The sequence below is a fragment of the Aegilops tauschii genome, chromosome 7 (genome assembly GCF_002575655.3).
Source record: "Aegilops tauschii subsp. strangulata cultivar AL8/78 chromosome 7, Aet v6.0, whole genome shotgun sequence".
Lineage (NCBI taxonomy): Eukaryota > Viridiplantae > Streptophyta > Magnoliopsida > Poales > Poaceae > Aegilops > Aegilops tauschii.
The window spans coordinates 75,892,384-75,964,472 of NC_053041.3; the positions used below are offsets into that span (position 1 = coordinate 75,892,384).

Sequence of the window (72,089 nt, forward strand, 5' to 3'; positions counted from 1 at the left end):
TTCTGTGAGACCTAAGTTCTAGACATATGGTGTGAGACATATGCTGCCCTATCTCTATCGTATTATTATCTTTGTCTCTAGTCATTTGGTATCTTATGAGTTGCATTCTTATTATGTTATATATATACTCTGGTCTCATAGATCTTGCTTAGATTGTTGGTCTCTAAAATACAGGGGGAGTGTTGATCCTAGTATGTGTGTCGTGCATTCCAAAGCACTCATCTTGATGGCACACATCTAGGGGGAGCCCTTCTCTATTTTAGAGATGTGGGGTTTGCTTATGCCCGTAATCTTTCTCCTTTCATGCAAATCATGTATTGTCATCAATCCACCAAAAAGGGGGAGATTGTAAGGGCATTTTTAGCCCTAAGGTGTTTTGGTGATTGATGACAATGCTTTTGCGGACTAATCGTGTGCACTAAGTTTTTCAGAGATTCATCCTTTGGCACGAGACGATTTCCTCCCCACGGAGTTTGAAGCGAAGACGGTGTAGTCTTTTCGATTCAGTGTGGTGGACTAGTTTCATAGGGATCACCGTACTATCAAGAGGGGGTCCGCTTTGGAAAGGCTAGGGTGGAATAATCACGTACACATCATTTGCACACCCTCCGAGCCTCTCCGCTTCAATGGAGTGCTCGATCTTATCCTCTTTGCGTTTTCTCTGGTCTAAGCGGTAGTACCACGGGCCAGAGCGGTAGTACCGCTTGGGTGCTACAAGCGGCAGTACCGCTCCACAGCGGTAGTACCGCTTGTAGCCCCCAGCCGTAGTACCGCTCCGGCTTTGTGTTAGTGCCACCTCGATTCGAGGCCTCTTTTTTTCGTGTCAGGTTTTATGGCACTAGCCACGGCAGGGGAGGCGGCAGTACCGCTCCCGAGCGGTAGTACCGCGAGGGGGAGCGGTAGTACCGCCTAGGCAGTTAAGCGGTAGTACCGCTGGTCGAGCGGTAGTACCGCTTGGGTTGTTAAGCGGTAGTACCGCTCTCCCAGCGGTAGTACCGCTCTCTGCAGGGCTGGTGGGGGGTAACGGTTGGTTTGTTCCCCCCCCCCACTATAAAAGGGTGTCTTCTTCCCCAATGTTGACCTACCTCTTCCCCCAAAAGCTCCATTGTTGCTCCAAGCTCCATTTTCGCCCGATCTCTCTCCCTAGCCAATCAAACTTGTTGATTTGCTCAGGATTTGTTGAGAAGGCCCCGATCTACACTTCCACCAAGAGAAATTTGATTCCCCCACTAATCCCTAGCGGATCTTGTTACTCTTGGGTGTTTGAGCACCATAGACGGTTGAGGTCACCGTGAAGCCATAGTCCATTGTGGTGAAGCTTCGTGGTGTCGTTGGGAGCCTCCAATTAAGTTGTGGAGATTGCCCCAACCTTGTTTGTAAAGGTTCGGTCGCCGCCTTCAAGGGCACCAGTAGTGGAATCACGGCATCTCGCATTGTGTGAGGGCGTGAGGAGAATACGGTGGCCCTAGTGGCTTCTTGGGGAGCATTGTGCCTCCACACCGCTCCAACGGAGACGTACTTCCCTTCAAAGGGAAGGAACTTCGGTAACACATCCTCGTCTCCACCGGCTCCACTCTTGGTTATCTCGTGCCTTTACTTGTGCAAGCTTATTTGTGTTATATCCCTTGCTGACTTGTGTGCTTGTTATTGTTGCATCATATAGGTTGCTCACCTAGTTGCATATCTAGACAACCTACCTTGATGCAAAGTTTAATTTGGTAAAGAAAAGCTAAAAATTGTTAGTTGCCTATTCACCCCCCTCTAGTCAACTATATCGATCCTTTCAATATTGAAAATGTTTACTTTGAGATTCCTTCGGGTATGATAGAGAAACCGCTAGCTAATCCCTTTGCAGGAGATGGAACATTACATCCCGATTTACACCTTATCTTTGTGGATGAAGTTTGTGGATTATTTAAGCTTGCAGGTATTCCCGATGATGTTGTTAAGAGGAAGGTCTTCCCTTTATCTTTGAAGGGAGACGCGTTGACATGGTATAGGCTATGTGATGATACGGGATCTTGGAACTATAAACAATTGAAGTTGGAATTTCACCAGAAGTTCTATCATATGCATCTTGTTCATCGTGATCGTAATTACATATATAATTTTTGGCCTCGCGAAGGAGAAAGCATCGCTCAAGCTTGGGGGAGGCTTAAGTCAATGTTATATTCATGCCCCAATCGTATGAGCTCTCAAGAGAAATGATTATTCAAAAATTTTATGCTCGGCTTTCTGACAACAATCACACCATGCTCGATACTTCTTGTGCTGGTTCTTTTATGATGAAGACTATTGAATTCAAGTGGGACTTATCGGAAAGAATTAAACGCAACTCTGAAGATTGGGGTTCCGACGATGGTAAGGAGTCAGGTATGACACCTAAGTTTGATTGTGTTAAATCTTTTATGGATACCGATGCTTTTCGTGAATTTAGCACTAAATATGGACTTGACTCTGAGATAGTAGCTTCTTTCTGTGAATATTTTGCTACTCACGTTGATCTCCCTAAGGAGAAGTGGTTTAAATATAATCCTCCCACTGAAGTAAAAGTAGTTGCACCTATTATAGTTGAAGAAAAGACTATTACTTATAATGATCCTATTGTTCCTACTACTTATGTTGAGAAACCACTTTTCCCTATTAGGATAAAGGATCATGCTAAAGCTTCAACTGTTGTTCGTAAGAGTAATACTAGAACATATACACCTCTTGGGCAAATTAAAGTTGAACCTAGTATTGCTATGGTTAAAGATCTCTTGGATGATAATATAGATGGGCATGTTATTTACTTCTATGGTGAAGCTGCTAATATTGCTAGACCATATGCTAAGATACGTAGACCTATTGTAGGCATGCCTTTTATTTATGTTAAAATAGGAGATCATTGTTATCATGGCTTATGTGATATGGGTGCTAGTGCTAGTGCAATACCTTTTTCCTTATATGAAGAAATTATGCATGATATCGCACCCGCTGAGTTAGAAGATATTGATGTTACAATTAAGCTTGCCAATAGAGATACCATTTCACCATTTGGGATTGTTAGAGATGTTGAAGTCTTGTGTGGGAAAGTAAAATACCCTGCTGATTTTCTTGTTCTTGGTTCCCCACAAGATAGCTTTTGCCCCATAATATTTGGTAGACCCTTCTTGAATACTGTTAATGCTAGGATTGATCGCAAAAAGGATGTTGTTACAATTGGCTTAGGGGATATGGAACATAAATTTAATTTTTCTAAATTCCATAGACAACCTCATGATAAAGAATTGCCTAGCAAGGATGAAATTATTGGTCTTGCTTCTATTGCCGTGCCTCCTACTGATCCTTTAGAACAATATTTGCTAGACCATGAAAATGATATGTTTATGAACGAAAGAAGGGAAATAGATGAAGTATTCCTTAAACAGGGTCATGTTCTGAAACACAACTTGCCTGTTGAAATCCTAGGGGATCCTCCTCCACCCAAGGGTGACCCCGTGTTTGAGCTCAAACCTTTACCTGATAATCTTAAATATGCTTATCTTGATGAAAAGAAGATATATCCTATTATTATTAGTGCTAACCTTTCTGAGTAGGAAGAGGAAAGATTATTGAAAACTCTGAAGCAGCACCGTTCTGCTATTGTATATACTCTGGATGATCTTAAGGGCATTAGTCCCACTCTATGCCAACACAAAATTAAATTGGACGAAGGTGCCAAACCAGTTAGAGATCATCAACGACGATTAAATCCTAAAATGAAAGAAGTGGTAAGAAAGGAGATACTAAAGCTCCTTGAGGTGGGTATAATTTATCCCGTTGCTGATAGTGATTAGGTAAGTCATGTCCATTGCGTCCCTAAGAAGGGAGGAATTACTGTTGTTCCTAATCATAAAGATGAATTGATTCCACAAAGAACAATTACAGGTTATAGGATGGTAATTGATTTTCGTAAATTAAATAAAGCTACTAAGAAAGATCATTACCCTTTACCTTTTATTGATCAAATGCTAGAAAGACTATCCAAACATACACATTTCTTCTTTCTAGATGGTTATTCTGGTTTCTCTCAAATACCTGTGTCGGCGGAGGATCAATCCAAAACTACTTTTACTTGCCCTTTCGGTACTTTTGCTTATAGACGTATGCCTTTTGGTTTATGTAATGCACCTGCTACCTTTTAAAGATGCATGATGGCTATATTTTCTGACTTTTGTGAAAAGATCTGTGAGGTATTCATGGATGACTTCTACTTTTATGGATCCTCTTTTGATGATTGCCTGAGCAACCTTGATCGACTTTTGCAGAGATGTGAAGACACTAGTCTCGTCTTGAATTGGGAAAAGTGTCACTTTATGGTTAATGAAGGCATTGTCTTGGGGCATAAAATTTCTGAAAGAGGTATTGAAGTTGATAAAGCTAAGGTTGGCGCTATTGAAAAGATGCCGTGTCCCACGGACATCAAAGGTATAAGAAGTTTCCTTGGTCATGCCGGTTTTACAGGAGGTTCATGAAGGACTTTTCTAAAATCTCTAGGCCTCTGACTAATCTATTGCAAAAAGATATTCCTTTTGTTTTCGATGATGATTGTGTAGAAGCGTTTGAAATACTTAAGAAAGCTTTGATCACTGCACTCATTGTTCAGCCACCTGATTGGAATTTACCCTTTGAAATTTGTGTGATGCTAGTGATTATGCTGTAGGTGCTGTTCTAGGGCAAAGAGTTGATAAGAAACTAAATGCTATTCAATATGCTAGTAAAACTCTAGACACTGCTTAGAGAAATTATGCTACTACTGAAAAAGAATTCTTAGCAGTTGTATTTGCATGTGATAAGTTCAGACCTTACATTGTTGATTCTAAAGTAACTATTCACACTGATCATGCTGCTATTAAATATCTTATGGAAAAGAAAGATGCTAAACCTAGAATTATTAGATGGGTTCTCCTGCTCCAAGAATTTGATTTGCATATTATTGATAGAAAGGGAGCTGAGAACCCCGTTGCAGACAACTTGTCTAGGTTAGAGAATGTTCTTGATGACCCACTACCTATTGATGATAGCTTCCCTGATGAACAATTAGCGGTCATTAATGCTTCTCGTACTGCTCCATGGTATGCTGATTATGCTAATTACATTGTTGCTAAATTTATACCACCTAGTTTCACATACCAGCAAAAGAAAAAGTTCTTTTATGATTTAAGACATTACTTCTGGGATGACCCACACCTTTATAAAGAAGGAGTAGATGGTGTTATTAGACGTTGTGTATCTAAGCATGAACAGGAACAGATCCTATGCAAGTGTCACTCCGAACCATATGGAGGACACCACGCTGGAGATAGAACTGCACATAAGGTATTGCAATCCAGTTTTTATTGGCCTACTCTCTTCAAAGATGCTCTTAAGTTTGTCTTGTCTTGTGATGAATGTCAAAGAATTGGTAATATTAGTAGACGTCAAGAAATGCCTATGAATTATTCTCTTGTTATTGAACCATTTGATGTTTGGGGCTTTGATTATATGGGACCTTTTCCTGCCTCTAATGGATATACACATATTTTAGTTGCTGTTGATTACGTTACTAAGTGGGTAGAAGCTATTCCAACTAGTAGTGCTGATCATAACACCTCTATTAAGATGCTTAAATAAGTTATTTTTCCGAGGTTTGGAGTCCCTAGATACTTAATGACTGATGGTGGTTCACATTTTATTCATGGTGCCTTTCGTAAAATGCTTGCTAAGTATGATGTTAATCATAGAATTGCATCTCCTTATCACCCGCAGTCTAGTGGACAAGTAGAATTGAGCAATAGAGAGCTCAAATTAATTTTGCAACAGACTGTTAATAGATCTAGAAAGAATTGGTCTAAGAAACTTGATGATGCATTGTGGGCCTATAGAACTGCATATAAAAATCCTATGGGTATGTCTCCGTATAAGATGGTTTATGGAAAAGCATGTCACTTACCTCTCGAACTTGAACATAAGGCATATTGGGCCATTAAAGAGCTCAACTATGATTTCAAACTTGCCGGTGAGAAGAGGTTATTTGACATTAGCTCACTTGATGAATGGAGAACCCAAGCCTACGAGAATGCCAAGCTGTTTAAAGAAAAAGTTAAAAGATGGCATGACAAAAGAATACAAAAGCGTGAGTTTAACGTATGTGATTATGTGTTGCTATTCAACTCTCGTTTAAGATTTTTTGCAGGAAAACTCCTCTCTAAATGGGAAGGTCCTTACGTTATCGAGGAGGTCTATCGTTCCGGTGCCATAAAAATCAACAACTTCGGAGGCACAAATCCGAAGGTGGTGAACGGTCAAAGAATCAAACATTATATCTCAGGTAATCCTATAAATGTTGAAACTAATATTATTGAAAGCGTAACACCGGAGGAATACATAAGGGACATTTTCCAGAACGTTTCAGACTTCGAAAAGGATAGGTATGTGGTACGGTAAGTAAACCGACTCCAAAACAGTTCCCATAGGAATTTTTCTCCGTTTTGGAATATTTAAGAATTTAGGATAGAAAGAAGTAGTCCGGGAAGTGCACGAGGCCTCCACGAGGGTGGAGGGCGCTCCCACCCTTACTGGGCGCGCCCCCTGTCTCGTGGACACCTCGTGTGCTCTCCGGACTCCGTTTTCTTGCACAATACTTCTTTTGGTCGGTAACAATTCATTATATAATCTCCCGAAGGTTTTGACCACCGTATCACGCAAAAATCTTCTATCTTTGTTTCGAGTTGCTTCTGCCGCAGATTAGAACAATATGTCGTCCCAGGATTCGGAGGGAGAAAGCTATGTGGCTGATTACCTTGCAGACCCTAAGGTCTACGGGGACTTCGAGCATTGTGGCTGGACAACAAAGGAAGAAGAAGACTATGAACCTAAGAGAAGGGAGAAGACGAGCTCAGATGAAGATGAAGTCCCGTTACCCCAACCGGGGGACATGCATGTGGAGTTTAAAAAGTCAAGCCTCCCTGATAAGGCAAAGAAACCCAAGATCGAGTTTATCCCTTTTCGTCTCTTGTAGGAAAATAAACAGGAACTATGCAAAAGGATATTAAGCCTTGAGCGGGAGATCGATGATCTAAGGGAGAAAAATGCCATTCTCAAGCGCAAATTAAGGAAGAAACCTACATCATCAACAACTCTTCCTTCTTCACCACCTCCGAAGACATAATCACATGGGTATGGGCACTCCCCTTGGAAATTGCCAAGCTTGGGGAGGTGCCCCGGTATGGTATCACCATCACACTCCTATCTTTATCGTTTTACTTAGTAATATCTTGATCTAGTAGAATAAAGTTTTGGTATGAAGTAGTTTTGAGTTTTGCTTTGTGACCTCTCTATGTAATCGAGTCCGTGAGCTATATAATAAAGATTAGTGTTGAGTCAAGGGCTTTGCTATCTTGCTATGATCTTGAGAAAATAGAAAGAATAAAAAAGGAAATAAAGGGTTCATACTGATCTTATGGATAGTAATGACTTCACATATAAAGAGTATGAGGCATAAAAGTTGTTGAAAGTTGACAAACATAGTTTTGGTCATCGTTGCAATTGATAGGAAGTAATAAAGAAAGAGAGGTTTTCACATATAAATATACTATCTTGGACATCTTTTATAATTGTGAGCACTCATTAAAGTATGGCATGCTAAAGAGTTGATGTTGGACAAGGAAGACAACGTAATGGGTTATGTTTTCTCACATCTTAGTTAAAGTATATTGTCATGGATCGTCCAACATGTTGAGCTTGCCTTTCCCCCTCATGCTAGCCAAAATTCCTTGAACCAAGTAGAGATACTACTTGTGCTTCCAAATATCCTTAAAACCAGTTTTGCCATGAGAGTCCACCATACCTACCTATGGATTGAGTAAGATCCTTAAAGTAAGTTGTCATCGGGGCAAACAATAAAAATTGCTCTCTAAATATGTATGACTTATTAATGTGGGAGAAAATAAGCTTTATACGATCGTGTGATATGGAAGTAATAAAAGCGACGGACTACATAATAAAGGTTCATATCACAAGTGGCAATATAAAGTGACGTTCTTTTGCATTAAGATTTTGTGCATCCAACCCTGAAAGCGCATGACAACCTCTGCTTCCCTCTGCGAAGGGCCTATCTTTTACTTTATGTCTTTTACATTATGCAAGAGTCAAGGTGATCTTCACCTTTCCCTTTTTCATTTTATCCTTTGGCAAGCACCTCGTGTTGGAAAGATCCTGATATATATATATATATATATATATATATATATATATATATATATATCAAATTGGATGTAAGTTAGCATGACCTATTATTGTTGACATCACCCAAAGGTGAATACGTTGGGAGGCAAAATTATAAGCCCCTATCTTTCTCTGTGTCCGATTAAAACTCCATAACCACAAGTATTGCGTGAGTGTTAGCAATTGTAGAAGACTATATGATAGTTGAGTATGTGGACTTGCTGAAAAGCTCTATTCTTGACTCTTTCCGATGTTATGATAAATTGCAATTGCTTCAATGACTGAGATTATAGTTTGTTAGTTCTCAATGAAGTTTCTGAACCATACTTGACATTGTGAATAGATTGTTACTTGAGCATAAGAAATCATATGACAAAATCTATATATGTTGTTGTTATAAGATTGATGATGATGCTCTCATGTCTGTATTTTATTTTTATCGACACCTCTATCTCTAAACATGTGGACATATTTTTCGATATCGGCTTCCGCTTGAGGACAAGCAAGTCCTAAGCTTGGGGGAGTTGATACGTCCATTTTGCATCATGCTTTTATATCGATATTTATTGCATTATGGACTGCTATTACACATTATGTCACAATACTTATGGCTATTCTCTCTTATTTTACAAGGTTTATCATGAAGAGGGAGAATGCCGGCAGCTGGGATTCTGGCTGGGAAAGGAGCAAATATTGGAAACCTATTCTGCACAGCTCCAAAAGTCCTGAAACTCCACGAAAGTCATTTTTGGAATTATTAAGAATTATTGAGCAAAGAAAGTACCAGAGGGGCTCTCTTCTGCTATATGAAGGCTTTTACCCTGGAAAAAAAATCATAAGCAAGCTTTCGGGACGAAACTCCGCCGCCACGAGGCGGAACCTTGGCGGAACCAATCTAGGGCTCCAGCGGAGCTGTTCTGCCGGGGAAACTTCCCTCCAGGAGGGGGAAATCATCACCGTCGTCATCACCAACGATCCTCTCATCGGGAGGGGGTCAATCTCCATCAACATCTTTACCAGCACCATCTCCTCTCAAAACCCTAGTTCATCTCTTGTATCCAATCTTGTATCAAAACCACAAATTGGCACTTGTGGGTTGCTAGTAGTGTTGATTACTCCTTGTAGTTGATGCTAATTGGTTTATTTGGTGGAAGATCATATGTTCAGATCCTTAATGCATATTAATACTCCTCTGATCATGAACATGAATATGCTTTGTGAGTAGTTACGTTTGTTCCTGAGGACATGGGTGAAGTCTTGCTATTAGTAGTCATGTGAATTTGGTATTCGTTCGATATTTTGATGAGATGTATGTTGTCTCTCCTCTAGTGGTGTCATGTGAACGTCGACTACATGACACTTCACCATTATTTGGGCCTAGAGGAAGGCATTGGGAAGTAATAAGTAGATGACGGGTTGCTAGAGTGACATAAGCTTAAACCCTAGTTTATGCGTTGCTTCGTAAGGGGCTGATTTGGATCCACTAGTTTCATGCTATGGTTAGGTTTACCTTAATACTTCTTTTGTAGTTGCGGACGCTTGCAATAGGGGTTAATCATAAGTGGGATTCTTGTCCAAAAAAGGGCAGTACCCAAGCACCGGTCCACCCATGATGTCTACTACATAACCTTCTTCTTGTAGACGTTGTTGGGCCTGCAAGTGCACAGGTTTGTAGGACAGTAGCAAATTTCCCTCAAGTGGATGACCTAAGGTTTATCAATCCGTGGGAGGCGTAGGATGAAGATGGTCTCTCTCAAACAACCCTGCAACCAAATAACAAAGAGTCTCTTGTGTCCCCAACACACCCAATACAATGGTAAATTGTATAGGTGCACTAGTTCGGCGAAGAGATGGTGATACAAGTGCAATATGGATGGTAGATATAGGTTTTTGTAATCTGAAAATATAAAAACAGCAAGGTAACTAATAATAAAAGTGAGTGTAAAGGGTATTGCAATGCTAGGAAACAAGGCCTAAGGTTCATACTTTCACTAGTGCAAGTTCTCTCAACAATAATAACATAATTGGATCATATAACTATCCCTCAACATGCAACAAACAGTCACTCCAAAGCCACTAATAGCGGAGAACAAACGAAGAGATTATGGTAGGGTACGAAACCACCTCAAAGTTATTCTTTCGGATCAATCTATTCAAGAGTTCGTACTAGAATAACACCTTAAGACACAAATCAACCAAAACCCTAATGTCACCTAGATACTCCATTGTCACCTCAAGTATCCGTGGGCATGATTATACGATATGCATCACACAATCTCAGATTCATCTATTCAACCAACACAAAGTACTTCAAAGAGTGCCCCAAAGTTTCTACCGGAGAGTCAAGACGAAAACGTGTGCCAACCCCTATGCATAGGTTCATGGGCGGAACTCGCAAGTTGATCACCAAAACATACATCAAGTGAATCAATAGAATACCCCATTGTCACCACGGGTATCCCATGCAAGGCATACATCAAGTGTTCTCAAATCCTTAAAGACTCAATCTGATAAGATAACTTCAAAGGGAAAACTCAATTCATTACAAGAGAGTAGAGGGGGAGAAACATCATAAGATCCAACTATAATAGCAAAGCTTGCGATACATCAAGATCGTGCCAAATCAAGAACACGAGAGAGAGATCAAACACATAGCTACTGGTACATACCCTCAGCCCCAAGGGTGAACTACTCCCTCCTCGTCATGAAGAGCGCCGGGATGATGAAGATGGCCACCGGTGAGGGATCCCCCCTCCGGCAGGCTGCCGGAACGGGCTCCCGAGAGGTTTTTGGTGGCTACAGAGGCTTGCGGCGTCGGAACTCCAGATATATTGTTCGTCTTCGATGGTTTTAGGGTATATGGGAACTTACTTGAAGGATCTTACTCAATCCATAGGTAGGTATGGTGGACTCTCATGGCAAAACTGGGTTTAAGGATATTTGGAAGCACAAGTAGTATCTCTACTTGGTGCAAGGAATTTGGGCTAGCATGAGGGGGAAAGGCAAGCTCAACATGTTTGAATGATCCATGACGATATACTTTAACTGAGATGTGAGAAAACATAACCCATTACGTTGTCTTCCTTGTCCAACATCAACTCTTTAGCATGTCATACTTAATGAGTGCTCACAATTATAAAAGATGTCTAGGATAGTATATTTATATGTGAAATCTCTCTTCCTTCAATATTCTTTCATGAATTGTTCAAACGACCAATACAATGCTTGCTAACCTTCAATAAATTTACAACCTCTACTTCTTAGATGTGAAGTCATTACTCCCCATGGGATAAGGAAATGAAACATATATAGTTTCAGATTTATGACATTCAACTCATTCAACCATTTACTCATAGGATATAAGTGAAGCACACGAGTAAATGACAAACTACTCCAAAAAGATATAGGTGAAGGTCAATGAGTAGCTAAATAATTATGTAACTACGTGAAGACTCTCTCTCATCTAAGAATTTCAGATCTTGGTATTTTATTCAAACAGCAAGCAAAGAAAAATAAAATGACATTGCAAGGATAGCACAACTCATGTAAAGAAGCAAAAACTTAGGCTCAACCGATACTAACCGATAGTTGTTGAAGAAGAAAGGTGGGATGCCAACCGGGGCATCCCCAAGCTTAGATGCTTGAGACTTCTTGACATATTATCTAGGGATGCCTTGGGCATCCCCAAGCTTGAGATTTTGTGTCTCCTTAATTCCTATCATATCACGGTCTCCCTAAATCTCAAAAGCTTCATCCACACAAAACTCAACAAGGACTCGTGAGATAAGTTAGTATAAACCAATGCAAAAACCATATCATTTTCTACCATAACAAATCACCAAAATTATTATTCAACATTGCATACTAAATGTCTCTGCATATTTAATACTCATATCCTCAAATAGAATCATTAAACAAGCAAACATATGCAAACCATGCAAACATAACAGCAATCTGCCAAAACAGTACAGTCTATAAAGAATGCAAGATTCATCATACTTCCCTAACTCAAAAAATTATGAAAGAAAATTCCCACTGTAGTAAATTTATCAGAGCTTATTATTCAAAAGGTTTCAATATTCTATCACATTCTGACTTTTCTAAGAAATTTTTGCAACAGCGGTAAACTTTCTATTTTGAAACAGCAACATGTATACTTGCAAAATAAGCATGGTAAAGGCTATCCTTGACATTTTTATTGAAAATATAGATGCAAAACATTATTCTAAATAAAATCAATCAAATACTAACAAGAGAAAATGACGCTCCAAGCAAAACACATATCATGTGGTGAATAAAAATATAGCTCCAAGTAAAGTTACCGATGAACGAAGACGAAAGAGGGGATGCCTTTCGGGGCATCCCCAAGCTTAGGCTCTTGGTCATCCTTGAATATTACCATGGGGTGCCTTGGGCATCCCCAAGCTTAGGCTCTTGCCACTCCTTATTCCATAGTCCATCGAATCTTTACCCAAAACTTGAAAACTTCACAACACAAAACTCAACAGAAAACTCGTAAGCTCCGTTAGCAAAAGAAAACGAAACACCACTTCAAGGTACTATAATGAACTCATTATTTATTTTTATTGGTGTCAAACCTACTGTATTCCAACTTCTCTATGGTTTATGAACTAGTTTACTAGCCATAGAGTCATCAAAATAAGCAAACAACACACGAAAAACAGAATCTGTCAAAAAACAGAACAGTCTGTAGTAATCTGTAACTAACGCAAACTTCTGGAACTCCAAAAATTCTACCAAAATAGGACGACCTGGATAATTTGATTATGATCTGCTGCAATTGGAATCAGTATTTTATCACGTTCTGGTGATTTTAAACAATTATTTTCGTGGACAGAAAGTTTTTGGAATTTTCAGCAAGATCAAATAATTATCATCCAAGAAGATCCTATAGGTCTTACTTGGCACAAACACTAATTAAAACATAAAACTACATCTAACCAGAGGCTAGATGATTTATTTATTACTAAACAGAAACAAAAAGGAAGGAACAAAAATAAAGTTGGGTTGCCTCCCAACAAGCGCTATCGTTTAACGCCCCTAGCTAGGCATGATGATTTCAATGATGCTCACATAAAAGATAGAATTGAAACATAACGGGAGCATCATGAAGCATATGACTAGAACATTTAAGTCTAACCCTCTTCCTATGCATAGGGATTTTGTGAGCAAATAACTTATGGGAACAATAATCAACTAGCATAGGAAGGCAAAACAAGTAAATCTTCAAGATTTTCAACACATAGAGAGGAAACTTGATATTATTGCAATATGTAGAAGCATATGTTCCTCCCTCATAATAATTTTCAGTAGCATCATGAATGAATTCAACAATATAACCAGCACCTAAAGCATTCTTTTCATGCCACAAGCATAGAAATTTTATTACTCTCCACATAAGCAAATTTCTTCTCATGAATAGTAGTGGGAGCAAACTCAACAAAATAACTATCATGTGAAGCATAATCCAATTGAAAATTAAAATCATGATGACAAGTTTCATGGTTATAATTATTCTTTATAGCATACATGTCATCACAATAATCATCATAGATAGCAACTTTATTCTCATAATCAATTGGAACCTCTTCCGAAATAGTGGATTCATCACTAAATAAAGTCATGACCTCTCCAAATCCACTTTCATCAATATAATCATCATAAATAGGAGGCATGCTATCATCATAATAAATTTGCTCATCAAAACTTGGGGGACAAAAAAATATCATCTTGATCAAACATAGCTTCCCCAAGCTTGTGGCTTTGCATATCATTAGCATCATGTATATTCAAGAAATTCATACTAACAACATTGCAATCATGCTCATCATTCAAATATTTAGTGCCAAACATTTTATAGACTTCTTCTGCTAGCACTTGAGCACAATTTTCCTTTTCATCATACTTACGAAAGATGTTAAAAAGATGAAGCGTATGAGACAAAATAAATTCCATTTTTTCGTAGTTTTCTTTTATAGACTAAACTAGTGATAAAACAAGAAACTAAAAGATTCAATTGCAAGATCAAAATATATACCTTCAAGCACTCACCTCCCGGCAACGGCGCCAGAAAAGAGCTTGATGTCTACTACACAACCTTCTTCTTGTATACGTTGTTGGGCCTGCAAGTGCACAGGTTTGTAGGACAGTAGCAAATTCCCCTCAAGTGGATGACCTAAGGTTTATCAATCTGTGGGAGGCGTAGGATGAAGATGGTCTCTCTCAAACAACCCTGCAACCAAATAAAAAAGATTCTCTTGTGTCCCCAACACACCCAATACAATGGTAAATTGTATAGGTGCACTAGTTCGGCGAAGAGATGGTGATACAAGTGCAATATGGATGGTAGATATAGGTTTTTGTAATCCGAAAATATAAAAACAGCAAGGTAACTAATAATAAAAGTGACTGTAAATGGTATTGCAATGCTAGGAAACAAGGCCTAAGGTTCATACTTTCACTAGTGCAAGTTCTCTCAACAATAATAACATAATTGGATCATATAACTATCCCTCAACATGCAACAAAGAGTCACTCCAAAGCCACTAATAGCGGAGAACAAACGAAGAGATTATGGTAGGGTACGAAACCAACTCAAAGTTATTCTTTCGGATCAATCTATTCAAGAATTCGTACTAGAATAACACCTTAAGACACAAATCAACCAAAAACCTAATGTCACCTAGATACTCCATTGTCACCTCAAGTATCTGTGGGCATGATTATACGATATGCATCACACAATCTCAGATTCATCTATTCAACCAACACAAAGTACTTCAAAGAGTGCCCCAAAGTTTCTACCGGAGAGTCAAGACGAAAACGTGTGCCAACCCCTATGCATAGGTTCATGGGCGGAACCCGCAAGTTGATCACCAAAACATACATCAAGTGAATCAATAGAATACCCCATTGTCACCACGGGTATCCCACGCAAGACATACATCAAGTGTTCTCAAATCCTTAAAGACTCAATCCGATAAGATAACTTCAAAGGGAAAACTCAATCCATTACAAGAGAGTAGAGGGGGAGAAACATCATAAGATCCAACTATAATAGCAAAGCTCGCGATACATCAAGATCGTGACAAATCAAGAACACGAGAGAGAGAGTGAGATCAAACACATAGCTACTGGTACATACCCTCAGCCCCGAGGGTGAACTACTCCCTCCTCGTCATGAAGAGCGCCGGGATGATGAAGATGGCCACCGGTGAGGGATCCCCCCTCCGGTAGGGTGCCGTAATGGGCTCCCGAGAGGTTTTTGGTGGCTACAGAGGCTTGCGGCGGCGGAACTCCAAATCTATTGTTCGTCTTCGATGGTTTTAGGGTATATGGGAATATATAGGCGAAAGAAGTCGGTCGGGGGACGCTCGAGGGGCCCAGGAGACAGGGGGTGCGCCCAGGGGGGTGGGCGCGCCCTCCTATCTCCTGGCTTCCTCGAACCTTCCCTGGCTTGAACTCCAAGTCTTCCGGATCATATCCTTTCCAAAAATCACGCTCTCGAAGGTTTCATCCCGTTTGGACTCCGTTTGATATTCCTTTTCTTCGAAATACTGAAACAGGCAATAAAATAGCAATATGGGCTGGGCCTCCGGTTAGTAGGTTAGTCCCAAAAATAATATGAATGTGTAAAATAAAGCCCGTAGTCATTCAAAACAGATAATAAAATAGCATGAATGCTTCATAAATTATAGATACGTTGGAGACGTATCAACCCACATATCAAATTATCAAAGTAACGAACGCGAATCATATGAGCGTGATGAAAACTAGCTTGACGATAATTCCCATGTGTCCTCAGGAGCGCTTTTCTCATTATAAGAATTTGTCCAGGCTTGTCCTTTGCTACAAAAAGGATTGGGCCACCTTGCTGCACTTTATTTACTTTCATTGCTTGTTACCCGTTACAAATTATCTTATCACAAAACTATCTGTTACCTACAATTTCAGTGCTTGCAGAGAATACCTTACTGAAAACCGCTTGTCATTTCCTTCTGCTCCTCGTTGGGTTCGACACTCTTACTTATCGAAAGGACTACGATAGACCCCCTACACTTGTGGGTCATCACCGCCGCCCCACCCAACGCCGCCACCTCCACCCAACGCCGACCTCGTCTCCACCACCCACACTCCCCCCTCGCCTTCACCCATCAGATCCACCAGCCCAGGAGCGGCCATGGCGTTCCCCCTCCACCCCGCGCCTCGTTCACTCCGCCGTCGTCCCCTCCATTCCTCCGCTAACTCCAGCCCGTGGCCTCGGCACCACCCAAGTGCATATCATCGACATGTACCTGTCGCTGCAGACCGTGCTCTAGCGGGAGCTGCAGCTAGCGGGCGTCTCCGCCCTGCTCATCGCCTGCAAGTATGAGGATATTTGGGCTCCTAAGGTGAGTAAAAAGCTGAATCCATACCTCTGCTTTTCTCCACTCACCAGTGCTCTTTCGTTCATTCATCGAGTCCACGTTTCTGATTGCTGGCTGGGCTTGCCGGTGAATGATTTCATCTTGATCTCCGACAGCGCCTATACCCGGGAGCAGATTCTGAAGATGGAGAAGGCCATCCTGAACATGCTGGAGTGGAACCTGACGGTGCCCACGCCGTACGTGTTCCTCGTCCGTTTCACCAAGGCCACGTGCTCCTCCTCCTCCGATCAGAAGCACGATAAGGAGGTAAAAGAACTTTACATTCACATACGCAGCATGCAGATTCTTCAGATCAGCGAGTCTGTGTGCTGATTGATGTTTCTCTTGCCTCTCTTCTCTTGGATGTGTGTGTGCAGATGGAGAACACCGTCTTCTTCTTCGCGGAGCTGGCGCTGCTGCAGTACAGTCTGGTGCAGTCCAAGCCCTCCATGGTCGCCGCCGCTGCTGTCTACGCGGCCAGGCTCACCCTGAAGAAGACCCCTCTATGGACCGACACTCTGAAGCACCACACTGGCTTCACTGAAGCACAACTGATGTAAGCACGCACGCTACTGAATCCCTCGTAGCTTGAATCTGTGATGATTTCATTCAGGGGCAGTGACTGCTTTTGCGTGATGATTGGTTTCAGGGACGCAGCCAAGATCCTGGTGGCCTCGCACTCCACCGTGCCTGACAGCAAGCTGAAGGTCGTCTACAAGAAGTACTCGAGCGAGAAGCTGGGAGGAGTCGCCCTGCGACCGCCTACGACAGGCCCCTGCACCGGCCCCAAGTGAGCACCCCACCCATCCTCTTCACTGCTCCCGATCACTTGATTTAGCTTGCATATGTGTGGATTGTGCTGCTTTCAGTTAGATTCGCCCCAACACTGTAGTCTCACAGCTTGCATATGTGTGGATCGTGCTTGCATATGCTGGTTTCTTCGTGCGATCATGCTGCTTATGATGGTCACGGGTTACTGTTGTTCGTTAGTGTCCCGCTTGGGCTATGGTTTTAGCACATCGTTTCTCACATTCAAATGTTTGCTCAATTGCGTTGTCATTGGTTTCTCCATGTGTGCAGTCCTTATTATGGTGGTAATGAGTCACTATTGTTCGTTAGTTTTCTGGTTGGGCAGTGGTTTTAGCATACCTTTTTCTGGGCCTCCAAATATTTGGTCAAATGCAATGCTAACTTTATAATCAGTTACTATGGGCTTTGTGCTGTAGTATGGTCACCCGTATTTCTGTAATGATGATATGAAATGTCACGCAGGTCATTATTGGTGCTGTTGTTGTTGCTGTGGTTGTCGGAGGTGTTGCTACCGCATCTGGCGGAGCTGCAGTCCGAGAAGGTCAAGGATAAGATCATCCTCGATGGGAACGACACTGAGCTCGTCTCCCGCTCTGTCGCCCTCATCAACTAGGTGAATCAAACAGGACCCAGAACCTGTCTTTGTTCATGTGCATGTTGTGCTGCTTGAATAATTTGGTTGATGAGATGCAAATGATATTGTATCATGTTTGCTTATGCTCTTTGCGGAAACTAGTGTGCTAGATGTTCTTAGAAATCAGTTGTGCTGTTGTTTGTGGTTTGTCCAGTTTTGGCCTATATAGTTGCTTCTTTCTCTTCATGTATTATTATGTGCTCCGTAATGATTTGGTTTTTGCTTCAATATAATCTGCTTCTACATTGTGTAATCTGATCTACAATGATTTAGTTTTTGGTTCCATATAATTAATCTGCTTCTATGCTCTGTTCTTGTACAATTTTCGCGCTGTTCTTGCTGTTCTATACGTTTGCCTTCCAGGGACAACATATATGTGCTTTTCTTACTTGTTTTTCTTTATTTAAGCTAGTAGTTTTTTATGTTCACTCTTTTTCAGGAGCTTCAGGCCTAATTTTTTGCCTTTATGTCCACCCTTTTACAGGAGCTCCAGGCCTAATTTTTTTGAGTGTGAAGCCGTGAAGCCAAGTGCGAAGCAGCGAAGCCCTACTTAGGAAGAGTTTTTTGGTTCTGTAGTAGACTGTAAATTGTAATATTGTGACGGATTGTAAAAGGCTACTGTAGTGTTCTTTGATGAATTATATTTGTTCTGTCTTGTTTGAAATAGCTATTATGTATGTTAAAAAGATGTGAAATGGAAACTTGACCAGGTGGACCAATTTATGTCCCACTTATGAATATAATCTGAGCAATTTTGAATTTTTTTTACATGTGGGACCAATGTATGGCATTATGACTAGTGGGACCCATCTGACTAGTGGGACCAGCTCTAAAATATAATGATATAAAAATAGAAAATCAATTGATGGTAAGAAGGCCACGGCCCAACAATAAAAAAGGCTGCAATATTGGGCTTGGCCCATGAACCTGACCAAAAATTGACAGAAAAAACACAAATAGGTTGAATTATTGGGCTCGGCCCATGTAAAACACCTAATCGGACCGGGCTGAATCTTGTCAGTGACCTTTTGAATTGGTCGCAATTTTGCCACGTCGGATCCGACGTGGCCTGGGTAGACAGCCAGTGACCAAAACAAAAGGTCTTGGGTTCAACGACCTTCTGTTTTGGTCGTAAACGTCTACGACCTTCTCACAGAGAAGGTCATTAATTTCAGTTTACGACTGCCAGCTTTTGACCTTCTGTTTTTGGTCACAAAAAGGTCGCAAATGAAAAACAATGACTTTTCAGTGACCAATAGTCAATGTCACAAGTTGACATATTTCTTGTAGTGGTTGATATCATTGTGTGATCGGGCCATGCCAAAGAAAGAGTGCCAGATCCAGAGATCTTGAGACGCCATGGCCTCAAGTATGACAGTGCAAGCCCTGACATGGCCCTTATACTGCCCTTGCCAAGCAGAAGGGCAGTTCTTCCACTCCCAATGCATACAGTCTATGCTGCCAAGCATCCCTGGGAAGCCCTTGCTGGCATTCATCGCCAACAAACGGGCTGTATCTTCAGCAGTCGGCTCTCTCAAGTACTCAGATCCAAACACAGCAATAACAGCCTTGCAGAACTTGTACAGGGACTCTAGGCATGTAGATTCACTCATACGGACATACTCATCAATGAGATCACCGGGCACTCTGTATGCAAGCATTCAGATGGCGGCAGTGCATTTCTGATAAGAGGAGAAACCAGTCTTTCCAACGGCATCCTCTTTGCACTCGAAGTAGTCATCGTAGCCGACCACCCCCTCTCTAATACGGTTGAAAAGATGCCTACTCATACGGAAACGGCGGCGCAATTTCTGATGTTTGAACAACAGATTTGTTGTATCAAACTAGTTCTTCCAAAGAAGGAAATGACCGCTCTCCCGGTTGCGATTCAACGCCGGAAGGTAGCCCGGAATGGAGCCACGAAACAACGGCCGTTGGCTATTGAGGTGGTCATGGACCAACACGACAGCCAATATCTCCTCGTCATCGGACGACGAATTGTCGGAGTCGCAAAGGAAATTGCGAAAAAAGAACTCGTTGGTGGAGTCCATTTTGTACCTTGGCAAACTGTCGAACAGTTTGCGGGCGTCGACGAAGAAGATGGCCGGCGACGGGAGTTGCGGCGCGCATGGACCAGCTAGCTGCCCTGCCGGCGTCTGACGAGCGTGCCGGTGAGGGTCTGGCCGGTGACGGCGAGGCGGCTGCTTGGTCACGGGGTGTCGGGGTGGGAAGCAGTCGGTCCCCGGCGGCAAGACGGCGGTGACTAGGTCGGAGGTGGCGGCGTTGCTTAGAGGATGTTGCAGGCGCCGACAGCTGGCAGAGTCACCGGAAAATGGGTGGTGGCGGTGACGACGAAGGAGGTGGGCGTGGTTGCTGTTGGATGGGGGAGGCCAATGTGCCACCGACCAGCGGGACCGGAGGAAGGAGAAGGCGAGCGTGTGCCCGTCCGTCTCATGTCCGCGCCGACGCAAATCCGGCTCAAAAATGGGTCGGAAATGGGTCGCCCGTGGACGAAAAGTGGACGCACGTTCGTTTGGGTCGGTGCGTTGGGCCAACTTTTGTATCCGCGCCGACCCAAATGGATGCGAGCGGACGAAATGAATCGCCCCGTTGGAGTTGCTCTTAGAGAAGGAGTTTCATCTGGGAGATAGGACAAGACTTGCAAAACTTTGTTCACTACTAGGGGCCAAACGGGCAGCTGGAGAAAGAAAAGACGGCCAATATTTTACACTAGCTGCAGAGGTCGATCATCTCGCCACCGATGTCCAACGGTCAGAGGGAATTCTATAGCATCCTCGCGATCCACACTTGATATTTAAACACATTAAGGTGTGCGGCATGGGCGCTAGCTCGCTGCATCCACGTCGGACTAGCTAGGCGACAAAAATAAAAAGCAGTCGAAGGGACAAAACGAGCGGAAGGGTTCGCTCAGCCTCAACCCCCGATTCCTCTCCCTTGTTTGCAGCCACCGCGGCCACCCGCGTCCTCCCCCCGCAACTGGCGCCCCCATCCCTTCTCTCCTTCCCTCACCACCTCCCCACCACCGACGAGCTCCTCCCCTCTTCCTCGCCCCAGATCGACCAGCAGGGCCAGATCCTACCGCCATTCATGCATCTCGCCCTCGTCACCGGCCGCCGCTGCCGTGCCCCCCTCCCCCCCGCGCGGTGCTGAGGTGCGTATGGAGGCTTTGGGCCAGGGCAGCCGACAGCGAGATGCAGAGAAGCCCTAGGTATAGGTGACAGGAGGCGATGGGTGGCGGGTCGAGCCGCGATGTTGGGACGGCTATGTGAAGAAGAGAGAGGTTGTCTCTCCAACTATTTGTGTGATGGGGGGCAGATGAAAGGGAACAACTATGAAGTGATGGTGGATCTTCTTGAGAGTTGTGCACTGGATCGAGGCAGTCAACCATAAATCATTGGTAAAGGTAACAAATCAATTTCTCTCCCCAAACCTATTCCTCTGTGTGTGTTCTTGCTCCCCGAAGATTGAGGTTGGATATCATTCTGCCATTAATTTCAAGATGTTTGCTCATTCTGGCCCTAAGGATGAATGTAAGTGGCTCACAATATGTTTGAGGAAATGCCTATAAAATTTTAGAAGTGAGTATATATGCAGTTCTTTACTATTTGATCCGTAGTGACTGCTTTATATGAAAAACTATGCGGTTCCTCTGAGTTTTAGTTCAATCTGTCTCATCATAAAAGATGGCTAGAAGTTTTATTTTTGGTACTGCCTTTTAATATTTTAGGAGAGAGGGTTGGGCGCTTGAGGCGACGAGGAGCCACTCTTGCCGGCTGCAGCGACTACTCCAAGTGGAGGTGGAGCGAAGCAGCGGTTCACGCCAGGCCGGGCCCAGGACAACGACTTTAGGGGTGCCGTGCCCTGCATATTTCGTCGGGGTAAATTGTGCTAGCTTTCAGATTATTCATTTTTTTTACTCTGTCAAATATCTGCTCGGATTAGTTAACCAAGCTATTTAATGATGGTGTAGATTTGTTCCTGATGTGAGAATGTATATGTTGAAAATGGAGGAAATGAGATCTTAGGTAGTCAGGCGTGTGTTTGCAGTTGCAGTAACACAAAGAAGATGGTGGCAAATAGTTTGAGTCTGAAGATCATTTGTGTCCCTCTTGTCTGTTGCTTGTGGAATTGTAGAAACAACGATTAATGTGATGTATGTGAGGGGCCATTAAAGTGACTTACCTGGTGAGAAGATATGTTTGGCATTGATTAAGAAAACAATACATTTTCGTCTGATTGTATTGTCTTCCTTCAGGAGAAGATGTGTTCATTGCTGAAACTGGATACAAGGGTGCTTCCTTCTTCCAGGATATCGACGAAGCCTGGCAACTATAGATTTTCCTTAGCACAAGTGCAGGCAGATCTTAATCAATGTTACTCCAGTTGATGATGTTATGAAGCTTCCTTCAGTAACTGGTATGACCTGACGCCGGCGTTGTTTTGTGTTCAGAGGAGATGAGCTGTTGTATTCTTCCTTTTTATAGTTGTTGCAGGTTTTGCTAGATCTAAATCCATAGACAAAGCACTGATTGTTTGCTCTCTTGGAGCTATTATAATTTGCACAATTATATTTTAAGATTCATTTTGCTTACATTCATTTAGTGAAGCCCCTGCAAAAGTCAATATTCATTTGAGTGGTGACGATTGCACATGATTTTTTTACATTCATTTTTAGTGAAGAGCTCCAGTATGTCAGGCTAGCTTGGTGGCTTCCATATGAAATGATGAAAATTAATAATTGAAACCGAGATATGCAAAACCCACTAGCTTAGGAGTTAAGATTGTTAACTCGTTTTAGTGAACATGCATGTGTATAACCTTGCTGTTGTTCAGGCAAGTGGGTGCTCCCTCTCCCTCTCTCTCCCACTCCCCTTGCTTCGTTGCTCGAGCCTTCAACTCTCTTTCTCCCACTTCTGCTTCACTGCTTGAGCCTTCAATTAATTCCGTACACTGCACCAGCAAAATTGTACGAGTTCTTATTTATTTATTTATTTATTTATTTATTTTGTACAGTGAGTTCACGGTCTGCGGCGATCGAGGAAACACCATAACATTGGAGCTGGAGATCAAGCACCTGGAGCAGTACCTCATAACATTGTACATGAAAGCATTTGAGGAAGCACCTACAGTGAGTTCACGGTCTGCGGCGATCGAGGAAACACCAAAGGCAAAGGCGACTGTCGAAAGAGGTAGTGATGCAATGCTCCATTACAGCTGCCTCCCCTTAGCAAGAGGAGGAATGGCACATGGAGGATTCCTCTCCATCCAAATGCCCAAGGAAGGGTTGATGGTCATGAATCAAAGTTAACTTCCTCTCTACTTATCATTTAACTGTGACAAAGAATTTGAGCCAGCACTAATACAATTGTCTGATGCTTTGCAAAGTAGGCATTAAGAATATGAAAGAGAACTTGCAATTCCATTTGTCAATGTGCAGTGTCACGGAACACATTTACATTTTGCAGGTATGTTCTGGTTCATACTTACAAAATAGGTGACATGGTGCCCACATATTCAACTCATAATTTGTCATTACTTTCCACTTTGTTTATACATATGTCGGTTCGAGCAATGCATTAGAATTAATCACAAATTAATTTGCTTAAGATTTCATTTTCCATTGCTTGTTTGGTATTAAGATGATGACTGACATAGGCAGATAACAAGTTAACAACGACATCAAGTTGTCGGTAGCTGCGACATCAACGGATGGAGGGTACACCTGCTGTAGCGGACTTCGTCGTCTCATCGACAAGCTCACCTGTGACAGTACACCAGCTGCAGCTCTGGTGGGACGCTGGAGCTCATGGCAGCGTTTATGGCGATGTGCCTCGTCTGTACCCGAACTACATGTATGTGCAATGCAGGGAGGGACGGTGTGCATCGGATGGGACCCGGCACGGCGCGCGGCCGATGAGGAAGAGATGAGGAAGAGGACCAGCGGAGGGGGCTTGACAAGGTGTCGCTGGCTGCCTTGCCGGTGTCCAGATTCAGGGCAGAGTGCGTGGCGGCACCAAGAAGGTTGGGGAAGATTGCGCGATATATCTGTGCACCATGCAGGATGGATCCGGCATGGCGGCCGGGCCGACAAGGAAGAGGACCAGTGGAGGGGTGCTCGACAAGGCGACGCTAGCACCAATGCCGGTGCTCATATTCAAGGCAGGGGCAAGGCGGAGGCGCGCGATGGCGCAAAGGTTGGTAGCTGCTGCATACGTGTTGCTTTATGATCTTGCCTTCTTGGAAGCGTGGGTGTTGCTTCAATTGGAACCAATATTTTTTTGCCATGACTTCTAGATTGTCATACTACTTGACTTTTGCATCAGTGATATTTGAGATTATTCAAATGAATTTGTAATTAAGTTCGTATGGTTGATGATATCTGGGACGTGTATGTGCTAACAAGAGCTCAACAAACTAGCTGAAGGGGCGCTTACCCAGCTAGCACCGCCGAGCTACCGCTCAGGCGACGCGCCACGGGCTGCTAGTTTAAATATACAACTCTGGTACTACTACGATCTAAAGGAATTGATGGACGGAGGGCAGATTTCAACTGTTGTAGTAAAAGAAAGCAGGAGCACGTGTGACCAAAAATATTAGGACAAACCAACTTCTTGTTTCCCCACACGCAACGCGAATACGGAGAAAACTTTCTCCCTTGATATCCGTTTGTCTGTGCCAAGGAAGAGCGGCTCTTGCCGTTGCCCGGCGTGTCGTGAAGGAGAAGCGCCGCTCGCCGCCGCCCTAGCGTGTCGTGAAAGGGCAGTGCCGCTCCTGTCTAAGGCGTGTGGCCGCATTTTGCACTACCTTCGCAGCGACGGCTCCTCGACGTCGTCCCGAAGTGCCATGACAAAGCAGGAGTACGCCGGCCGGGAGCAGCGCCGGCGGGACAACCGCAACATCGTGCATCGATCCAAGTTCGCGGACTCGGACATCCCGGCGCCACACATCGCGACGTACTAGCTGGCGTACACCTTGGCCCTGGAACGCTCCGTGACGAAGTCGGAGATGGCCAAGCGCCGTCTCCGCCTCCTCGACGGGGAAATGGCCAGGTACGGCGAGGAATGTTCCCTCGCCGAGATAGCCGCCACCGCCAACGACGGCGCCTCCAACGACCTCGGTGGTCGTGGCCGCACTGCGCACGACAGGAGGAGGCGGAGAGGATGATCCGCGAGTGTTATGCGGCCGCTGGAAAGCCCTGCCACGACGTCTCTACCTTCCGCCGTCCCGAGCCTAACGACGACGACGACTCCGACACGGGGAAGTGACCTACGAGTTTTTTTTCACAGAAAAGTGACCTACGAGTTCACTGTGAAGTACTCCCTCTGTAAATTAATATAAGAGCGTTTAGATCACTACTTTAGTATTCTAAACACTCTTATATTAGTTTACGGAGGGAGTATAGGATAATTTAGGGTTTTAGTTTCGGGTTTTTAGTTCACCGGACAAATCATTCGGTTTTATGTATAAATTATCCTACTTTTAATGAAATCCGTCGTGTTTATATCAAAATTCGTTCATTTTTGAATTTCGTCCGGTTGATTTAAGTTGTTGTGGAAATATATGAGGATACGGTTATTCGTGTCCAGGGACTGGTCCCCTGTCCACGGCTGGATGCGAGAGGATTTTTGCGGGTTGCCGTTGGAAATACCCTTACACTAGATCCGGGTTCTTTAAAAAAAAGGGTATGACAAAGAGTATCAATAGGACTGCCCACGCACGTCCGCGCGACAGAGCACGTCCAACTTGTACTGTTTCCGGCGTCCCCGTAGCGAAACAGCACACATTGACGTTAAGAGCAGCAACTTGTTCCTTCGTCGAGGGGGGCGCGCGCGCTACTGCTGGAGAGGTCAACACTTTCCACCATTGCTTGCTTAGCTCTTTGAAACATGACCCGGTGGATTTGTTGCTTTCCCTGCCGAATGCCGACCGACGATCGCTGTCGATCTTCCCCTTTGGATTTCCGACTCCTTTTGTTCCCAGCGAGCACTGGGATTTCCCCTAGAATAATTTCATCGGATTTGGACTCTGCGATGCTGCTCGTGGTCTGTTCTTTGTTTGTCTGTTCCTCCATGAAACAGAACATCTGTTCTTCTGTCCTAACCTGTTTCATCTTCATGATTGGCGCAGGCCTGCAACCGGAGCTGCTGATCCGTCTCGAATCAACAGATGGGTTCCCTCACAAGTAAGTCCTCTCCTCAACTAATCAGCCTCCTCATGCTGCATCACTGAAATCCGACAACGCCATCTGACTCCAATACTCTGCAACTACATCTCAGGTTCTTCCTGGGTGACGACCTTGTGCGGGAGCCCGATATGCTCCGGCCAAGACGCCGTCTCATGCGCTTTGAACCAAATGTTCGACTCCTCCACCTGCACGAGCCACCTGGCGGCGACCGGCATGGCCGCGCTGCTCGTGCTCGCGCTCGCACTCCAGCTGCTTGTCAAAATTCCGCAGAGCAGAGCGTCTGCGCGGCAGCTCGTCACGCTCGGCTCACCGCTGCACTTGTCTGCTGTGGTGTTCACCGGCTGCTTGGGTTTGGTTTATCTTGGGCTAGGACTCTGGATGCTGGGGAGTGGCTTCAGTCAGGATGCTTCTACTGTTTACCTTCCACATTGGTGGCTTGTGAGTTGTGACGTTATTTCAGGGTTTGAATTTGGTCCTTGCCGGCTTGGCTTTCAGTGTCAGGCCTCGGTTTCTTGGAGCGGCATTCGTCAGGTCTTGGCCGGTCTTGCTGACCGTCTATGCAGCATTCATTTGTTCTTCTTCAGTTGTTGACATTGTTGCAGAGAAGACAATCACTATTAAGTCTTGTTTAGATGTTCTGTACTTACCAGGTGCAGTGGTCCTCCTCATTTATGGCATTCGGCACAGCCATGACGAAGAGGGCTATGGAGGAATTGGAAATGGTTTATACAAGCCCCTCAACACGGAGACAGACGGCGAGGCAGCTGATTCTGAGACTCATCAGGTCACTCCCTTTGCTACTGCTGGTTTTTTCAGTGAGATGTCGTTTTGGTGGTTGAATCCTCTAATGAAGAAGGGCTATGAGATTCCCCTTGAGGACAAAGACATGCTTCTTTTACACGCCACAGATCGAGTGCAAAACCAGTACTCCATGCTCATGGAGAAGCTGAATTGCAGGAAGCAGCCGCCGGCGCACGCCACACCATCATTCTTCTGGACTATTGTTTCTTGTCACAAGCGTGCCATCATGGTCTCAGGTTTCTTCGTTTTGCTCAAGGTTCTCACCTTATCCACTGGCCCAGTAATTCTCAAGGCATTCATCAATGTATCACTTGGGAAAGGGACCTTTAAATACGAAGGCTATGCGCTGGCTGCATTATTGTTCGTCTGCAAATGCTGTGAATCATTGTCGGAGAGACAGTGGTATTTCCGCACTCGGAGATTAGGACTGCAGGTGAGGTCACTCCTGTCAGCAGGTATTTATAAGAAACAACAGAAGCTATCAAATGGAGCAAAAATGAAGCACTCCTCTGGACAAATTATGAACTATGTGACCGTCGATGCCTATCGGATTGGGGAATTCCCATACTGGTTCCATCAAACATGGACAACAAGTGTTCAGCTTTGCATTGCTCTGGCAATTCTATACAATGCAGTTGGTGCTGCAATGATTTCATCGTTGGTTGTCATCATTCTCACCATACTCTGCAATGCTCCACTGGCCAGATTCCAACACAAGTTTCAGAGTAAACTTATGGAAGCACAAGATGTGAGATTGAAGGCCATGTCTGAGTCACTAGTTCATATGAAGGTCTTGAAACTTTATGCATGGGAATCCCACTTCAAGAAGGTCATCGAGGGGTTGAGGGAAGTTGAGTACAAGTGGTTGTCAGCATTCCAGCTTTGGAGGGCATACAACAGTTTCCTGTTCTGGGCTTCTCCTGCTTTGGTTTCTGTGGCAACCTTTGTAACATGCTATCTTTTGAAAATCCCTCTTGATGCTAGCAATGTCTTCACCTTTGTGGCAACTCTACGTCTCGTGCAAGACCCAGTTAGGACGATGCCGGATGTTATTGCAGTTGTGATACAAGCTAAGGTTTCTTTCACTCGGATATCAAAGTTCCTTGATGCACCTGAGTTAAACGAGCAAGTTAGGAAGAAATATTATGGTGGAATTGATTACCCTATAGCGATGGATTCATGTAGCTTCTCGTGGGATGAGAATACATCAAAACAAACTCTGAAGAATATAAATCTGGCAGTCAAAGCTGGAGAAAAGGTTGCAATTTGTGGAGAGGTTGGATCAGGAAAGTCGACACTTTTGGCTGCTGTACTCGGAGAGGTCCCCAAAACTGAAGGCGTGGTATGTTTTCTTCTTACTAACTTCATCTCTAATGAAATAGCTGCCATAATCAGAATTTAGACATTTATACATGTTTAAGATAAACATAGCCTGTTGACAACAGCGTGAAGTTCAGTTTGCAAAGTTATGAAAATTATGGTTGACAATATTTGCCAACATAAAATATGTTCATAAATTCATTTTTTCCTAACAGCTTAATATAAAATTATTTATCTTCGGATACACATTTCAGATCCAAGTCTGTGGGAAAATAGCATATATTTCTCAGAATGCATGGATCCAAACAGGAACTGTGCAAGACAATATTCTCTTTGGATCGTCAATGGACAGGCAAAGATACCACAAGACACTCGTGAGGTGCTCGTTGGTCAAGGACCTTGAAATATTGCCATATGGAGATTGTACTCAAATTGGGGAGAGAGGAGTAAATCTTAGTGGTGGTCAGAAGCAGCGCGTCCAGCTTGCTCGTGCACTATACCAAAATGCAGATATCTATCTTCTTCATGACCCTTTCAGTGCTGTTGATGCCCATACAGCCACAAGTCTCTTTAATGTAAGGATCATATTCATGAGTGCAGATTATATCAGCAGGTACATATTGTATTACTATAAGATCATGAACTGTTTTACAAATCTCTTTGTGACAGGAATATGTCATGAGTGCTCTATCAGACAAGACCGTTCTTTTGGTGACTCACCAAGTGGATTTTCTACCTGTATTTGACTCCATTTTGGTATCTCTCTCCACTTCAAAAAAGTCACCATATGATGATATTTATCTGTAATTAGCTTTATTTATTTTTTGATGTCATCTAAATGATTCTTGGCAGTTAATGTCAGATGGATAGGTTATTCGGTCTGCACCTTATCAAGATCTATTGGCAGATTGTGAAGAATTTAAAGACCTTGTAAATGCCCATAAAGATACTATGGGTGTTTCACATCGTAAGAACACCATACCCCATCAAAGATCCAAGGAAGTATCAATAAAGGAGACAGATGGTATTGATGGAAGTAGATATACAGAGTCTGTGAAACCATCACCAGAAGAAACAGGGGACGCAGTTTTCAAGTCTTATATGCTTTACCTGAGCCAGAAGAAAGGCTTCCTGTATTTCTCCTTGTGTATGATTTCTCACATAATTTTCGTAGCTGGGCAGATATCACAGAATTCATGGATGGCTGCTAATGTCCAAAATCCTCATGTCAGCACACTGAAGTTAATTTCTGTGTACAGTATTATCGGAGCTTGCACAATGATCTTCTTGCTATCAAGATCTTTAGCAGTCGTTGTTCTTGGGATCCAGTCATCAAGATCCTTATTTTCCCAGCTACTCAATTCATTATTCCGTGCACCAATGTCCTTTTTTGATTCTACACCTCTAGGAAGGGTTCTTAGCCGGGTAAGAGTTGTTAAACGAATGGTGATACGACAAGTTACAGAGATTTTCTCATGAGGGATTAACTTGTTCCCTTTTTCTTCTAATGCAGGTCTCTTCAGATTTGAGTATCGTTGACCTCGATATTCCATTTGCATTAGTGGTTAGCCTTGGTACCAGCTTAAATGCATGTAGCAATCTAGGGGTATTGGCTGTTGTTACATGGCAAGTTCTGTTTGTATCCGTGCCAATGATAGTTTTGGCAATTAGGTTGCAGGTAATTGGTATGACTTTGTTACTTTATGGCTAATCCTCATTTCTTTGATTATTTGATTTCATTGACACTTCACAGTTTTGCACTCAAAGTTTTAATAAGTGAAACCTGTTGTGTTTGGTCATGCAGAGGTACTATCTAGCATCGGCCAAGGAATTAATGCGGATCAATGGTACTACAAAGTCCGCCCTAGTGAGTCACTTAGGTGAATCGATTGCAGGGGCTATAACGATAAGGGCCTTTGAGGGAGAAGATCGTTTCTTTGCTAAAAATTTGGATCTTGTTGACAAGAATGCCAGCCCATATTTTTGTAATTTTGCAGCAACTGAATGGTTGATTCAACATATAGAAATAATGAGCGCCGTAGTTCTTTCTTTTTCTGCCGTTGTCATGGCTCTTCTTCCTCAAGAAACTTTTAGCCCTGGTAAGCAATTATATGAGCACCACGTTGCTTCAAATAAGCTTTTGCTACGAGAACATACTTGACACTCCCTCCATTCTCGAATAGATAACGATTTAGACATGACATGGGTCTCCAACAAACTAATTTGACCATTACATACTATGAAAATAATATTGACGAAAAATCCAATGATAGTATTATGATCTCACTAGTCCAAATACCTTTTTTATATACAATAGTAAAGTTTAAAAAGTTTTTTTTTGCGGAAGAAACTTTCTATCTATTCATCATCTGTCATGGTAGTACAGAGAACATCAGAAGTAACAAAAATTACAACCAGGTCCGTGGGTCACCTAGCGACAAATACAAGCATTGGAGCGAGCCGAAGGTGCGCCGCTATCATCGCCCTTCCTCGCCGGAGCCGGGCAAACGTTATTGTAGTAGCAGCCGGGAAGTCGTGGTGTTAAGGCTCCATAGGACCAGCGCACCAGAACAACAAACGTCGCAGATAAAGAGAAGTGAAGATCGGAAAGATCAAACCTATAGATACACGACCAGAGACATGCAAAGATTGGATCCAAACAGATCCACATGCCCTCCGGCGATGGTAGACGCAACATCAAGATGAGGATCGAACATGGGAGATATTATTCCTACTAGGGGACATCACCGCAGCCACATAGCCCCAACCGAGACGCTAAACCAAACAAGAACGAGAGGGAGATCCCTGCCACTGGCGCGGGGCCGGGATTCTCTGCACCTCCACGGCCCAAAGGCCATCGGAGGCAACACGGACCGGCGGCCACGGCGACGGGAGAACGAGAAACCCTAGTTGCCTGGGAGTAGCTTCTTGGGGAGGAGGAAAGGAAAGATGCCTAAAGTGTGAAAGTTTGATTGAATGCCTTCTAGAATGTTACACTCTGAGGTAGTAATGTTTATTATTGCAAGAAAATTATATTTACCGCCCTCGGCTGGGCAGAACATTATGAACATAAAACTCCGTACATTTCTCAAGCCACCACTTGATCTGATGATTTTATGGATAAGTTTGTATTTTTATGAAGATGCAATTCTAGTCCTAATGCTTATGCACCGGAGTTAACTAAATAAAGTACTTGATATCATTCAGTTTGTGCCATTACAAATAGTAGCACTAATTAGTTCCTTGCTTTCATACTTGCACAGGTTTTGTGGGAATGGCATTGTCCTATGGTCTTTCGCTAAATACATCATTTGTTTTCTTTACTCAAAGCCAGTGCAACCTTGGGAATCAAATAATCTCGGTGGAACGGGTGAGCCAATACATGGACATACCAAGTGAAGCAGCAGAAATCATTGAAGACAATCGACCATTAGCAGATTGGCCCCAAAATGGCAATGTGGAGATTAGGCATTTGAAGGTAATCAAATGTAAATATTTACACATAAACCTTACAAGGTAAAATAAAATCCTACCTATTAACACTTATAACAAATGTATGTGATGGATTTTCATTTAACAGATCAGGTATAGGATAGATGCTCCCCTTGTACTACATGGAATCACTTGCAATTTTGAAGGTGGAGATAAGATTGGTATAGTTGGTCGAACAGGAAGTGGCAAGACAACGTTAATTGGTGCATTGTTTCGCCTTGTTGAACTTGATGAAGGGAAAATAATTATAGACTCTGTGGATATTAGTACGATAGGCTTACATGATCTGCGATCGCGTTTGGGTATCATTCCACAAGATCCAACACTTTTTCAGGGTACAATAAGATACAATCTAGATCCTCTTGGGCAATTCTTTGGTGAAAAATATATGGGAGGTAAGATTCTGCACAACTAACTATGTTATTTTTCCTCATCTTACGCAATGATAAGATAAGATTATGATGACAAGGTATGACACCGAAAGAACCTGATGCGGCCCGCAACCCTTCCCGCGACCCCCGCGTCGCCTCCCCCGGCGGCGGCGGGGGAACCCTAGCCGCGCCGCCGCGGCCCCCTCCCCACCTCGCTCCATCTCCTCGCCGCCGCCTGAGGCACCCTCTGGGCAAGCCCGGGGCGCCAAGGATGGTGTCGGTGGGGCCTCGGCTGCCTTGCCTCTGCATGGGGAGTCCCGGATCTGGAGTGGCGGCTCCTTTGGCGAGGCATGTGGATCTGGCGCCATGACCGCGCAGGCGGTGGGATCCCGGTGGTCGTTGGCGGCTGGCGGCGGCTTCTACGGCGGTCGGTGTGCGCGATCTGGCGCCTCCCCTCCTCCCTTGTTCGGCGTGCGGGCCAGCCTGGTCGGGCCGCGCTTCCCTTGGTCGCCGGTACTGTACATGAGGCGCTACTGGTGGTGGGGATCTAGTTCGGGCGAAATCCTTGGCCGGCCATGACCGGCCGCGCCGACGGCGACGCCTGAGGGTGCCGTCCGCTCCTTGGAGGCGTCGGTATGGACTGATCTCCTCACTTCCCCTTATCCTAGGTCTCCCGGACGAAAGCCCTAACTTTGTTGGGCGGCGGCGGCGCTAACGGCGTCGTTCCCTTATTGAAGGCGCCACTTTGGGAACCTTGGAGTTTGGGTGGCTGAAAGTGCGTTATATCGACTAGAGGGGGGTGAATAGGCGATTTTTATGAATTCTTCACTGAGGAATTTGCCGGTGAGGAAATTCTGAAATGAAGAACTACTTGCAGCGGAGTAAGTACTCAGATGCATACATGACAGAACATAAACATGGACATCATGAAGAAATGAAAACAGAGACAGAGTACAGAAAGCGTAAACACAGGATGACACAGGATGAAGACAAACAGACTGAAGAAATTGAACTGAGGAAATTGAGAAAATCTTCAGTCGAAATCTTCAAACACAGATATGAACAAGCATATAACACAGTAATGAGGAAATGAAAGAGTTGAGGAAATAGAACCAGTAGGCTTGGTGAAGACAATGATTTGGTAGACCAGTTCCAACTGCTGTGACAGTTGTACGTCTGGTTGGAGCGGCTGAGTATTTAAACTCGAGGACACACAGTCCCGGACACCCAGTCCCGAACACGCAGTCCAGGACACCAAGTCCTCACCGTATTCTCCTTGTGCTAAGGTCACACAGACCTCGCCCAATCACTCGTGGTAAGTCTTCAGGTGACTTCCAAACCTTCACAGACTCGGTCACTCGGCGATCCACAATTCCTCTTGGATGCTCTAGACCATGACGCCTAACCGTCTGGAAGATGCACAATCTTCAAAGGTAACAAGCGTCGGATCAACGCAGGATCAATCTCTTTAGTGATGCTCAATCACTTTGGGGTTTGTAGGTGTTTGGGTTTTGGTTTGGGTTTTTCCTCACTTGATGATTTTCGCTCAAAGTCCTTAGAGGATGGGTTGCTCTCAAATGACAAGTGTCAGTTTCTCTCGGAGCAGCCAACCAACTAGTGGTTGTAGGGGGCGGCTATTTATAGCCTAGGGAGCAGCCCGACATGATAAGACATAAATGCCCTTCAATAATATGACCGTTAGGTGGATAAGATATTTTGGGACAGCTGGCGCATAGCACATCAACGGTCGGAATTTTGAGTGTCTAATTCCTCAGGGCTATCATGTTCCTCACTGTGTAGGCAATCCGCACTGGCGAATTCCTAACTCCTCAGTCAGAACAAATTCCTCAGTGACCAGAAGATCTTCGTCTCTGTCACTGAAGAAATTGACTGAACTGATATGAGATTTTCAATGGCTTCACTCGAAGGGATTGGTAGGTGTAGGATTTTGAGTTGAGCATCACATGGAAATTTTTCCTTAGTATTTCCTCGACCCCCTTTAACAGTACGGTGTTTCCTATGACTCAAGAAAGAGAAAATGAAACTACGAAAACAAAAGTCTTCACGCTTCATGTTCCTCGAATGATTGCCAAGTCTTCAAGGTTACACCAATTTCTTCACTTTCAAAGTCTTCAGAAAGTCTTCAGAAATCCAAAGTCTTCAGTCGAAGAACTTCATTTTTAGGGGTCGACTTTCTCTGTAAATATCAAACTCCTCATAGACTTATAGACCTGTGTACACTCACAAACGCATCAGTCCCTTAACCTATAAGTCTTCAATACACCAAAATCACTAAGGGGCACTAGATGCACTTACAATCTCCCCCTTTTGGTGATTGATGACAATATAGGTTAAGTTTTCAACGGGGATAAACATATGAAGTGTAAATACCGATATTGAGGAATTTGATTGCAAGATATAGAAGAACTCCCCCTGAAGATGTGCATAGTGAGGAATTTGCTTTTGAAGCAATGCACACTTGAAGAGCATAATCATGGAGATCTCCCCCTATATATTGTAATTCATGCACGCATTTGACATATAATACGAAGAATTTGAAATGCATGATGAAATATGGTGACTGATATAATTCAGCATGCGTGCATTAATATTTAACGAGGAATAAGCATGCAGAATAACACGGCAAAAGTATCAGAGCACTATCGGGTTTAAGTTTACAACTCGATCCAGCAAAGTCATCAGAAGAACGAGAGTTGTAACTTAGAAGAAAAATGCCCATATAGGATAGACCCGCTTGAAGACTAACTCAAATTTCTCCCCCTTTGGCATCGAATGACCAAAGGGTTGAAAATGAGGACTAACTCCCCTGAAGAATATCATGTTGATGGAGGAGCGCCAGCGTTGTTGGGGTCGTTTGTCGTAGTAGGGCCTACCGCAGTGTCGTCCAAGTCTTCATGCTCGTCAGTGTCGCGCGATGAAGAATATGAACTGGCGACCAAAGGTGGAACCTTGACCTTCTTGTACTTCTTCGGTGGAGGAGCAGACCAGTCAAAATCTTCTTTGACGCCCATTTGCTTCAAATCTTCTTCATCATAGAGATGTGACAGAATAGCCCAGGTGCGATCGAAGATTTCATGGAGGTAGTATTGGTTTTTCTTCACTGCATTGTGTGTAGATGTCATGTTGTGAAGAATTGAACCAAACTGACGCTGAACCCATTTATGGTTTCGATCCACCTTCTGATGAAGACTAAGAAGCAGCTCACGGTCAGTCATCACACGAGGAGCAGTGGCTTGAGGATTTGGCTTGGAGGCATGGGCAGCAGAATCATGGGTGGCAGAGTCATCATTGGTGGAGTAAGATGCAGCTTTGCGAAACTGACCATCCAATGGACGAATGCCTTCATCAATAATAGCTGGAGCCTTGCCCTTCTCATCAGCTGAGGAATATTCCTGCTTGAGGACTTCGATCGGGGGCAAGTAGCTGAGGTGATTATGAAAATCAGCTTTGTAGTTGAGTGAAGACCTTGTTCTGATGAATCTCATGATCCACGGCGCATAAGGCTTCAGCTCAAACAGAGAAAGTGCAGCATTTGCAAGAGTCCTCAAGAAGAAATCGTGAAAGTTGACAGGGATTCCATGTATGATATTGAACAACAGATTCTTCATCATCCCAACAATGTCTTCATCAGTTGAGTCATGGCCTTTGATTGGGCTCATAGTCTTTGTCAGAATGCGATAGACGGTTCTGGGCACATAAAGCAATTCCTTCATGAGGAATTTGGTCCTTGGGGCTTGACCGGGCTTCAATGGCTTCATCATCACTTGCATAAAGTGAGCATTTAGCTCAGGCTCTTGGTAGAGGCAATGAGCTCCTTCAGGTGGTGGACTGATTGGCAGGGCGTGAAGCAATTCAGAGGCCGGTGCCTTATAGTGAGTGTTTTCGGTCATCCAGTCCAACACCCAAGAGTTGATATCTTCAGCATCACCTGTGATGTGCAGGGTTGCATAGAACTGAAGAATGAGCTCTTCATTCCAATCAACGACGTCAGTGCAAAAGTTGAGGAGGCCTGCGTCATGAAGCACATTGAGGACAGGTGAGAAACATGGCAGTGATTCCATGTCCACATGAGGAATATGCTCGTGGTCGAAGACTTTGTCCTTATTGAATAGCAGTGAAGAATAGAAGTTGGCCTGGCTTGCACTCCAGAAGCGCTTTCTTCTGAGACGAGCAGAATCATAGGGATTGTAGTCACTGAAGAATACGTGCTCGCCAAAGAAATCATCAGCCCTGAATTTTTGCTTCTTTGAGAACGGATCCTTTGGCTTGGGCTGAGGAGTATCAGTCAATTGCATAATAACCTCAGGAATCGTGATCTCAGGTTCAGCAGGCTGAGGAATTTCAGGCTCTTCTTCAGTAGCAGCCTGGGTCTTCAATTCTTCATTTACAATTTCTTCAGCACTAGTGGCTGGAATGTCTTCATGGACCTTTTCATCAGCACTAGTGGCTGGAATTTCTTCATGGACAGATGGGGTTGCATGATGTTCTTCAGAACCCATTTGTACAGTGGCAACAGGGGACTGAGGAATTGCTTGGAGTGGAGTGAACAATGGAGAGTTGGGGTGCCGACTTTCCCAAAAGTCATCATTCAGCACAGGAGTGGTACATCCAATGTCCACATCCTCATCTTCCATTTCTTCAACGCCGGCCTCTTCAGCAGTGAACTGAGGCATAGGCAAGGAAATCACTAGTGTTGAAGGGATAGCATCCACGTCAATTTCTTCATCCATCTGCTCTGACGCAGCAGCAGAGGGAGTGTCATCTTTAGATTCATTGGGAATCACATATTCTTCATCAAAAGGAACAAGGTCCTTTGATGGCATAGCTGAAATAGGAACAGCATCAATGGGATTTGCAAACGAGCTTGTCATTGTCTTCATCTTCTTCTGAGCTGAAGAATCTGATGAAGTTGATGCTTTCCTTTTCTTCACAGCTGCACGCTCTGCAGCCTTGGTCTTGTTCACATCTGATGCAGATGGAAGGATTGGAGTTGGTGTAGGTGCAGGTGGTGCAGAGGAGTTTGGTTCATTTTCTTCAGGCGCAACTGATGCAGTTGCCCTGACTTCTTTATTTTCTTCAGGCGCAGCACTAGTGGATGCTCTGGCAGTTTCTTCAGCGGCTGGAATGCAGTCATCAGCCCTGGTACTTTCATTTTCTTCAGCAGCCTGATTGTCATCAGCGGTGCTGGCATGTTCTTCAGTGGGCTGAGCAGATGCTTCAGCCGGAGTAACTTCAATGTTCACAAGAGCAGTAGCACTTGAAGTGAAAGTCTTCGTCAGATTGACGAACCTGACCTTGGTGCCCTTCCAGTCAGCATAGTAGCGATTAAATTCTTTGCTAAGCTGCTTGATCTCAGCTTGTAGGGCAACAAGTTGTTTCGGGGTAAGAGTGAGGACATTGTCCTTTAGGTAGCGCTGCTTTTTGTATTGCGCTTTCTCCAGTCTTCTGCCTTCTTCAAATTTCCATTTTTCTTCTTGGATGAAGGCAGTCAGAACGTGACTTTGACCAGCAGTGAGGTTCATATCCGGCAAAGGCGTGTTTGGATCTTTGTGCCAAAGATCAATGAAGTCAAGGATCAGCTTTGGATCAAATAGAAGTGGCACATTGCTTCCTTTGGCTCTAGCGGCCCTGGCTTGCCTGTCTCTGATGATTTCGGCGAGTTCTTCATCATCAGCCTCATCATCATCAGAGGGAACTTGGAAGGCGACTTGCTTCTTGTGAGGACTTAGGCGAGAGCCTCGTCCAGCAGTGGCCTTTTTCTTCACAGAGGGGCCAGTTGAAGAATTTGGAGCTGGTGAAGAACTGGCAGATGCTCCTGAGGCAATTGAGATGCCTATAGTCCGTTGGCACGTGGCGAGATGAACAGGTGCTGAGGACTTGGTCAGAGCAGCTGAGGGTTTTGGCGGAGGAGCTGAGGACTTTGGAGGAGCAGGAGCAGCTTGAGGAATTGGCCGTGAGGGCTTTGAAGATTCTGGCCGTGAGGGCATTGCTGAGGAACTTGGCCGTGAGGGCATGGAGGAAGAAGCACTCGGCTTGTGTGCTAGCTTCCTAGCCATGGATTTCTTCGGCTTGACAGAGGCCTCAGCGGCAGCAGAGTCTTCATTGAATTTCCTCACTGCTTCCTTTGCTTGTTTTGCCAATTTGGCCTGGCGCTTTGCCCATTCATCAGCATAATCCTCACCACGCTTGAGGCTGGTAGGATCTGCTTCTTGGCCTGGTGCCAATGGAGGTCTTGGGCAGGGAGGATTGAGAGCGAATTTCTTCATATACTTGGGAGTAACATATCTGTACTCCCTCCACTCACGTGCCCATCTCCTCTCAATCCGTTGGATGCGAACTTTTCGCGCATTCTTGTCCTCCTTACCAAACTTGGCTTCGTCCGGTGTGCAGTACCCAGCATAGAGATGATCAGGGATCTCAAAAGCAGTGTTGACCTCAGCCCTCTTTCCTCCTTTCTGTGGCTTCTTACCATCAGCCATTTTCTTCAGCTGAGGAATATGAACAACTGAAGTTTCTGAAGAGGTGTGCAACTTTTCTTCGAGGAATTCTGCAAATGAGTTAAGTTGATGAGAACCTAGTGATTCAGTAGCAGACATGTGTACCTGTGAACAGAGTATAGTTGCGAGGAATTTGGAGAGGTCATATGCATTCTCAGAGGGTTTTCAAAAAGAACAAGTTTGAGGAATTTGACCAGATGAGTCTTGAAGAATTTCACTAAGCGTACTTTGTCTTAGGTTCCAGAGTTGTACAGATCAAGAATCCGCACAATTGAGGTATCTTGAAGAAAATCATTTCTTAGAGAAATGAATCAAGAGCAGATGACATGTGAGGTGTTCAGTATGTGAAGATTTGATGAATAAACACCTTTGAAGATTTTGAAGAAACTTTTTAAATCAAAGAGGGTAGTGAAAGTAACTTTTAATTACCCTAGATGAAGAACACGACGAACTAGGATGAGAAGATGTGAAGTTCGTCAGCTCAAATCTTCCACGCCCTAACTCGGCAGAGGAAGACAGCTATGGCGGCGACGGAGTGAAGATTTCTGCAACCGGCGCGAGTACGACGGCGACGAGGTCGAGGCAGTGAAGCTCTTCCTCACCGGCGACGATGAAGTAGCGGCGGCGCTAGGGTTTGAGAAGCTCGAGCGGGAGAGAGAGGTCGAGCGGAGTAAAAGTGAAGTGAGGAAGGGGAGGGGTATATATAGCCGCGGTGAAAAACTGTTTGCCCGAAGAATTTGGACGAACGTGCCCCTGACCCTTCTCATTCGCTTGACATGTGTCACCCATGCACAGAGAGGTGGAGATCATGTGAGATCGTGGGTGAATAGATAAGTATTTCGTGGAATGCGGAACGGTTTGAGCGGCAAAGCCGAAAATTTTGATTAGATAAGTCAAAAAGTTCCTTTCGCAATTTCTTCAACTGACAAGGACACAGTGAAGATTTTGAACGAGTTTCAAATAGAACGCACATGAAGAATTTGTGAATAGACTGGGTTGAGTATAGCATAGAGGGGGAAGGGTCCGATCACATTCACTTAGCGGAAAAGGCAACTTGAAGAATTAGCAATAAGTGAATGCTGTAGAGGACATAAACTCTCTCTCTATATATATAGCCAATGAAGAAAAATGACGGAAATAGTGGAAGACAATGAAAAGTTGAAGAATTTGAACAACTGAGGAATTTCAAAAACTGAAGAAAAACTCAAATTGAAGATTTTCAACTTTTGGTGGTGGCGTGACCCACCGTATAAGAATGATGATTTCAGACACCGCGTACAATTGTCGTAGGGTTGTGAGAATCAAATTCTTAGTTAATTTCTTCACACTTAGAGTGTTATTCTTCATTGGTTGAAGAAAAACGTTTCTTCGCGTGTTGCACATCTAAGTCATCGATTTTGCATAAGTGTTAGGATGAGTGTCCTTTTCAAAGAACATTTGAAGGTTCTAGGATATTTAGCTCACACCACAACTTGCTAAATCTCTTCTCATCCAAGGGCTTAGTGAAGATATCGGCTAGCTGTTCTTCAGTCCGTACATGCTCAATAGAGATGTCGCCCTTCCATACATGATCATGAAGAAAATGATGACGAATCTAAATGTGCTTGGTCTTCGAGTGCTGAACTGGGTTGTGAGCAATCTTGATGGCACTCTCATTGTCATAGTAGAGAGGCACATTCTTCACGTTGATGCCATAGTCCTTGAGTGTTTGCTTCATCCATAGCAATTGAGCACAGCATGATCCAGCAACAATGTACTCAGCTTCAACAGTAGACAGTGATACACAGTTCTGTTTCTTCGAGGACCAACAGACTAAGGATCGTCCGAGGAAATGGCATGTGCCAGATGTTGACTTGCGATCCACACGATCACCAGCATAGTCAGAGTCTGAATATCCAAAGAGATCAAAAGCCGAGCCCTTGGGGTACCATAATCCAAGTGTTGGTGTGTGAGCTAGATACCGAAGAATATGCTTTACAGCCTTATGGTGTGATTCCTTCGGTGTAGCTTGAAATCGGGCACACATGCAAACACTAAGCATAATATCTGGCCTAGATGCACATAGGTACAATAAAGAGCCAATCACGGAGCGGTATACCTTTTGATCGAAGTCAATACCATTTTCATCAGTGCATAGATGGCCATTAGTGGGCATTGGAATTTTGACCCCTTTGCAATCTTGCATGCCGAATTTCCTCAATACATCCTTGAGGTAATTCTCCTGAGATATGAATATACCATTGCGCTGTTGACGAATTTGAAGACCTAAAAAGAATTTCAACTCTCCTATCATAGACATTTGATATTCTTCACTCATCATATATGCAAATTCATCACTGTAACGTTGGTCAGTACAGCCAAAGATAATATCATCAACATATATTTGGCACACAAACAATTCACCATCATAAGATTTAGTGAAAAGAGTTGGGTCGAGTGAACCGGGTTTGAAGCCTTTCTTCATGAGGAATTCCTTCAAAGTATCATACCACGCCCGAGGGGCCTGCTTGAGGCCATACAGGGCCTTGTTGAGTTTGAAGACTTTGTCAGGATGCTTTGGATCTTCAAAACCTGGGGGTTGAGCAACATATACTTCTTCCTCAAGCTTACCATTGAGGAATGCACTTTTCACATCCATTTGTTGTAAGATGATATCATGATGGTTAGCATAAGCAAGTAAAATGCGAATAGCCTCAAGTCTAGCAACAGGTGCAAAAGTTTCATCGAAATCAATTCCTTCAACCTGTGTGTAGCCTTGAGCTACAAGTCGTGCCTTATTCCTCACCACAAGGCCATTTTCATCTTGCTTGTTGCGGTAGATCCAATTATTGCCAATGATGTTGTGCTTGCGAGGATCTGAACGATTGACCAGTTCCCAGACGTTGTTCAGCTCGAACTGATGTAATTCTTCTTGCATAGCTTAAATCCACCCAGGCTCCAGAAATGCTTCATCTACCTTAGTGGGCTCTGTGATAGAGACAAAAGCATAGTGCCCACAAAAGTTAGATAAATGTGAAGCTTTTGAGCGTGTGAGAGGACCTGGTGCTTCAATGTCATCAATGATCTTTTCAACTTGCACTTCTTTTGCAACGCGAGGATGAGCAGGTTTTCGTCGAGGAATTTGATCAGCATTTTCTTCAGGACCATTTTCCTCAGCACCATTTTCTTCAGGTGCACCATCTCGGCGTTCTTCACATTCTGGAATGAACTCTTCAGCAGATTCTTCGGTAGGAATGACATCTTCAGTAGCTTTGAACTTGATAGATTCCTCAAGTGTTGGTTCATCTATCACAGAAGGTAGGTGCTCTCTTTGCGAGCCATTAGTTTCATCGAACCGCACATCTACAGTTTCAACAACCTTGTGAAGAACGCTGTTGAAGACTTTGTAGGTGTGCGAGTCCTTTCCGTAACCAAGCATAAAACCTTCATGTGCTTTCGGTGCAAATTTAGAGTTGTGATGAGGATCTCTAATCCAACATTTAGCACCGAAGACTTTGAAATAACTCACATTGGGTTTCTTGTCAGTGAGGAGTTCATAAGCAGTCTTCTTGAAGAATTTATGAAGATATACTCTGTTGATGATGTGACACGCAGTATCAATTGCCTCAATCCAGAATCGACGAGGCGTCTTGTATTCATCAAGCATAGTGCGAGCCATCTCAATAAGAGTCCTGTTCTTGTGCTCCACGACGCCATTCTGCTGAGGAGTATAAGGAGCAGATAACTCATGAGTAATACCAAGTTCATCAAGATAGTCATTAAGACCAGAATTCTTGAACTCAGTTCCATTGTCACTGCTGATGTGCTTGATCTTCACACCAAAGTTGGTAGAAACCCTCGAAGAAAATCGTTTGAAGACTTCCTGCACTTCATGTTTGTAAGTAACAATGTGTACCCATGTGTAACGAGAATAATCATCAACAGTAACAAAGCCATATAGAGATGCATCATTTGTAACAGCAGAATAATGGTTAGGACCGAAGAGGTCCATATGAAGCAATTCAAATGGTCGAGTGGTAGTCATGATTGTCTTCGCCGGATGCTTGGCCTTTGTCATCTTTCCAGCTTCACAGGCTCCGCACAAGTGATCCTTGAGGAATTTGACATTTCAATGCCAATGACATGCTTCTTCTTCGCGAGCATGTGCAAATTCCTCATGCCAGCATGACCAAGTCGTCGATACCAAAGCCAGCCTTCTGAAGCTTTTGCAAGTAAGCATACGGTTGGTTGAGGTCCTGCAGAGAAATCAACAATATACAAGTCTCCTCTCCTAAAGCCTTCGAAGACTTTGGAATTGTCAGCTTCCAAGACCACAACACAGCGATATTTGCCAAAGACAACAACCATATCAAGATCACAAAGCATTGAGACAGACATGAGGTTGAATCCCAAGGACTCGACAAGCATGACTTTGTCCATGTGTCGATCCTTTGTGATCGCAACCTTACCTAGACCCAATACCTGACTTTTTCCTTTGTCAGCGAAGGTGATATGCTTCAGATGTGATGGAGCTAGAGGAGTATCCATCAATAGATTCTTGTCACCAGTCATGTGATTAGTGCATCCACTATCAAGAACCCACTCAGTTGCTTTAGGTTGATCATCCTGCAGATGAATTAGTGCAACTTACAATCTCATATACTTCATCAGTGAAGAATATGACATCATTTTCATCAGATCAATAGAACAGATAAAGCAATATGAGGACGTGTGAAATGAAAGTTCATTTCATCATGATTAGCCTGCGTCCTTTCAGGCAATCTCAGGTCTCCAGCAAATTCTTCAGACGTTATTAGCACGTCTGGAGACCTGACCCTGCATAAGAGGTTAGTTCTTTTTCTTCACCACCCACATCTGAAGGGGTGGCAAAGAACTCATCGCTCTGCGAGCACTATATGAGAAAGGTGGCATAGAAGCCAGTCCACTTCGTTTCACATAAGATGGGTTAGGATAAGCATATGAATAAGCAGAGAAATTCTTCGAGGACTTATGAACATAATGATTAGAAGAATAATGCTCATATTCATAGCCCTTAGCTCTTCCCTGCGAAACAGATGGATTAGCACGATAGTGATCATATGAGGACTTTGATCCTTTTGAGGAATTTGATCCACGTGAGGAATTTGGTCCATAAGAGGACTTGGATCCATATGAAGAATTTGATCTGGGGTTCCTGTTCTTCACAGGTGGTGTCATGAGGACATTCACCTGAAGACTTTCAAGGCAACTTTTGGGAACCCAGATTTTCTTCATAGGTGAACCATTCCTGCAGTTAGTGCCAACATATCTAGCAAATACTTTCCCATTCTGATTTTTGAACAGTTTATAGTTGGAGTCAAATGACTCATTAGAAGAATGAGGAGATTCACATGTAAAGCCAGATAAATTGGATGGATCAACTGGAGGTCCCTTTGCAGCAACCCATGAGGTTTTGGGGTACTGCTCAGGCTTCCAATATGTACCATCGGCATTGAGTTTCCTCTCAAAGGCAATACCCTCTTTCCTAGGGTTCCTGTTGAGGATCTGCTTTTTAAGCACATCACAAAGAGTCTGATGCCCTTTGAGGCTTTTGTACATGCCTGTCATGTACAATTCCTTCAGCCCTGCATCGTCAGTGATACTAGCAATGTTCTCAGATGAGGAATTAGTGATAGCAGAGACAGGTGAAGAATTTGTAGCATTAGAAGCATTTGAACTTTCAGGTGAAGAATTAGCAGATTCACGTTCAATGCATTTCAAACATGGAGGAACAAATTCTTCCTGAGAAGCGCTGATTTGTTGAGCAAGTAATGAATCGCGCTCCTTCTGAAGATCTTCATAACTCACTCTTAGCTTTTCAAGATCTTGCTTCCTTTGAAGAAATTCATAGGAAAGCTTCTCATGATCAGATAAGAGAGTGTTATGATTTCCTTGAAGGTTGTCAAACCTGGACTGAAGTCTCTGAAGATTTTCAGTCAGGGTTTTAGTGCGATCCATTTCTTCACCCAACATATCATCACTTTTATCTAGCATGTTTTGAACCTTTTCAAAAGCCTTTTGTTGTTTCACAGCAATCTTAGCAAGTTTAGAGTAGCTGGGTTTGAGGTTTTCATTAGATTCATACTCACTGGATTTAGAGGAGGAATATTTGAGTACCTTGGCACCCTTTGCCATGAAGCAATAGGTGGGAGCGTATTCATCATTGCCTTCATCAGCATTGTTGGTGGAGTCATTTTCTTCAGAGTTGAAGATGGACTTGCTGACGAATGCAGTAGCGAGAGCTAGACTCGCCACACCAGACTCGGACTCCTCAGATGCCTCCTCTTCCTCATTTTCCTCAGATTCAGCCTCAGAGTCCATTTCCTTGCCAATGAATGCCCGAGCCTTCTTGGAGCTGCTCTTCTTGTGAGATGAAGACTTTGAGGATTTTGATGATGAAGACTTTGAGGATTTCTTCTTCTTCTTCGCATCATCAGAACTGTAATCCTTGTATTTCTTCTTCTTTGATTCCTTTTCCCACTAAGGACAATCTTGAATGTAGTGACCAGGTTTCTTGGACTTGTGACATAGCCTCTTCTTGTCGCTGGTTGAGGAATCATAGCTCCTTGAGGATTTTCCAAAGCGACCACGTCTTGAGAACTTCTGAAATTTCTTCACGAGCAGTGCTAGTTCCTGGCTCAATTCTTCAGGATCACCAAGGCTGCTAGCAGAGTCTTCATCTTCAGACTCAGAAACTGCCTTGGCCTTCAGAGCACGTGATCTGCCATAGCTCGAACCATAGAGATCTCTCTTCTCAGCAAGCTGGAACTCATGAGTGTTTAGCCTCTCGAGGATATCAGCGGGATCAAGTGACTTGTAATCAGGACGTTCTTGAATCATCAGTGCCAGAGTGTCAAATGACGAATCAAGCGATCTCAGCAATTTCTTCACCACCTCATGGTCGGTGATGTCTGTGGCGCCAAGTGCTTGAAGCTCATTTGAGATGTCAGTGAGGCGATCGAAGGTTTGCTGAACATTTTCATTGTCGAGTCTTTTGAAGCGGTTGAAGAGATTGAGAAGAACGTCAACACGAGAGTCACGTTGAGTTGAGACTCCTTCATTCACTTTGGACAGCCTATCCCAGATAAGCTTAGCAGTTTCCAAAGCACTCACTCTTCCATACTGCCCTTTGCTCAGATGGCCACATATGATATTCTTCGCTTGAGAATTGAGTTGCTTGAATCTCTTCACATCAGCAGCGTTCAGAGAAGGTAAGACTGATGGAACACCATTTTCCACAACATACCAAAGATCGTTGTCAATTGCCTCAAGATGCATTCGCATCTTATTTTTCCAGTAGGGGTAGTCCGTTCCATCGAAGGTAGGACACCCAACAGAGACCTTGATCATACCTGTGGTCGACATAACTAAAACTCCAGGTGGTTAAACCAAAATCACACAGAACAAGGGAGTACCTTGCTCTGATACCAATTGAAAGTGCGTTATATCGACTAGAGGGGGGTGAATAGGCGATTTTTATGAATTCTTTACTGAGGAATTTGCCGGTGAGGAAATTCCTAAATGAAGAACTACTTGCAGCAAAATAAGTACTCAGATGCATACATGACAGAACATAAACATGGACATCATGAAGAAATGAAAACAGAGACAGAGTACAGAAAGCGTAAACACAGGATGAAGACAAACAGACTGAAGAAATTGAACTGAGGAAATTGAGAAAATCTTCAGTCGAAATCTTCAACCACAGATATGAACAAGCATACAACACAGTAATGAGGAAATGAAAGAGTTGAGGAAATAGAACCAGTAGGCTTGGTGAAGACAATGATTTGGTAGACCAGTTCCAACTGCTGTGACAGTTGTACGTCTGGTTGGAGCGGCTGAGTATTTAAACTCGAGGACACACAGTCCCGGACACCCAGTCCTGAACACGCAGTCCAGGACACCAAGTCCTCACCGTATTCTCCTTGAGCTAAGGTCACACAGACCTCGCCCAATCATTCGTGGTAAGTCTTCAGGTGACTTCCAAACCTTCACAGACTCGGTCACTCGGCGATCCACAATTCCTCTTGGATGCTCTCTAGACCATGACGCCTAACCGTCTGGAAGATGCACAGTCTTCAAAGGTAACAAGCGTCAAATCCACGCAGGATCTATCTCTTCAGTGATGCTCAATCACTTTGGGGTTTGTAGGTGTTTGGGTTTTTCCTCACTTGATGATTTTCGCTCAAAGTCCTCAGAGGATGGGTTGCTCTCAAATGACAAGTGTCAGTTTCTCTCGGAACAGCCAACCAGCTAGTGGTTGTAGGGGGCGGCTATTTATAGCATAGGGAGCAGCCCGGCATGATAAGACATAAATGCCCTTCAATAATATGACCGTTAGGTGGATAAGATATTTTGGGATAGCTGGCGCATAGCACAGCAACGGTCGGAATTTTGAGTGTCTAATTCCTCAGGGCTATCATGTTCCTCACTGTGTAGGCAATCTGCACTGGCAAATTCCTAACTCCTCAGTCAGAACAAATTCAACAGTGACCAGAAGATCTTCGTCTCTGTCACTGAAGAAATTGACTGAACTGATATGAGATTTCCAATGGCTTCACTCGAAGGGATTGGTAGGTGTAGGATTTTGAGTTGAGCATCACATGGAAATTTTTCCTTAGTATTTCCTCGACCCCCTTTAACAGTATGGTGCTTCCTATGACTCAAGAAAGAGAAAATGAAACTACGAAAACAAAAGTCTTCACGCTTCATGTTCCTCGAATGATTGCCAAGTCTTCAAGGTTACACCAATTTCTTCACTTTCAAAGTCTTCAGAAAGTCTTCAGAAATCCAAAGTCTTCAGTCGAAGAACTTCATTTTTAGGGGTCGACTTTCTCTGTAAATATCAAACTCCTCATAGACTTATAGACCTGTGTACACTCACAAACGCATCAGTCCCTTAACCTATAAGTCTTCAATACACCAAAATCACTAAGGGGCACTAGATGCACTTACAGTGGCGCATGTGGAAGATACGCGCAATCAATTAAACCTTGCCAAATTAGAACAGACACCTTGATGGGTGAACAGGACAGGCCATCTGCCTTTGACTCCTCGAGGTTAGAATAGTCATTAGGATGATATTCTGAACAAGAATCAACAGGTGGGGAGCGTATGAGTTTCATTGCATCCAGAATGGCACTCAATGCCTTGGTGCCAATTTTGTAAGTCATTGCAGTGTTCCACAATATTCTTCTGATGCACGGATTCTGATATTCACTGTAATTGCATATAATATCTGAGAACCAGCTCTCTTCAAGTGAAGGTGCGGTACTGTTAATATCAGTGTAACTCTCAAAGGCGACACAGCTCCCCGCATTTCCTTGTTATTCTTATAGGATTCAAGTGGGCAGGTCACTACAAATCCTATTCCTATGTTTACAAAATCCTACGAATCAAAGAGGCTCAAAGTGTCCATCACAACCGACCGTATAGACCTCTACACTGCAAATGTCCCTGCTCATCTTCAGTACAAGGAACATACTGTACTACTATCATACTCCCTCCGTTCCAAAATATAAGTCTTGGTAGAGATTTCCACTATGGATCACATACAGATGTATCCAGATACATTTTAGAGTGTAGATTCACTCATTTTGCTCCATATGTAGTCCATGGTGGAATCTATACAAAGACTTGTATTTAGGAACAGAGAGAGTACACATTAAAGAAGAACGGAAGAGGAACATGGTAAAGAAGAGCAAGCAGATTTTGGATAATAAAATGTTGGTTGCGCAGTGCCCACACATGATGAACTAGAGCACATTAAGAATGCAGCTCCCAGCTGTCTCTCGACCATTTCAGGCAGTTGGATGAAGATCCTACGTCTCCCAACCCTTCTTCTTCCTCGTCCCTGATTCTTCCCATACAAAACACTGCACGGGCCGCCGGCCGGACCACCGGCCACCACCGCCTGTGTTCCTCCGCCACCCCCACCCCCACCCCCGCCCCAACCCCCACCCGTGTCGAGTTCTCTTTGTTTGGCGAGGCCCCACAACCATCTGACCCCTTCGTTCGCACCGGCGAACTGCGGCGAGCTCTGAAAAATCGACTGACCCAATTTTGAAAGTTAGTCTACTGTGATTTAGCTAGTGTGGAATATAAAAGGGGAAAACCATAAGCATTGGGAGTATAGTGTTGAGCATGCCATGGCGGATCTGAAGGTGCAAACAGGACAAAGGCAACTTCGCAACCAAGACAAGAAATCAGAGTAAAGCAGTGGCGATCTATTTTCTTGCTGCGATAAATAAGTTGAGCAGATACGAAAGAGTACCGCCTCTGGTGCGGCGCCGTGTATGCATCTGCTGAGAATTTGATGGTGCTGCGGTAGCGATGGCTGTCGGCGGCGTGGAAGCAGAGCTAGGAGGGTAGACGGTGGCGGCGAGGCGTGGTGGACGAGACGGTCGTAGGAGCCGCGCCGGCAAGGTGGACGACGGCGGGGATGAAGCGAGAGGACGGGATGCAAGGATCCCGGTCCGAAGCCGTGGATGAGAGAGGTCGATCTCTTGTAATGGACGGCGGCGTCGGGGTATCAGCTCTGGCATGGTGGAGGAGGACGGCGGTGGATGGGGTGGCGGGCGGCGGCGGGCGGAGGAGGGTGGGGTGGAGAGGGTGTTTTGGCACCCACGGAGTATGAATGGGGAAAAGGGAGGTAGAGAGGAAGGGGGAACCATGTATTCAGGGCGCGCTTGTCTCAAATGAGAGGAAATTTACAAACTTAGCCCCCGTTTCAAATTTCCTACATCACAGCAATATTAGTCGGTTGGGGATAGGACGGTAATCTCGCATACACCGAATATTTGCCGACGAGAGTTTGTTTTTGGCGCCCACCGTGTATGAATATGAATCGGGGAGGGAGTCGATTTCGGCCAAGGACACACTGTGTTTTGGCGCCCACCGCGTATGAATCCGGGTGAGAGGCGGTTACGTCACGTTTGGGTGAAATTACAAACCTACCCCTATCGAAACCTATAGAAATCCAGCAGATAGGCTTTGCGCGGCAGGGATAGGCAGTAGTAATTTCCATCTCGCAGATTTTGGTTTCGGGCGGTTACTGCGACTTTCCCCGCTTCGTTCAAATTTTGCAGAGTGCACGTTTACCGTGCCAACTCAATTCGAATCCCGTTTGTATTCTATTTTTTTCGGGTGGGATCTATTTTCAATTGGAATTAAATTCTATATACATCATTTTTTATATATACTTTCAAAAGCACAACACCATTTATACATAAATATGGTTTACAAATGGCATGATATCAGATTCATAAGGTTGTATCCATCAATTTGGATTTTCAAATATTTGAAACCACTTTATGTTGAAATCCAATGTATGCATTCCTCGCTAACTGTCTCCAATTAATGTGTGTTTCATGCGGGTTTTTTTACTTCTCAAACATGTATAATGTGTTTCACACACGCAACATATAATGTAATCCCGTTTAGACATTAATTTCATATAAACCATGCATTGTTTGTAATTAAAGAATCTATGGATCACCAATATTGATAAACTATATAACATTACACGTGTGCCCAAATTCAAATGAATATGCATGTTTGATACACCAATTTTCGTTATGATATTATTGATGTCGTGATCTCCAGTTTAAATATTTGAATCCCCTTTAATCCAGATATTCGTCTCATATAGCTATCACTCATGCTTATATAGGACTATCTCTCTGGACCTATACGCGTTCATCGTCTCTCAGGTATCTCTCGTGCTACCTGTATGTCGACAATGATATTTTATCTTCGTAACACACTGACGGTACTCTCTCCCTCGACCTTCATCACTCTATCTCTCTCTCTAAGCATATCTCGCTCCCTGCTGTGTGTCTCGAACTATGATTCTCCATGTGGAATCTCTTTCTCTCACACAAACACAAAACTTTGTCTCCCGGGGTCTCATTTCTCTGTACTATTCCCATGTGTGCCACTCGCACACCCCTCATACAGAGATGTCTTTCACTCCTTAGATATGAGAACCTATGACTCTTCCTCTTAAATATCTCTTTCTCACACACAAACACAAACTTTGTCTCCCAGGGTCTCATATTTCTCCATTGTTGTCTTGTATGTCGCTCACACACACTCTCTCTCTCCCTAGAGATATCTTGCGTCCCCTCATATGTCTCTCTAGCTATCACTCTCGTTGTGAAATATCTTTCTCTCTCGCAGACACAAAACTCCGTCTCTCGGGATCTCATTTCTCTCTGATATCTGTTTGTATGTGACTCACATGCACCCTCTCTCTATCTCTCTCACACCCATACACATAACTCAGCCTTCTGATCCACTCGACTCCTATCTCTAACGCACACTAGCTAGCATCTTTATCTTTCTATTTATCTGTTTCTCCATCGACCTTCTTTCTCACCCTCACTCTTGATTCCTATCATGCACACTACATATGTTTCTCTCTACATGCAGTCAAGTGCCCTCTTTTTATTTTTCTCTCTCACACACATATATAACTTCACCCTCTGAACCACCCGATGGTCATCTCCAACACCCAAACTAGCGGATGTCCCTCTAGCTAGCATCTCCATCTCTGTATCTATCTGTAGTTTCTCCGTCAACATTTCTTTCTCGCACGGAGTCTTGCTTCCTATCACCCACACTATATATGTCTCTCCATACATATGCATTTATAGTTTGATCTCTTTTGCACAATCGTTGTGCCTCACTCCCTCTGCTCGCCATAGATGCATGCTCCAGCCCACGCCACTATCTCTTAAAGAAAAAAACACATTCTCAATTGTCGGGCCTTCTTCCCTGCATTCTCACATGCATGCATATTGTCATACCAATCCGTCTCTCCCATGTCGTTGATCTTATGACTTATGTCTTCTTTCTTTTATCTCGATCATGCGCGCGCGCACACACATACATCCCACGTATACATGTATACCTCTCACACATGCACGTTCAAGGTCTCTATGTCTCCATACGTAGTTAATTACCCTCAATCCTAACGCCACATCGAATCGTTCTCCTCTTGCGTGCACATAACTTCCGCCTGGATGGGTAAAACACACACTCACACTTAACAATCTCCTTCTAGCTACCCCCCCCCCCCGCCTCTCACTCTTCCCCTGTATCCCCGAAACCAATAAGACCAGCCCTTTGTTTAATTCCCGCCTACATGCACCATCGATATATAGTAGTCTTCCTCGGTGTCTCTCGAACAAACACGTTCTCTCGATGTCGACTCCTCTCACGCGCACACACCTTGTCTTCCCTCTCTACGGGCATTTTCTCTCTCGTACCCCATCGTTGGTGGCCTCTGCCATACACATCACCTCTCTATGATGATGCCATGCACACTTAAATTACATCCGCCACCGAGGACCCCGCGACACACACACAAACACACACACACACACACACACACACACGCACGCACCCCCCCACACACACTAAGACTCCATCTCTCTCTCACACACACACACAAACACACACACACACACACACACGCACGCACACCCACCCACCCCCGCCCCACCCACACACACACACTAAGACTCCATCTCTCTCTCTATCACACACACACACACACACTAAGACTCCATCTCTCTCTCACACACACACACTAAGACTCCATCTCACACACACATGCTCTAGGCGGAGCATTTGTTCCTACCACCCTTCATCCAACCTTACCCGTATGATAAGCAATCACCTTAATTTACTTGCATAACATGGACAAATTCCACTTTACTTTAGTAGTCAGCAAACTTATCATCTGCACCCTTATAAAAAAACGAGTTGGCGATGACGGTGTGCCTGCCATCTTGTAATACAGACCGTCTAATCTATATCTGACGGATAGAAAGCAAACTATGATAATTTTACAAAAGATACCCGCACCTCTCTCCACATCCTTATCTCCCACATCCTCATTGCTCAGCAATTAAAAAAGGAACTCTCTGGAACAATCTAGCATGGTGGCCGCTGCCGCCTGCCGGCACCGTCCATCCCCATGCCTCCGCCCATTCCGACCACCAGTCACCACCACGCTCCACTCCTCCTCACCTTATCTCTCATCTTTCATTTTTCGATGACATTCTCGAGATACCAGTTTTCCGATAAAATTCTCGAGATATCATTAGTTTTTACACATGGGATTACTCCTGCATGGGTCAATCACAACAGGTGTTTTGTAAAAAAAATGCATATGGATGTTCCGTGCAATGCACGAGCATCTTGCTTGTAATTATATAACGCAAATCACGAGCAGGAAGTGACATTTTTTTACACAACCACGTTAACATGGCCACGTAAATCACTAGCTAAAGTAAATACCATTATACTTATATCCCGATGCAAAAGGTTGAGTACATGTCCGAAGAGTAGAGTCGCACACACGCACTCTGTCTCTCAGAATGTCTCACACACACACCAGTTACGTGACGCCCACTTAAGCAGACACGTATGTTACAATTTGTGCACCCGCGGGTACACGTGATGCTGCGCATTTATTTAAGCCGGAAGGTGAACCCAAATAGTAGCTGCATTCATTCCCCTCCCGCCGCCTCTTCTCTGGTCGCCGTCGCCCGGTAGCCATGGCCCGGCCGAAGGTAACAACATACGCCATACTCCCACCGGAGCGACGCTTTAATATGGGAATTTTAGTGGTCATGCATGCATCTTTTTGTGCTAGCACTCCTATATAAGGGTTCACGGGCGGTGGAAGAGGAAGGAGAAGGGAAGCGAGCTGTGGAGTAACGTTTTTACCACAATTTCTTAGGAAACTGAGTGCAATAATTGAGTAGTTTTGCAAACTACCAGTACTAGTACACCTGAAACGGTTCAAAACCTATACTCCCTTGCCAGCGCGCGCTTCCCGCGTGAAACGGTCAGCGTTGCCCTGGAGCGTCAGTGCCGCATTAATGCCCGGCCAGAGCGGAGGCAACCTCTCACTGGCGCCGGCTTTGAAGTGGCGAGACGGCCGAGAGAGCGCTGCTTCCCGGTGCACGCGACTGCTCCGCGTCGAGACAGGCCATAGGCCCTGTTTGGATCCATGGGTTAGAGTTAGTTTAAGCTAGTTGGGGCTCAAATAGCCCTAAAGTATCCAAGCATGAGGTTTTAAATTGGAGCAAGTTGCACCGAACCCACCAAAAAAATATCCCACCTGAGAGGTGCTAACTGGAGATAGTTCTCATTGGGACCAGTGAAAAATCACTTTTCTCTCACCATCAAGTGCATTTATTGTCAATCTAACCCTGTCACCCAAACACCTCTTTGGCTACAGTTAGTTCAGGGTTAGTCATGAGTTAGTCTAACCTCTAGCTAAGTTAGAGTATCAAACAGGAGCAGTATAGGACATGCAAGTTGCTCAAAGCATACAGTCAAATTTGTACGTGAAAGGATTTTTTTTTCTTTTTGAAAACGGAACGTGAAAGGAATTTTTTTAAAATGCTCTTGGCATGTCGCTAACATGTGATGAGTTAACCGACCTCAATTATGGAGTAGACGGCAAAAACGCCAGCCCGCCGCACTTTGAGAGAGACGAGGAGGGAGAAGCGATACAGGCTGCTGGATTACTAGAGATAGGTGTCGCACGGAAGCCAAGAAATATGGTGATAGCATGGGTTAGCCATGTACTAGTATGATGTAACTACACTGGGCTGCCGTGTTTCGTACTCTTCCAGTCCACTGTGGAGATGATTGGTTGATTTTATATCGCTGAATAATATTAAATATTATGAGTGCAGACGCTCCACCACGAGGTTCCTTGCTCCTTCTCGGTCGTCGGGAATCTATGTTCTTCCACTCTATTTTTTTTACGTGAGCTTTGTTCATCCTTTTGCCAACACGCGAGACATCTAGCATCAAGGTGCACGTGTTATGCAAGGATCGTTCCATCTATACGAAGAACACGTGGGACTGGAACTACGAGACGGACATGTACCCAGGAGTGGACGTACGAACCTGAGTAATGTAGCGCAGTAAGTGAAGTAGAAAGGCACAAATGGTATGAACATGCGTGGCATATAGGGTGTGTTTGGTTGCGTTCTCGTCTCAGCATAGTTGTTCCCTCTTCATGCATGCTCAACTCAACACCCCTCTTCATGCATGCTCTCTTCATGCATGCTTCTAGTGTATTTGTGCTAAACTAGTGTGGACTCATGCACCCTCCATACACTCTACCAAACACCCAAAAGTGAACTCTTGGGCGGCATTTGTCTCTTACTACGTACTACCACTAAATGTTGTATGTGCAATGCACGGTGATGTTATGTAGTACGTGCCTAAGTACTCTACTACTACTATATTAGTTGGAGGCACATATTAACTTTTATATTTGTTTACGTGTATGCCCCGAGACCTTCCAACTAGACGTGTCTTTCTCTCCAGGTCGCACTTTTGTATCGTTCATACCACTAAGTACTACTACGTGTGGTCTCCGGCCCAGAAGTGGAAGAAGTGGAGACGCTCTACCACGCTGTTTATTTTTGCGCTGGGCTCTACCACGCTGTTCATGTCCCACTCCTTTCGCTGACGTGTGGGACATCCAGCACGTGCCGTGTTTGGCACTCTTCATTGTAAGAGTTGAAACGCTAGCATTCATCATAAATAAAAAATAATTATAAATCAGCAGTGATACTATTTTTTTGAGAACCAATTAGTAGTGATACTATACCACGCGGTTTCCTTGCTCCTCGATATCGGAAAGAATACTTCCGTTCGCCAACATGTGGGACGTCGACCATCTTGGTCCACTTTCCATGCACGCAGAACTCCAAGGGAGAGTCACCCCGGTCGTCGCGCCGCAGTAACAATGAGTAATGAGCCGTCAAATCATAGGCCCACTTCGCACTTTGAAGTTGCTCGGACGAAGGAACCATCATGACTTCGTTGAATTCCGCTTCTTGAAGAAAACTACTGTACCAACAGTACTGCTAGCTACAGTAGTTACTCCAACAGAGGCCTCCTTTCGTTCATAGGATAGGAATTTTATAGGAATATGAAAATCATAGGAAGTGAGATGACATGCATCTCAATTCCTATAGAGAAAGAGATGCCATTTGATGCATAGGATAGGAATTTTTCCATTTAGTCTGGGCTAATTTACTGGTAATTTGCTCTAAAAACTACAGTAGTAACTAGTAGTACTGGTACATGCTCGTACTCAGACACAGACACACACTCTAACTACTAGTACTACTACTTCTCACATGCTGGCCAGACGCCGTCGTTCTCCTTCCCGGCTTTGTCGGCGACACCTCACCGTGCTTGGATCTCCACCGACCTCTCCGCAGCAGCGCGGGCGTCCTTTTCTTTGTTGTGGCAGCGGGCCTCTCTTTTCTTGAGTGCTTTCTTACTTTTCCGCTCCCTCTGTGCGGCTTTGGCCGCCTCTTGCTCTACCGCCCATTCGGCCTTGGCATCTTCAAATTCCTCCCACATAGTTGTGAGGTCGCGAGCGGCGATGAACTCGGCACGGCAGGATGCCATCGCTTCCCTACTATTTTGTGTGCGGTCGTGGGCGGCGAGGAACTCGGCGCGGCGGAGTGCCATCGCTGCCTTCCCGGTTAGTGTGCGGCGCGGTGGCATGAACGACGCTTGGTTAGAGCTCTGGGGTGGAGTGGCCGGACAACCGTATAGTGCATTGGTTTGTCAAGAGCTCAAGGACAGAAGACGAAGGAAATTTGGATTCCCCTTCAATCCTGGTCATTTATTACCGAGTAAAATGCATTGGCGGTCATCGAACTTGTCTTGATAGCTCACTTTGATCATTGTATACAAGATATGGTGATTATACGGTCACTGGCTCAGCGTATAGCTCCGTATTTCTCTGGTTGACCAGTCAAACAGTCCGCATGCGCCTCATCAGCTCGTGTTCTTTATCTATCTACGCGGGCCTACCTGTCAATGGAGAAAGAAATATTGTAAAAACCAAAATAATGCGTATGTGGGGAATCAAACCACGGACTCGTCGCTGCAATGCACCCTCGTCAGCCAAATGAAAATGAAATACTTCGCTTCAGACACTCACGCTCACGCTGTCAAAGCATGCTAATGCATGCACGTCGCCCTCTAAATCAAAGTCATGCTCATGGCGCAACGCAAACGGCGAGCCCATCACCCGCGTGCCCCGGCGGTGCCTGACATTACTGTTTAGACGTTTGATGGAGGCCTACGCGAATGCCGAGCATGTATTCACCTCGCTCAACACCAACGGTCATACTCGGAGCGCCTTGCTCATGTATATCATCCATCACAACGACAATCTATAAAACAGCCTAGCTAGAGAGGGTACTATGGTAGTATGGTACGGAGTATATACTATCATGAGCGACCGATCTTAGTGCCACTGCACACGAGTGTGTGTCTCATCGATTCGTCCATTATTCGTAAGTTATGCATGGTTGTGTGGTGTCTATGGTGGTCGTCGAAGGCTAGCTGGCGACAAGAGCGGTTGTCAATACGTGCCGCATATGCTTCAAAGGCTCGTCATCCATGAGTTCACACTTTACCACCACGCTAGCGTCTGACCGCCCTGGCCTACCGAAACCCCTTCCATCGCTAGCACGCGCTTCCCGCCTGAAACGGTCACCGTCTCTCCAGAACGTCAATGCCGCATTCACCGGACTTAACTGCAGGTGCAATTGGTGTGTCACTGACATGTGGGCCAGATGCCCGTTGGGCCCACATGTCAGTAACCCAACGCATCTGCAGTTAAGCCACTGAAACAGCGTCCGCATTCATGCCCGACGAACCTACTCCGACGCCAGTTGTCCATCCGTCTGCCGCGGCTCATTGCCATTCGCCCGCTATATTAACTTGAGCCCCAGCTCCCAGCCATAGCCAAAGACCCACACTTATTCTCCTCCGGTCCCTTCCTTCTGTCGGCACCACTCCAACCATGGCCTCCTGGCGCTCTGAAGCTCTCTTGGACGTACTGTCGCAGGAGCAGATGAGGGACATCGGCGGCTCTGCTCCGGGCGCGCTCCAAAGCTCTCTTCGACGTACTGTCGCAGGAGAAAACGAAGGAGATCGCCGGCACCCCCTTGCCGCCCTCCGCCGCCACGACAACGAAGCCGGCGCGCGTGCGCGGGCACAGCCGGCAGCGAGGAAGAGTAGTACATGGTAGGTCGCCGCCGCTCTGGTCCCAGGAAGGCCACCGCTACTCCACTCAGTCGACGCCAAGCTTGGTGGGATAAACATCGGCGGCCGATTAGCCGCTTGACGGCGACGTGGAGGCGGAAATATTCAGAACCCTGTGCTCCGGAGGAGAAGGTTATCAAGGCGGATGAGGAGGAGGCAAAGGAAATGGCCGGCTTTCTCGGGTTCATGGCAGGACATGGTGGTCGGGCGCCGGTGATCGTTTAGATTAGGTTTTAGTATGGTTTGCGCGAAATATGTAATGAATTTTGTCCAGTTTGTAGGAAAAGTTTTTGAAATGTAATGAATTTCATCCGGTTAATTTGAAATTTGCTTTGTTTGCACGAATTTCGTCCGGTTAGTTCATATAGTCGTCGAAAGGTATGCGGGCAGCATCGGATGGTATCCATCAGTGTCCTCGGGCAGATGCCGGTGTAAATTTGTGGGCCAGCGCTGGAGATGCCCTAACTATCATGCTATAATCGCTAACAGTGCTCCATTATTTGGCAGGGAACAGTTATCCCTCGATCAAAATCAGATCCGCGGTGTTTCGCATTCCTCCCGCGTAAGAGTGTAAACTCTTGCTTACATAAAAATGGAGCAAGTGGACGGCACTGTAGCACGTCATATCACTCAAACTAGCCTGCCTAACGAGCGGGAAAGCACCGCCCTCGTCATTTTGTTCTGGATTTATATCGATCGATCGCGCGAAAATGTTACGCTTCGTAAGTTCTAAAGGAAAAGGCGGCACACTTACGACTCGTACGCGTCGCACCCCCGACAGTCCGGCTTGCACGACGCTCACCAGAGGGGACACGTGTTGTCTTGCAATTTCACTGACATGTGGGACTGTAATTGAATAAACCGTCGATAGCCGAAATCTAATCGCTTGGCGGGCGTCGGCTGAGAAGAGAGAAACGGGGGAGGGAGAAGAGATCGCCCACCCGCCACGCACGGACTCCAGGAAATATATGGTGATAATGTGAGGTGGGCCATGCTGGAGTCCGGACCGCTTCCGGAGCTCGCTCTGACCGCCCTGGCCCCTCAAGACGCCAGCTGCCCGCCGCATGCATGCATAGCAAGTAATAAAAAACTGGGCTATAAGCCCGCTTATGTGGAGGAGAGAGAGGCATTGACAAAGTCAAGGAGTGGGCTCTGCAAGAGCCCGTCTCTACATGTGCTCCTAGGTATAAAAAAATAATTCTAAAAAAAGGCATAAAAACCAATTGTGTCTAAAAAAAAGGTAAAAAACATTTGAGAGGAAATAGATAGAGAGAAAGTGAGAAAAAGTTGTAACCTTAGGCCTTCCACTATGTAGGCCAAAAGAGGTGCCAAATCTACTTTTACATTATTTAGCACCGGTGCCCTCCATAGCTCATGCGGTGCCATAAATTTTTTTCTGGGAGTCGGAGCAAGTTCCTGCTCCGATGCCCCATTCGAGCATTGCAATAGAATATACTACCATCTGTACTTGCTGCTCCAGTGCCTCATTTTTCTGAAGGTGGACGAGAGGAACTGGCGTGAAGGATTGACCAGAGGTTGGCTTGCTTTGATTTTTCTATGTACATGTGGGTCCCATCTTTCTACGGGCTGCACCCGCACGGTGTGAGGCCGGTGCCAAAGAAATTTACCAGGGCATCGATGCCCAGTCTACTATATTTTAACCTTCCGAGCACCGGCTAACCTTATAGTCAACAGTATGGTAGCATTACATGAGGAAGGAGGGAGTGGTGCACATGCCAAGTTCACTGGGTTGCCGTGTTTCACATTCCTCCGTCGTAATAGTGGAGACAATTGCTTTCATCAAAAATAAACAATGAATACTCGTTGCTCGTCCTCTATATCGGAAAGAATACTTTCATTCACCGACATGTGGGACGTCGACCATCCTGGTCCACCTGCCATGCACAGAACTATCCTGGTCTACCCCGGTCGTATCCCAGGCCCAACCTTTCCCACTGTAAGTTGTTTGGACAAAAGAACCATCATGACTTCGTTGAATTCCGCTTCTTCAAGAAAACTTACTGTACCCGCAATACTGCTACCACACGCGAAGACTGGACGGCACTGTACCACGTCATATCACCGAAACCCACTAGGCCAAACTAGCCCACCTAGGTCATCTATGGACCTATTTGGATCCATAGGTTAGAGTTAGTTTGAGTTAGATTGGACTCAACTAACTCAAAAATATCCAAATAGGAGGGTTAGTTTGGGTTAGATGTATCTAACCCATCCAAAAAATCTAACCCACCCAAGAGGTGCTTATTTGGATTAGTTCTTCTCGGGATCACTAGAAAAACACTTTTTTTCTCTTGCTCTCGCCGCAGCAGATCCCTCCCCACTTCCTCGAAGCTTCTCGTCCTCTCCCTCCCTCCCTCTCGCACCGTCCGTGAAGGCGCCTCGTCGTATCCACGCTCCATCTAACTCTGTCATCCAAACACCTCTTTGGCTAGAGTTAGTTCAGGGTTAGTTCAGGGTTAGAATCTAACTCTAGCCTCTAACTAAGTTAGAGTATCCAAACATGGCCTATTTTGGAACGGAGGGAGTACGTCTCTGCACTGCTATGATTTTGTGTTGTACGTCTCTGTACTTTTGCTACGATTTTCCTACCCTATGAACCAAATGAGGCCTGGATGTATCCGTGTCGACTATTGTCTGATCGATCGCTAAGCCTACAATTTTAGGAGCTAGGGCTATTGGTCGATCGACGACGGATAAGTATAAGCGTACCACGAGCTCATCAGCCCCAACGTTTCTCTTCGGTGAGTGTTTTGCAAGTACTATAGCTCACACAGTAGCTAGCCTACTAACACCAAGAATCATCAAACAAGCCCTGCTGATATGATAAACAGTTCAAACTTACATCTAAGCATGACATATATTATATCAAAAGCTGGTAAGGATACATCTATTTCCATAACTCGGAGAGGGTTCGCATGATTCACTATCAAACAAAAGTAGCAAGTACCGCCCACAAAAGACAGTGCACTAGCCCTAAGATGGTTTGATAACACGCATCGTTCTGTAATTAAACAGAGGGCAATGCAAAATACCCTGAAGGATTAGCGCGACCAACTATTTCTTATCATCGATCTCTCGGGAAATGACCACAACACGGACAGCGGCATGGGAATCGATCTCTGGGGCGATGTCCACAGGACTGACCGCGACATCGGAATCGATCTCTGGGGCGATGTCCACAGGATGGACAGTGGCATCGGAATCGATCTCCGGGGCAATGCCAATAGGACGGGCCGCGACATCGGAATCATCAAGGACGTCCACCGGCACCTGCACAACCCTAACATATTAGCAAGTACATTGCAAATAATCAAAAACCACAACTATGGTAATAAGCCATTATTTTTTACCTTGTGCAGCTCACCGGGGGATCTCATCCCTCCGGGGGCCATCTCCTCGTCCTCGATGGGGGCCATCACCTTGCCAGGGGAATACTGCTTCTCAACGGCGACTATCTCCTCAAACTCGGCCTTGAGCCTCGCATAGGTGGCCATCAGAGTTTCTGGGCCCTTGCTGTTCTTCCAACTTTCTTTGAGGAGTTCGTCCGCCAACTTCGTCAACTCTTTGGCCAGTGCTTGTTTCTTGGAGTTCTTCGTCTCCATGGCTTGGCCCGCCAACATGGTCAACTCGTTGGTCGGTGCTCGCTTCCTGGAGATCGCTGTCTCCAGTGGGTTGTCCACCGGCAACTCTTTGCCTAGTGCTCCAGGATCCATCAATGAACTGAGAAACAAAAAGCAATCGAAAGGAAACCACAAGCACAATGAAAATGGGAAAAGAATAGGATGTGAGAATCGGTCGGTGCTTCGCAAAAAGAAGATTCTTGGAATGAAAATATAGCAGCATAACTGATTCGCCCACCTTTCCTTCGTCGGTACAGAAGAAAAATGGCAGAAGTGAGTAGCCTGGAGTGAGGTTTTCTTCAAGAAAGGGAAGAAAGGGCTTCAACGAGCGTTCCAGTGAAATGATGGTTGTTTCGTCCAGTCCAACTTGGAGGCCACCTTACCACTGCTGGTAAAGGTGTGGGTTTTGTGATATGACGGGTCATGACGGCCACACCGGGGTGACAGGTGAGTCTCGACTGTAGCACCTCGCTGTGATTTGGTGGATGGCACACCGGCCCGGATGCTTTGATGTCCCGCATGTAGATAGAGCGGCTAGTCATATAGGAGTGCTCAACATTGTGCATCGCGACCAAGGCGGAGAGGAAAACGAGAGAACTACGTAATTAATGCATGAGTTTAATTAGGAAAGTTTTGTAAAGTATGAGATACATTCCTCCAATCGCAAAATGCCTTGGTTCATGAGATTTGAGATTTGAGCCCTATAAACCGGAAGGGAGGGTGTACTGCACGTGGTGTAGTCTAGTCACTTGTTGAAATCTCTAGAAAGGCAAATACTCCTTTCCGGTTTACAGGGCTATACTACTCCCTCCGTCTAGGTGTGTAAGTCATCTTACGAAAACCAAATAGTCCCAAAACACTTAGGCGCGGTGCATTAACTTCTATCTCGTTTCTTGTTTTTTCAGATATCAACCAATAAGAGATGAGGGGTGTGCATGCTTTTAATGACTTGAGACTACCAAGCACGACATGCAGTGGTTAGTTCATTGCATGCAATGCAATTAATTAGCAAATAAATATTAAGGTCTCTCATTTTCCCCCTCCTCCTTGGTCACGGTGCACAACCTAAGATGACTTACTCACCTAGACGGAGGGTGTACCAAACACGACATGCAGTGGCTAGTTCATTGCATGCAATGCTATTAATTAGCAAATAAACATTGGAGGAAATGGTGCTAAGCACGTGGACCTATGCAGAATGAGTATCAACCAATGGATGATGGAGTTTAATTGTTAAACAACTCAATGAGGGAAGCTTAGCTACAAATTCAACGACTTACTCACCTAGATGGAGGGAGTAGCAAGTAGTACTAGTACTACAATAGTGGGCTCAAATAGCAATTTTGTCGCATGCAAGAGCCTGGCTACTATATGCGTTCTCCAAGGCACCACACCACGCGAGCGTTCGCAACTTCCATGTTCGGGTTGCGCTTGGCTCTTCGCCTCTTCGAGAAGACGAACAATGATGTTACTCCTACTTGTACAGTATTGAATCCACTGCTGCATGTCCGTCCACCTCGTGCGGGAGGGATAGCGTGTAGCGAAAGCTTCTACTTACTGCTCCTACCTTTGCGTCTATGACAGGTGGGCCCAATAGGTGGTTGGCCCTCCTGTCATGCAGCCAAAGGCAGGTGTAGTTAAGGCACCGAAGCTCAGTCCGCGAGGCATAGGGCGTTGTAGTAATCAAATTTCTCGGTCTTGTATGAGTTGACGCGACACATCAAAGCACTGCACTCGATATAAGTCTTTTTACACATTTCAAATGGACTACAACATACGGATGTATGTAGACATATTCTGCTTCGTATGTAGTCACTTGTTGCAATCTCTAAAAAGACTTATATTTGGAAACGGAGGGAGTACAACGCATGCATGCATGCCGTGACTTTCCTTTTGATACTTGCATGTGTTGATTTGATGCACCTTGCCAAATTCTGACTATAAATTTAACTAACCAAATTTTCATGCATGTCACAAAAAATTACGGGGCTGTTTGGATTGTGACTATGTTTGTCTTATGTTGCCACATTATTTTTCCCACACTTGCCTAAATTGCTCAAATTGTTAGACACACTTTGGCTTGCCTAAGGGAATCATGCCACAATTTTTGTGTCTATGACATGTGGGGTTCACTGCTAATAAAAAAATCTTGTCTTAGGTGTGGCTAATAAAAAAGACTTATATTTAGGAACGGAGGGAGTAGAAAATATAAATAATAATGCATGTTGGGGCAACCCACGTTTCCGCTAATTTTAGCCGTGGGCTTGTTCACAATTTTTACGAGGGGGTGGTTGTTCATTTAATGGAGGGACTTGTAGTACCAGACTTGAACGATAGTACAAAGTGTGACCTGGCACACCGTAACACCACTTGGAACAAGCGGGTAGCTATCTCAAAAAACAATCAACAACTAAAAAAAACCGCGACCTGGCATGTAGTACACAATTTTAAACGATTGTTTTGATGGAGTGAAAAAGGAAAACTACCCCACTACGTATATATAGGTCGGAGCCTCCGCGCTTGCTTGCTAGGGTTGCTCTATTCACACACTCTCATCCTCTCCAGATCTAAACAAGATAGGGGTGGTAACACTGTCTTTCTCCTTTCAAAAAACACTGTCTTTCTATCCTCACCGCTGGTTACAGATCCGGACGTATCCCCTCCGCCGATCAAGGGGAGGAGGGGCAGCGTTTAGGCCGTCGTCGACAGCGAGGGAGGAGACCCACTGCCGGCCGCACCGTTATCTCTGGCCGAGCGCCGGCGCGGGAGGTCCTCCGATCCCTTCTTCGTTGCCTATGGGCGGATCCGGCCTCCCGCCGCCCACCTATCCACATCCTGACGACCTTCAGGTGTATCTTCGTTTGAAACCGCCTTAGCTCTACTTCCCCAGCTCGCTACGTCGCTGCATGTGCATCATTTTCTACCTCTCAGCCCCTCTCGATCGGATGGTCCAACGTCACCTATTTTTTCTTCTATTGTTAGAGGTAAAGCTACTTCATGGAGTCGAATCTTGTACTGGTACTTGGTTCAAACAAGAAATAAAGTGGGGGTGGGGGAATTTAGTATGTACTCCTACATCGGACTTGGTAAAAACAGGAAGGAAAGGGGGTGAAAGTAGTATAGACTGGTCATCCAACCGGTCTCTTGGTCGAAAAGGGAAATATAGGGGTAATGTTGTACACAGTGGTATGACCAGGACTAGATTTGCTATCCACACATAGGAGTAGGTGGCTAGAGTGAACAAAAATGGGACCAACCCAGATATGTTTCTTGGATGTTTGTTTCTCGGGACAACAAACTATGAATCACCACTTTATGCCCCTGTTTACGTACATGGTGCTGGACTGCTGGTGCACCCACTGTCCCATGCCCTTATACAAAATATTTAGCTGTTCTTAATCTAATGTCCCTGGTAAAAATGAAGCCATGCCACTGTTATAAGCCATGACAAGTTTAGCCAAATGTTTTTTCCTGTAATTGTTTGAGACTCTGACTGTTTCCTCTGTACCTTTTTGTGCAAACAGGGATATCCAATTCACCTGGTTGCTGTTGTGACCTTTTGGTGCACTGCACAAAACTCTTCTTAAAAGAAGTGACTTTCGTGATGTTTAACTGGAATGTCAGAATGGAACAGTTGGTTCATTTCGGTGGAACTGCACAAAGGGAGATCTGTGTTCCAATCCTCATCATCCATATTGGCGCCATAACCTTCCTTTAGGTAAGAATGATATTTAATGCATGTGTTCATCTCTATTTTCCGACTGCCATGAGAAAATAATCCTATTTTTTACTAGTACACTTGTACTCCCTCACTGACAAAACCAATTCTGAATTAGAAGGCCAATCATGTACTTGGTTTCACCAACTGGTGAGGAGAAAGAGAAACAAAGCATGAAGAGGAAGAAGAAGAATAAACAGTGCCAAGGCGATCTTGCTGAAGCCAGAGGCCTCAATCGAGGCCATTCAAGGGCTCCGGCAACGACTACCTTACATGTGAGACCATCCTCCAGGGAGCCCTTCCACTTCTGCTGTCTCACTTAATTAATTAGGAGTACTTAAGTACCATTAATTTATTGCTGCCTAATTTTCCTGTCGGAGTTAAACAAATATTTAGTAGGACCCTATGCTGAATCATGTACGTGTGTATGTTTGTCTATGGAGGTGAATCATGTGGTGGAGCAGGGAGGGAATATCATTAGTGTCATGACATAATAGTGCTATTGTTTTGCATGTCAATTTATTGCCATTGGTTCAATGAGGCAATGTTTTGCGTATTGTCCGTCATGAATTTGATGCTACTGTTTGAGTAATATGCTAATGTCTTCCTATCCTTTCTCACTAAGCTAATGAAGGTTTCACCTTGTTCCTACTTGTGCAAACAGGGATCATGTTGTGCCAATCATACATTTTAGTGGAACTACACAAGACAATACAATGAACTGTATCCCAGCCAGTGCTTTAACTCTGCTGGAAGTTCTTGATAATCTTTTGATATAATCTCAGCACTAGTAAAGAAGAGTGATTTCAACCATACATTTGAAGTGCACAAAAATATATACTATTGAGTGATTCCAGTGAGTGCTTTATCATCTCTTATGGGACTACATGAATAAGCTTTTTTCTCAGGTTGGTACGGGCCTAAGGCCTTCATCCATATTAGTTTGTTGTCATCTCTATTTGTATCGTGCTACTGTCATGAGAAACTCCTTTATCTTTGCACATTAAAGTTTTGCAACCTATGATAAATGGCAATGCTTTGAGTGTTGAGCTAATTGGCACTGATTAAATAAACTAATACCTCTCTTTAAGCAAGACTACTATGTTGCTAACTTTACCCTAATGAGGGTGCTTCTATTTGTTAGTGTATGTTTCATCAACTAGTCCCACTATTACAGTAATCTCACTCTCTCAATATATGTGCCAACAAGGATGCTCGATTTTGGTGGAACTGCGCAAAAACTTTGGGTGCTTCATTGCCTCGACAGCTTCCGTCCTTTCCTATCAGTCGCTAATCTCGGCTTGCTTTCTTCCTTCACTGTCAGTCGCTTCGCTTATCTCGGCTTCCAATCAAAGGAAATAGTAATTGATATGCTACCTCACACAGGTTGGTAATGGTCTTTATCCTGATTATTGTGCTTGTCATGTATTGGTAATTTGGTATTGTGCTACTATTTGCCAATTTTATAAAGGAGTAACTTGGAGCCTGAACTCGCAGGCAAATCATTGCATTGGGTGATTTCAGTAGAACTACACAAAATGATCAGATGGACAGATACTTATGCTGCTGCCATGTACTCCAAAGTTCACTCAGACAAGCATCGATGTTGACAAGAAGTGCCTATATTCATTCGAGTATCAACCAGCGTCAACCAGTTGTCAAACACCCAAGTATTAGGAGAGTGAATGCCAAAAATATTGCTTGGCGCATAGCCCAGAAGAACACAGTCCAGTCTTTGGTCCCAACTTGTGCCTTTTGGTTATCGGCAGATATGGTAGCGAACTGTATGGCATGGAATCTAAAGATTCTAGATAAGTTGGTTGACGCGTATATTCATCTGGCACTTAATCAGTCTGCACGCCAGGGATGCTCCATTTCAGTTGAACTACACAAAAAATTTGGGTGGTTCATTTTCTCAACCGCCTCCTTTCTCGTCTGCAATGTAGAATTTGGCGAGCTACAGGACCAAGATGAGCCTGTAAACTAGTTGGATGAAAGTAGTAGCCAAGTTGCTCAAACCTCGCTCGGCACGAGGCCACTATTTGAGGATAAACCTACAAGCAAAGTTCATATTGTCTGTGCTGTCTCTTATGTACTCGAAAGTTTACTCGTACAAGAACTAATTTTAGCAAGAAGTACCTCCGATTGAACACCATTTACCAGTCTGTACCCTAGGTAATTAAAGTTCATCCATGGATCATATTGGCTGTGATCTCAATCATTTGGATGCATAAACATACTGAACATGTGTATATCTGAATCTTTTTGTGAATTATGTATGAATATTGTCGTGTGATCTATCAATCATTTGGATGCATAGATATGCTGAGCTTGTGTATATATGAATCTTTTGAGTTGTTGATAGTGAATGTTGGCGATGAATATGAACGTGTCCTGTGAACCTGAGTTTGATACGAATGTTTACCTTTTCTGTTGTATTTGTGTGAACTTGTTAGTATGCCTACTGTGGGGTATGTGACGTGTGGGTGTCAACGGCACACCTTCCCGAGAAGAATTGCACCTGCTTTGTTAGGGTAGCAACAGTGCATCAGCTCTTTTTAATCTTTTTATTACTCTGTCTTCCCCTCTCCCCCTCTCAACCCCTGCCATAATGTTTTCGGCCTCAAAACAAACATAGTACTCCCTCCGTCTAGGTGCATAGGGCGCCTAAGAAAAAGTTCTGCGATTTAGGTGGGTCACCCAGGTTTTCTTCAAAATCGGAACCGAATTTGAAAATTAATCATGTCATTAGTGCTGACCGTTTGGGCTTGGCCCACCCGTAGAATTCACTTGTCTAATCAGCGCCTGGCTACCGTGCATGCATTGGCTCTTTCCTTCTCTCACGGGTCGCCATGCATGTTGTTTGCTTTCACACAGGAGATTACTAGGAGGTGGACCGGTGGGAGATTAGGAGAAGGAGAGCGTCCTAGTGGAGAGAACGGGAAAAACGAGACGGTTTAGATAAACGAGGAGCATTTAATTGAATTACGTCTAACACTTTTGGAACTTTAGGATTCTCTTAAGCGCCCTAGGCACCTGGACAGAGGGAGTACTGCGTTGTTTTTGGGGCTTGATGAAAAATTGAGTGCTGGTTTCTGTAGGTTGGCCCGCCCAGCAAATGGGCTGCTGGTCCACGACGACGGACTGGGAGGCTAAAAATACAAGTTGTATGGTGCAGAGGCAAGTAAAAAATGCTATCGAGAGCCATCCACTGAAGGGAAAAAAATCGCTCCTCATGTGCTTCTTCAGTCGTGCCGCCGGCCCCCTCTTTAATCCAGTTCGCTCGGGGATCTGGTATCATTTTTTCCAGAGGGTGACACGTATCAGCTAGGCCTAGGTTTTGTATTTTAACATGCGTAGCCCACGACATACGGAGACAGTGGTTTCAACTTATTTTTTGAGGTCCATACCGGCCTATGGACTTTTTCTTAAAGATCGGCAGCCCAATGTATTTTCTTAATAATGTCGGATTTTGGGTTCCGGCAAACCCTTAAGGTTCGAACACTGGGGTGCGCACGAAGATCTTCTCTCTACCGATCCATGCCCCAAGCCTCGCCGCGATTCTAAGCTACATGATCAGCAACACAAGAGACACAAGGTTTATACTGGTTCGGGCCACCGTTGTGGTGTAATACCCTAATCCAGTGTGTGGTGTGGTGGATTGCCTCTGGGGCTGATGATGAATAGTACAAAGGAACAACAGCCTCGCGAGGGGTGTTCTTGTGCTCGGTGAGCTTGTGTGGTTGAGGATGATCTGGACGATCTACCCTCGATGAGATACCTTAGGCTTAGTTGCTTCCTACTGTGGTGGCTAGCTCTATTTATAGAGGCCCTGGTACTCTTCCCAAATATTGAGCGGGAAGGGAGCCAACAACGACCATTTTGAAGGGGGACAACCAGTACAAGCTATGCTGACTAAAGGTGGTCTTCGGCTGGCAAAAGCACTGGTGATGATGCCGTCTTGGGCTCCAGGACGACCTCCGTCCTGCCGCTCTGCTGGTCTTGGTCTCGTTGCACCGATATGGTAACCTTTGCTTGATGCCTCTGTACTCCGCGCCTGCGCTTGCCCCTTTTGCACCAAAGAGGAAACGAGGACACTGCGCAGGCTGGCGCCCGCCTGGTCTTGATCGTCATGGCTTACGTTACGAGCACCTCGCGAGGTACTCCTTGCCTAGATCTCTCCGCCTCCTCGCGAGCCTGCCTGGTGAGGATGCCCCTGAGGAGGCCTTGTGTCGTCTGCCCCAAGAGGCTTTGCCCCTCGCGAGGGTCTTGAGCTTGGGTTGATGAAGATGGGCCGTACTGGGCCACTGCTTGAGCCACGCCACAGGCCGCAGGCAGGCAAGTTTGGGGACCCCGTTCCCAAAACGCCAACAGTAGCCCCCGGGCCCAAGGCGCGCTCGGACTTGGCTTGGCAGCGAATCTAGAGGGCAAGTGCAGAGCGCCGCGGGCCCCCAAAAGCTTGTGGCCTTGGTCGACGCGTGGCGACTTGACTGGACGTGGGCGTCTCCGTTTCCCCACGCTGCCTCGGCAACTGCCCGATTTGACAAGTCCCTGCGACATGCAAGGGAAAACCATCATTACCTGCGATCATGGGAAGCGCCAGTTGGCCTTCTCCTACTAGAAATGGGAAGGGGGGCAGAGCCCCGTCTCCCATCCCTTCGCAGTCCGCCTGCTCCTTCTCCCTTGCTCCTCCGCGGAGAAGGGCAAGGCCCCTCGGGAGGGGCCCGGCTCCCTGGCACCCAAGCGTGGGCGCGGCCGTCCTCGTACGCACACCGCGACCCCCGCAGTCGCTCCTCGTGGTCGCGGTGGTGGTTCCTCACGTGGTGATGGTCGCTCATGTTGGGGCAGCCCGGTTGGAGGACGAAGGCACGCCATGGTTGCGCGGCCCCCACGGCCGCGCTTCCATTCAGCTGAGGTGCTGCCGGAGTTTGTTGTGTGGTCGGTCAATCCGTCCGGCAACTGGCTCCAGCTCCCTCGCTTCTTCGCCGGCGAACTGCCGGCTGCTGGCCCGGCGGGCTCTGGCTGCAGGCAGACGGTTGCTGCAGCAGGCCTCCTGGGTCGCGGTGGAGATCTCTGCCACCGGGAACGTGGCCCTGGCGCGGGGCTGGCAGATGTTTGCCCGCGCGCGCAGCCTAGGTAGGCGCTGCACCCTCCACTTCAGATACAACGGCGACGCGACCCTCTACGTGAGGGTGTTTGGAGAAGACGGCCGCCGCGCCGGGTGCTGCCCTGAAGACAATGACGGCGACGAAGTGCTCGCCCCTGGTAACGGTCGCGACGAGCGCGAAGACGAACCCGCTCTAGGCGGCGACCGCTGCTCGTCGGGCCCCAGCGGCTTCTCCTCCGGCGACAGCTCCTCCAGCGGCGGCCTCGACCAGCCACCATGCCACCACGCCCGCTTCAAAGGCGATGGTGGGTCGTCCGGTCGTCGCGCCCCAGTGAAGCGCGAGACGGAGTCTGATTGAGCTTGGGAGGATGACGCAGATCCCTCCTCACGAGCCATGCGTTGTTTTTGTTTTGTTTTTCCTCCCTTTCCCGCGCTAAGAGAAAGAAAAGTATGGAGCCCCGTGGGGGCGTGCAACAAACTATGATTCCCCAATTATCGCGTTGAATTTGTCGTTCTTGTGCCGTGTGATGTGCTTGCGCATAGGAACAACTTAGCTCGGGTCGTTGCAGCAGTTGTCGCCTCGCGAGGTGCCTGTTTGAGGCCTCACGGGGTGCCTTAGAGCTGCAAAGGAAATCAGTCGAGAGAACCATTTTCGAACCTTGACCGCGAGGGCTGTCGACTATCGCCTGGCGCTTCGCGTCGTGATGCCCGAGGGGCACGGACTAGGAGGGGTGCTCCCGTTATGGACTCGAATGAGAGAGCCTCGCGAAAACCAGGAGAGAAAGGGCTCACGAGGGCGCCCGCGCAGCCCCCTCGCGAGGTTTTCGAGAGAGAGCGAGTCAAAAAACCGAGAACACGGAAAAGGGGCAGAAGATAGCAGGCAACACGAGAAGCAACTCCAACAAAGGTTCGGACAAGAAAGAACAAGCCAACTGCGGAAAGCAAATGAGAAGCCGCGTCCGGCACCTAGTCTAGTCTTCGACGTCTTCTCACCAGCGCAGAACTAAGTGCTGCCACTTGGCATGGGCGGGATCCCCCAAGGCCCGCGGGCGGAACTCTGGAGACTCCGGGGCGTGTACAGCCCCAACTCATTATTACGTGAGAGTGTCACGGGCGGCGAGCTTCACAGGCACTGGGCCTTCTTTACAGGCACGGAGCCTTTTTGGGGCGGCAAGCTTCACAGGCACTGGGCCTTCTTTACAGGCACGGAGCCTTGCTTCAAGGGTAGAACCTCCAGAGGTGCTGAATGTTCCAAGCGTTTGGAATGGGCACTCCCTCCTGGGTCTCCAGGCGCGCGGCGCCAGGTCTGGAAACATGAACAACCTTGAACGGGGCCTCCCACATGGGCGAGAGCTTGTGCAGCCCTTCCCTGGAGAACACCCACCTGAGCACAAGGTCACCTACCTCGAGGGTCCTGGGGCGGATGTGGCGGCAATGGTACCGCCGCAGCGCCTGCTGGTACCTTGCTGCTCGTAGTGCTGCTTCCCGACGGTGTCCCTCCCCCAGCACGAGGTCCATCCCCCGCGTGGCGTCCTATTGCGCTTCATCAAACGCTAGGACCCGCGTGGAGCGATGCCTGACCTCGTGAGGAAGGACTGCCTCTGCTCCGTAGACGAGGAAGAACGGGGTCTCGCCAGTCGACTTGGTTGCGGTAGTGCGGATGGACCACAGCACGGACTGGAGCT

The 72,089-nt window shown here is 45.3% G+C and overlaps 2 long non-coding RNA genes and 1 pseudogene across 2 annotated transcripts; all 3 read left to right on the forward strand.

The window, feature by feature from the left end:
* The first annotated feature begins 22,173 nt into the window (after positions 1–22,173).
* LOC109745136 (uncharacterized) lies at positions 22,174–23,387 on the forward strand. The gene is made up of 3 exons (XR_002228451.4): positions 22,174–22,302; positions 22,373–22,533; positions 23,131–23,387. It is a non-coding gene; the product is annotated as an uncharacterized lncRNA (long non-coding RNA).
* Positions 23,388–23,451: 64 nt separating this feature from the next.
* Positions 23,452–24,493, forward strand: LOC141026407 (uncharacterized). The gene is made up of 2 exons (XR_012188487.1): positions 23,452–23,582; positions 23,777–24,493. It is a non-coding gene; the product is annotated as an uncharacterized lncRNA (long non-coding RNA).
* A 1,749-nt stretch (positions 24,494–26,242) lies between these two features.
* LOC109745132 (ABC transporter C family member 10-like) lies at positions 26,243–32,330 on the forward strand (annotated as a pseudogene).
* Positions 32,331–72,089: the final 39,759 nt, after the last annotated feature.